Raw genomic sequence first — 72,089 nt, 5'->3', positions numbered from 1 at the left:
AGTGAAAAGAAGCCATTGAAGGATTCGCATATGCATCCTTGCGAGTGGTATAGCCAGGATTGCTGCTGCCGTCAAACCCAGTACTTTCAATACCTCCGCTGCTGTAGCTTTGTTCTTTGACACCAGTGAACTGACGTTTTGGAGAAGAAGGAAGACTCTTTCGATAGGGAGACATAGAGTGGTGGTTGAGGTATCTGCTCCTATAAAAACGGTATGCTGAGATGGTGATAAGGCAGACTTTTCGAAGTTGATCATAATGCCTAATTGATGGCAGAGTGTCAGAGTGTATTGTGTTGCCCGAGTCAATTAATGCCTGGTGGTAGCGGTGAGGAGCCAATCGTCTAAGTATGGAAACACCTGGAATCCTAGACGCCTCAGGTGAGCTGTGACCACTGCCATGCATTTGGTGAACACTCTGGGGGCTAAAGTGAGACCAAAGGGCAGGGCTCGAAACTGGTAATGATAGGCTCCCAGCCGGAAGCGCAGATAATCTCTGGAGCGTCTGTCCATCTTTGTGTGATAGTACACGGCCTTGAGATCTATGGAGCACATCCAATTGCCTTTCCCTAAAAAGGGAAGAATGGACTGAAGCGTGACCATTCGGAACTTCTCTTTCTTTGCAAACTTGTTGAGTCTGTTGAGGTCCAAGATAGGTCTCCAGTCCCCTGTTTTCTTTGGTACCAAAAAGTATCTTGAGTAAGTTCCAAATCTGACTTGGTCTGCTGGGACTGGTTGGATGACTCTCTTTTCTAGCAATCTGTGGACCTCTACGATTGCTTGTTCCCTGAGATTGGGTGGAACATCTGGGATTTTTTTGATAGGAATGGGAGGGGTAAAGAATGGTATGAAATATCCTCTGGAAATGATGCTTTGTTCCCAAGTATCCAATGTTATCTTTATCCATGCTTTTGGGTACAAAGACAAGCGACCCCCGACTACCTCCAGAGCCAAACAGTCGGGCCCCCTTTCAGGAGCACTGGTAGGACTGACCGGAGAACTGACTCCTGTCACCCTGTTGCTGTGGACCCCCTCTGCCACGGGGGTGGCATCTTCCATTATAACCCCCTCCTCTGCCTCTAGAGGGGGTTTCACCACATGTGTTATGAAAGGCTGCTTGAGTTTTTCAGAACCACATCTTTCCCCCCTAGGGCCCTTGGGGTAGGGCCGAGTAGGAGTAGAAAAGCGGACCCCAACGGCAGATAAAGTCTTGCCTTCCTGTTCACACCTGGTTAAAGTTCCCTTTACTTTGGGCCCAAACAGTGATGAGCCATCAAATAGGGTATTAATAAAAGAAGACTTGAAGGGTTCCGCAAAGGAGCAGAGACGCATCCAGACTTGTCTGCGAAGAGCAATGCCCGAATTAGCGGCTGTACTTGAACCATCAGCTGCATAGGATATGAGACGCATGGACGAGTTCACTACTGAGTTAAGGGTAGCGAGCTGGGCTTTGACTTTGTCGGCCACTCCTGCAGCTACTGTACTCTGGAGAGCATCTCCTAGCTCTTTCAGGAGATCTCTCTGTAGTCTTGTAAAATGGGTCAAGTAGTTCAGTGATCGCAGAGAAATAGTCACTGAACTAAACATGCGCTTCCCATATCTATCCATAACCCTAGAATCTCTGTTAGGGGGATGGATAGAAGAGGATGTCTCAGATACTTCCTTTTTGGTGGCTGCAGCCACCACCATGGCATCCACAGGCACTCCTTTTTCTAAAAAAGGTTTATCGACTGGGGCAGATATGAATTTATTGGGTCTGCGAGGGACAGGTTCCATGGCCTCCGGTGACTCCCACGCCTTACGAGAGATCAGATCCATAAGCTCGTTGTAAGGCGGAGACACCCAAGAAGTGGAAGGTTGAGACCCAAAAGCCTTCAAGAGCACAGACTCATCCTCAGTAGGGGTCTTGGACTGCCAGTCGCCCCTCTGACTAAGGATTTCTAGTATCTCTGCAAAAGAGATATCCTCAGAGAGGGACCGAGGGGACCCTTCTGACTCATCTAAGTCCGTGTCAGATGTCAAAGACTCCTGTGAGGAGTCTAAGTGCCTCCTCTTGCACAGTCTCTTTCTGGGCACCTCCTCAGTGGGGGGATCTGGGGAGGTCTCAGAAGAGCAGGGGACACCCTGTGGGGGTACTTGAGGCTCAGGGTCTCTACGCTTAGACGGGTCGGTAGATGCAGAAGTAGACACAGGAGCTTGAGGGGAGAGGGAAAGCTGAACCAATGCTGATGTTGTCTTTGGAGACAAAACTCTCCTCATACCATCGAAGGAACCATGGCTCCGACAAGGAGGCGTGGAAGGACCCGAGAGTACCGTCCGATCCTCCCGCACCGAATCCCTGGGCTCCAAGCCTGAGGTAGGAGCCGAGCTCATCCGATCCAAAGCCCTGAGAGGGAGAGTTGGCACCGACAAGTCGGTGCGACTATCCTCCCCGGACCCGACTGGAGAATGTCGGCTCCTAGAGCCCTCGGTAGGCACCGAGGACATCCGAGTAGTTGGAGCTGATAACCCCGGAGCGGATATCGGCTCCAAGGGTCCGACCACCATTGGTTTGACTTCCCTCAGCTCCAAGAGTCCAGTACGGCCCAGAGGAGAAGTATACAAGTTCGGTTCCATGGTCTTCGGCACCGACAAGCTGGTCGGGGCCGACAACAGTTTGGCATGTCCTGGTGCCTGTAAAAGCTTCTGCACTAGCTGATCCATGTCCAAATCCAAAAGGCTGACTGAAGACTTAGCTGAATGCACCAAAGGTGCTGACTGAAGCAGAGGTGAAGAAGGAACTTTGGAGACCGGCTCCAATACTGAGAGCTGGCTCCGAATCAAAGGTAGACTCTGCTCCGTTGACTGTGGAACCGATGACCCTCCTTCTGAAATTTTAGCCTTTCTGTATACCTTATCTGAAGACTTGGATTTTGAAGATTTGAAAGACGTACTAGCACCTTCATGGCTATTCAAAACCTCTGAAAAAGATTGCTGTAGCAATCCTCTGTCTATAAGTTTCCTCCTTCTCTCCAAGAGTACTCTTGAGGAGAAGGAGTGACAAATGCTACAGGTGTCTTGGCGGTGCTTGGCCCCCAAGCAGTAGACACATTGAATATGTCTGTCAGTGATGGACATTTTCTGCCCACAATCTGGGCATTTTTTAAAACCCAATTTGGGATGGGATTTCTCCCTATCCTCTGACATACTGAGAGAAAAACAGTAAATAGATTCACCAACAACTAAGCCCAACCTGGGCACTATTCTACAACAGTAAAATATATATAAATAAAAATATAATACAAATATGGGAATAAGAGACCCACAGAAAAAAAACTAACCACTAAAGGGATTAATAGTAGGAAGAGGGGCTAAAGGCCCACACAAACTAAAAAGCCAACAAGTCCATAATTTAAAACAATTTAAACTATCTAAACTGTCTAAACTATCTAAAAATAATGGAACTAACACACACTACATAAATATATGAAAAAGGAAAACTTTTTAAAAACTTGCTGTTAATTCTGTTTCTAAAATGGTCCGAGCTATCTGGATCACCGAGATCTCTCTTGCTGCGGCAAAGTAGATCTGAGGTAATTTTAGCAGTGCATGGTGGGATAAGGGGCTGGTCTTGAGCTACTGGCAAACCTTGAGCTTGCTATCGGCCGTGACGGAGCCGAGGATCGGCTCCAACCCATCAGTGAGAATAATCGGCAAGATTAACAACTTCGCATCTGATGTTAGGTAGTCCAATCTCACCTTCATTTTTACATATGGGTTTGGAGCCGATACTCGGCTCTGACTCGGCCGATTTTCAAGCTCAAAGACCTTTGGTTGGCTCGTGGCTAAGTAGGTATCCCATGGTGCACCAGTGCAATCCCCAGATCTCATTTGCCATGTCGACAAGTTCGGATGTGCTTTTCTTGGCTCTGGCTAAGTCTTTTGCAGTTTTTTCATTCATAAGTGTTTTTTTGCATATTTACTGTTATTTAGTGGTAATATATATATAGGTCTTTACCTTAATTGTCCTGTGGTCTTGTTTCACCTTAGTAGTAGTATCCTGTGTACCAGTAGTTAGGCGCAGTTGCGCTTTTTTTGCCTAGATTGTTAGTTTTGGCGGTTTTGCCATTCTTAATCAACAGGGGCTCCTGTTGATTATTTACTGTTAACTGTTTGATTGTTAACATGTGGTCTTTGGCAAGGATCCGCTAAAGTCTTATTTAGGATTGCGGTTGCAAGTTTTTCCTGTTTTATTGAACGTGTGTGTGTGTGTGTGTGTGTGTGTGTGTGTGTGTGGTGTTGTATACTTGGTCTGTTTGAGTTAAAAGACCCAGTTCTTTTACACACGGCTAGGCCTGTTTAACCTAGAGGACCTAGCCCTCCTGTAACCCTATTATTTGTAATTTTCATTGAAAATTTTCCTGTGTGACTGAATCTATGTTTCTGTTAAAAAAAAAACTTGGTCTGTTTTTAGTTGAAAGACCTAGTTTTCTCTTTCACCGGGCTAGGCCCGTTTAACTTAGACGATCTAGTCGTTGTGCAATTCTTCTGTAGGGCTAGGCCTGTTTTAGTTAGAGGACCTAGTCCATTATTCTCTATTTCTCCTCTGGTTTTGCTTGTGTATCTGCAGTGTCTAAGGATAGCAAGGAGCATAAACCCTCTGGGTTCAAAAAATGCATGAAATGCTCCCAGAAAATGTCATTAATGGATGACCACAGTAGCTGTGTCTACTGCTTGGGAGCCATCCATTTGCAGGAATCATGTTTGTTCTGTCATGCTTTCTCTTCTAGAGTGCTGCAGGAGAGAAAGAATAAGCTGATACTCAGGGGTCTTCTGAAGCCAACCTTCGAAAGAAGCTTTATCTGGTTCGTTGGCTTCTTCTTCTAAGTCTTCAAAATCCAGATCTGACTCCAAATCAAAAGCTTCAAAAATGCCTTCTCCGGCACGGGCTGGTGTCTCAAAGCCACCTTCCAAATTAATAAAATCTGTCTCCTCGACTCCACAGTCTTCGGAGCCGAAGGAGAGCACCATGGTTTCAGAGTCGGTCACAGGTGCTTTGGTGCCGACTGTGGAACCTTTGGAAATAGTTGACTCTACTGCTCGGAGCCGGTCTGTAGAATCCCTACTGGTCTCTTTGCTGATCAGATCTTCAGTGCCTGCTAGATCGAGATCCCCAACTTTATCTTCCAGATCCCTTTCGGAAGAAGATGAGAAGGGGTAGTACTGAGACTCCTGAAGTCGTCTGCTCTAAATTTTGTTGGCTCTGAACCAGTCGGCTCTGGAGCCACTCGAACCAGTTTTGCCCTCATCTGTGATTCCTCCTCGGAGCCATGTTGGCTTTTCGGAGCCAGAGTGCTTGTTACCAATGGAGGAGCCCTCGGTTCCAGCTCCCCTTACTGCTGCATTGGAGCTGAGTTTGGTTCCGACATGCTCGGCTCTGTCCGTTGTGTCTAGGGACCGAAGCTCTTCTGTCTGCGCCATTGGAGAGGGTTTGTATCTATCTTCAGTTCTGAGTTTTCCTCTCTGTGCTTCCACCAGGGTGAGCTCGGACCTTGCATCTATCTCGGAGCCGATGGCTCGCGCTCCGGCGCCATCCTTTGTCTCTTCAGAGTGGGGATGGTCTTCGAACCCAGAGAGGTCAGCTTTTGAGGTGATGAGGAGTGGTGTGCTGTCTCAATCTACAACCCTTGCCAGTGGTACAAGCACTCTTCCCCCCATGGCTCCCACTTCGGTGTCAGTACCTCCTCTCTCCAGAGACAGCAGAGACCCGCAACCTCAGGAGCCACTGGCTGGTGGCCCCCACTCTTCCGAGGCCTCTCCAGAAGGTCCCTTCGAGGAGCCTCCTCAGAAGAGGGTATGCAAGGGGAAGCATATTAACTCCCAGGATGAGTCTCTGACTTCGGACACTGACCTTGAGGAGTCAGAGGGGTCCCCCAAGTCGTCCTCTGATGATGTCTCCTTTATGGACATCCTGGAGATCCTTAAACAGAGGTGCGACTGGCCCACTGTCAACCCTTCTGATGAGGAGTTGGTGTACCTGAAGGCTTTTGGGTCTCAACCTTCTGCCTCTTGGATGCCTCCACCTTTAGACGAACTAATGGATCTGGTTAGTCGGAAGGTGTGGGATACTCCCGATGCCATGGACCCAATTACCAGAAGACCAAATAAGTTCCTGTCTGCCCCTCCTGGAAAAGAATTCTTGTCTAAGGGCGTTCCCGTAGATGCCATGGTGGTGGCGGCGGCCACGAAGGAGGAATTGGCGGAGACTTCTTCCTTTCTTCATCCTCCAAACAAGGAGTCTCGACAGATGGACAGATTTGGGAAGTGTGTATTTAGTTCAGTGGCATTTACACTTCGATCTCTGAACTATCTTACCCACTTCACGAGATTGCAGAGGGAACTCCACAAGGAGTTAGGAGATTCCATACAGGGTGCTTGTCCTGAGGGAGTCCCTGATAGCATCTCTGCTCAGTTGTCCACCCTAAATTCAGTAGTTAACTCCTCCATGCGGCTTATCTCCCATGCGGCTGATGGAGCGAGTAGAACAGCGGGTTCAGGAGTTGCCCTTAGGCACCACTCCTGGATGCGCTTGTGTAATTTTGCGGAGCCTTTTAAGTCCACCTTCACCAATGCCTCATTTAATGGTTCCTCCTTGCTTGGTCCCAAGGTGAAAGAAACACTCACTCGGTGTGAGCAGGAAGGAAAGACTCTGCCATGGGAGTCCGTTTAACCGTTCCCTCTTGACCATACCCCGAAGGTCAAAGGGGAGGTAAAATGTGGTTCAAAAAGTCCCAGAGGGTATTTCCAGATACAAATCCTCCTTCAGAGGCAGAGGAGGAGGAAATGGTAGATGTCGCCCTAGAGGCAGGGGCGGTCCGCAATACCAGCAAGGCCGTGATTCCTTTCGAGGGCGGCCTTATCAGTGCTCCTGATGTGGGGCCTGACTGCGTTTCTCTGGGGCCAGTCGGGGGTTGTATCTCTTTGTATTCAGAAGCCTGGCTAAATATAACCCAAGACAAGTGGGTAGAAAGAGTTGTTACCAGAGGCTATATCATACCCTTTTCCCTTCCACCATTTGTTCACAAAAAGATCCCAGATGTTCACAGGGATCAGGCAACTGTGGAGATCAACAAGTTGCTCTCAAAAAGAGTCATCCAACCCATCCCAGCAGACCAGACAGGATTTGGAACTTACTCCAGGTTCTTTTTAGTCCCAAAATGAACTGGAGACTGGAGGCCAATTTTGGACCTCAGCTGATTAAAAGAATCAGTGAAGAAGGGCAAGTTTCAGATGGTCACACTGAAGTCGATACTCCTGTTGTTAGGGAAAGACTATTGGATATGCTGTCTGGATCTCCAAGATGCCTTCTACCATATAAAAATGGACAAGGCGTCAAGGAGATATCTGCACTTCTGGCTGGGAGCCAGCCATTATCAGTTTCGTGCTCTGCCCTTTGGTCTCAACACAGCCTCCAGGGTGTTCACCAAATGCATGGCAGTAGTGACAGCTCAACTGAGACATCAGGGATTCCAGGTGTTTCCGTATTTGTACGACTGGCTCCTGACCACCCCCAACAGGCATCTACCCATTCAAAACAGGGATGCCACCATTCAGCTTTGTGCTCAACTAGAGATCTCCATAAACTGGGAAAAATCTGCATTACTGCCCTCGCAATCTGTGATTTTTATAGGCGCAGAGGTAGACACAGTGGATATGACCGTTCGTCTCCCCGCCGAAAGAGCACAAAACCTCATCTCACAAGTTCAGCGTCTTCTTCCACTTCTGAAGGTCAAAGCAAAATGTATTCTTCAACTTCTTGGAACAGTGGCCTCAACCATTCTGTTAATTCCTTTAGCCAGGTTGCACATGAGAATCCTTCAATGGCTCCTGTTCTCCCCGTGGTCATTCCAATATCTACTACTGAGTCACCCTATCCTGCTGATGGAATCATGCAAAAAGGACCTTCATTGGTGGATAGCCCCCAACAACTTGCTCACGGGCGCTCCCTTTGTGCCTGCCCAACTCATTGCCACTGTGACCACGGATGCCTCCCAGGTTGGGGGGGGGGGCATTATCTTGGCAGGACTGTCCACAGCACATGGCAAGAACACGAGGCTCATCTTCATATCAACATTCTGGAGATGTGGGCAGTGCTTCTGGCGTTGCAAGCACTTAAGGACCTTCTTCCTCCAGGTACGATTGCGATACAGTCGGACATCATGTCGGTTGTGAGGTATATCAACAAACAGGGCAGTACCAGATCTTACCCACTTTGTCGAGAGGCCATGCGAGTTTGGGAATGGGTGATTTCTTCCCAGAGCTTTCTGGTGGCAATGCACATTCCGGGGACAACCAACGTGATAGCCGGCAAGCTAAGCAGGGCAATCTTACTGCCTCTCGAGTGGTCTCTGAAACGGGAAATAGTGGAACAGATCTTCCGAAAATGGTGACAACCTTGCTGCGACCTTTTTGCCAGCCCTGTCAATGCCAAGTGCAACAGTTATTTTTCCCTAATTCCCTGTCTGGGGGAAACACCCAGAGACGCTCTGATCCATGGGACTTCTATATGCCTTTCCTCCTTTTCATCTTATCCCCAAAGTAATTCAGAAAGCCAATCGGCTGGGAAGCAAGTTGATCCTCATTGCTCCTTACTGGCCTCGTTAGGTCTGGTTCCCCTTCCTCGAGGCTCTTCTCCTGGACGATCCTTGGATTCTGGACCCAGTTCCAGATCTATTGACCCACCACTCTCTCCACACCCTCAAATTGACAGCTTGGCTGCTCCAGTTCCATCTCTAGTCAGGCTTCATGATGTTTCTTCATCAGTGTCCCATATTCTCTTATCCTCGTATAAACCCTCAACCAGAAGGCTGTATGACAGCAAATGGAAAAGGTTTTCTGTTTGGGCAATGAAAATGAAAGTGGATCCTTACACCACTACCATTCCTGTGATTCTGGAATTCTTTTCGGAGCTTTCTCAGCAGGGATCTGCCGCGGTCACCATCAAAGTACAATTGGCGGCAATCTCTCATTTTTATTTAGGGTCTCCAAATGTCAACCTTATGTCTCATAAGCTATGCAAGACTTTCTTGAGAGGAGCCGCTGAGACCACCATTACAAGAACCTGTGGCTTCTTGGGACTTAAATTTTGTGTTGTCCAAATTGACATCCCCTCCCTTTGAACCGTATCATTCATCTTCTTTAAAATATTTGTCTTGAAAGACTGTTTTTAGTAGCTATTACATCAGCCAGACGTGTATCTGAGCTACAAGCCCTGTCTATTAAGCCACCTTATTTAGTCTTTCATAAAGACAGGGTTTGTTTATATACCAGTCCTTCATTTGTTCCCAAAGTTTGTTCTACTGCCACATTAAATCAGTCCATTGAGCTTCCAGTTTTCTTTCCCAATCATTGTAATGCAGCTGAATATTGTTTCCACCAGCTGGATGTTCATAGACAGCTATGTTTTTATTTGCAACGGACCAAAGAATTTCAGAAGTCAGACCAGTTATTCATTTATTTTTCCGACTCCAGATTGGGCTTACTAATTTCTAAGGTGACATTGTCTTAACTGGATTTCTAGTTGCATAGCCTTCATCTACAGTTCATTGGGCAGACTTTTACCCCACAGGATCAAGGCTCCTTCTACCAGGTCTCTGTCTATCTCTGCAGCCTTTCAAGCCAGGGTACCACTTGATCATATCTGTGCAGCAGCTACATGGGCTACCCCTCACACCTTTATTACTCATTATAAGCTGGATTTGGCTTCTAGGGGTAGAGCATCCTTTGGCTCCACCGTGCTCAGGAGTATTTTCCAATGAGTCACCTAAGAACCTAAGAATAAGGCGCTAGGGACGCTGTCCCATATGTAAAAATGAAGGTGAGATTGGACTACCTAACATAAAGAAGTTATGTACTCACCGTAACGTTCCATGTTGGCAGTCCATCTCACCCTTCATTTTTACCAACCTGCCCTCATCCTGGAAGATCTGGAGGTGATACTTTAAATTTCTTGGTTGGTGGCCCTTTAGTATTGGTAGTTGGTTAGGTTTTTTTCTGTTTCTAGCAAGCAACAAACAAGATCTGGGGATTGCACTGGTGCACCATGGGATACCTGCTTAGCCACGAGCCAACCAGAAGTCTTTGAGCTTGAAAATCGGCCGAGTCGGAGCTGAGGATCAGCTCTAAACCCATATGTAAAAATGAAGGGTGAGATAGACTACCAACATGGAACGTTATGGTGAGTGCATAACTTTTTTTTTATGCAACTATTACATAAAATATAGAAAATAATTTAGTCCTAAAATCTCAGGACATTTGCTATGTTTTCAATTTTTTTGCAGGACACAACTGCCCGAAGAGGGACTGTCCCTCGCAAAGTGGGACTGGTGGTAACCCTGTCCTGTACACAGAGGGACAGGTGGTAAGCCTATCCTGCACACAGAGGGACAGGTGGTAAGCCTATCCTGCACACAGAGGGACAGAGGTGGTAAGCCTATCCTGCACACAGAGGGACAGGTGGTAAGCCTATTTGCGTGGGACAGTGCAGCAGTACAAGGAAAATCAAGTACATTTATAATTCTGTAGTTTTCAGAATGTACGTGATTTTTCTCATATTTTGCTGTCTCTCTCTCAGCTTATGCCAGTCTAGCCACTCTTTCAGTGACCGGACTTTTTTCTATTGGTATATGCTCAATTTAGAAAGGATACATTGGTTGGGTTGTCCAATCAAAACAGAGCACTTGTTCTTGAGCAGTAATAGCAGTCATTGTATAACAAAGCAATAATCCATGACTGTGTGTGGGTATATCAGGATTTGCTCACTGTTTATGTGGTTTGATCACAAGGGTGAAGCCTGGGTGATTAAAAAAAACAACCTTGGGTAAATCCTGATATATCATAAACAGGGGTGGGAGTATAGCTTTTATACAATAACATTACTTAAGAAAGAACTTACTTTTCTTAAATAATGCAGTTGCTTTTCTGCCTTGTCTTTGCTGCTCTGATGTATTGCACATTTGTATGGGACTTAGGTTCCCATGCTTGCACAGTACATCAGTGCAGGGGAAGCAACAAAGAAAACAGAATTTCCATTGCTGTTTATTTATTTTTGTTAACAATTAAAAAAAAGACTTTTACAGGGACAGGGCAAAAATATGAGGGGAAAATCAGATATGTTTATGTTTTAGTTTTGCAGAATGTACCTGATTTTTCTCATTTTGGTGTTTTTTCCAGTATGTTAATAGAAAAGTTTAGCTACTAATGGTATTTTATTAGCTGCACTTTTTTTCTATTGGTATATGCTTGCTTTACAACAGGGCATGCTGGTTAGGCTGTCCATTCAGAGTGCTAGTTTTTGCTTAGTAATGAGTCATTATTGTACAATATTGGGTTGGCAATAAACATTGTCCTGTAAAGTGTGGTTGTCACAGCACATTGGTGTACTGAGTGGCATCTAATACTATCATTGTTAATGAAAAACATTATGAAAACTCTCAGTTTTGTTTGTAGATTGAGGAAGCACAAGGTAAGCTCTATGGTGTAACACAAAAGTAAAACAATTTCACAGATTGCTGTTTCACTGATATGCACATTATCTTTAAGCAGCCATAGTCTCAAGTTTGGCTGTTTAAATGACAACCACTACTGCACTTGCGCCCAGCTGCCCAACAAAAATGATTACAGCACTGAGCATGCAGGACATAATCACCAGCTCATATTTGGTGTCGATCATACACAGACACACGCACACATCCAAGAGCTTGCACCTTCTGCATTTGCCCCTTTTTAAATCCGTAATACTCATCTGTAATGCTTATTAAAGAGGTTTCTTTGTTATGATTCTGAGAGGTGTGCAGTACATCTGCATAGTGCTAAAATTGAGGGTGCTCACTTCCCCCAGTAGTTATAAGCTAACTGTGACAGCACACTGAACATAAAGTAGTTTAACAAAGTAGACAGTCAGCAATATCAAGTATTGCAGCATTGGGGCAGGATGTTGGAGTGGATGAGCCCTAATGCTTATATGATAAGAAAGCCATCACTATGTAACTAAGGCAGTACGCAGAGTTTTTTTTGCAATGCTGCAGCCATCAGCAACAAAGTACAGCACACATCTACAGGTTGGGCAATGTAGCACAGCACAAGGTAGGAACAGCAGCTTGTGTGTACATGTCAAAGTGGCCAACCTGTTTGTTATGTTAATGGGGATAAAATAAGATAAATGGGAAGGTATGAAAATGGAGTATGAAAAAGGAGTACAACAGGTAGATGGAAAGCACAAAACTGAGCAATAAGGAACAGATGGTGGGAAATTATTTTTGGAGAAGAAATATATTCTGATTTTATTGTTAAAGGAAAAGAATAGAAGGGAAATGTAATCGGAGATAATTTAGTTTTAATAGAGAGAAAAAAGTGGTTAGTAGTGCAGACAGACGGAGTTGATTATGTACAAAGTTTGGGGTGCAATGGATGGACACATACAGATAGCAGGTTGACAAGTGGTGATACAGGGGGGCTGGACAACAAATGAGGTATGGGCAGTGACACTGAAGGAAAGGTATTACAGAATATCTGACAGTTCAGGAGGTTGTAACCCTTCCTATTTGTTTATCTCTGCCCCTCTGCACTGTGTGGAGTCTTAATAGCAACAGGGGTATAACCTGTGTAGCACCTAGGGACTTGGGAGCAAACAATCCTATTGAGCACTTGCATGGTGTTGAGTCTTTCCTCTGATGTTCTTGTCTCCTCCACATGTTTTAATAAAATGTTGAAGAACTGTTTTTTAAGCATTTTATGAGGCAGAGGCTTGCAGTATGCCTTACATGCCCCTTGCAGATCACTTGAAGCTCCCTGTGGCTAGGATAGTCAAAGCTACATGTACCTTTATGTCCACAGGAATGGTGCTTACTCTGTATTGCATTCATAGGTGACACTGTCCTACTATCATTGCTGACTGTGAAGGGGTTATCTGTTGCTCTGTTAAGTGACGATGTACAAGTCACTGCCTGTAACCACTCTGTTGGTGCTGGCAGCTATGAGACGCAGCATTTCCAGCAGTGGCTCCAATGGTGACATCCAGCACATGCTGTTAAGCTATTATTGCAGTTATGAGAAGTATGTCTCCTGTCCTGTACTTCAGTTACAGCAGTCAGACCCAATGCAAGCTTAAAGTTTTACATGTCTGTGAATTGCTTCACCATTTTGGTCTCCTGTGTTTGCATGTTCTGTCATGCTCATTTACATGTTGTTATGCAGATATTTCCATGTGCCACATACTGGGGTTTTTCTTTTACATGTCATGTATACAGTCGTTTCCATGTGCTGTACATTAATCATTTTCAAGTATTGTGCTTTCATGCAAACAAATTCTTTAAATCACCCACACCCTGCACATGGCTGCTATAGCATCATTTTGCATTGCACTTTGCAGTGTTTGTGAATCCATGCCCTTTCATCATATGCAATGAAAGGAGTCGCTAGTTCTTTTTTAATTTGGAGACTGTAATGTATTGAGATATTTTTCATTTTGTTTGGAACCTATCTTTGTGGTTTTGCTGTTCATTGGTGATTTATTTTCAGTGCAATTTAAATGCATCTCTATTTAATTATAACCTGTAATTTTTCCCTCTTGGTGTCCTCTGAAATTTGAATATTTGGAATTTTATTTTCAATAAATAAACAAGTAATGTTCCTATTTACATGATAAACAGTAATAACAATTACTTTTAAGTTGTTATGCCTGCCTTCACATTAGTGTTCATGAGTGAGAAATGCAGAATAGCCAGGACAGAATCCCTGTAAAATACTGTATTTTGTAATGGTACGTGTGATGCAGCGGGAGAGAAACTGATATAAAATGGGATGCCTGTACTCTCTTTCCTTTATTAGGTCAGCTTGTTATTTGGTAGCCATGTTTCAGATATATGAATCATACAGCAAGAAACTGTGCTGAAGAACTACATTTATAAGATAAATTACTTTGTAGAGACCAGGCTCCAGTTTCCAATAACCAGTTTAATGTAGTCAGACTAACAAGCACTTTCACATTTAGCTTCCTCAGGTGAATAATCTACAATAAAATAAAACACCTGTTGTATACCATTTGAATGTACCACATGACCTGTGCTATACCATTTAAAGAAACATGAACAATTCACCAATAAATGTCATTTATAAAATACATTTGCAATAAGTATATATATATATATATATATATATATATATAAATATTTTCATAAATTCATATAAATACTTAAAAATACACTCAAAATATGTATTTAAAACATAAAAAATATGAAAAAATAAAGTCTTTAAAACTCATCTGCGTAGGGTTCGAGTCTTTAGGATGGGTCTCAATGGAATATGATCATTTAGGCCATGTCTAGTGTCTGCCCTAAGCCTTATGATCCTTTCTGCTTCGTGTTTCAGTCCTTGTTCTGAAATCACCTCCCCTTCTGTTTTCAAAACATCTGCCTACTATCATAAACTTAAAAGTATAGTGTATATTGGTATCCTTAACATGTTGCGCTAAAGCATTATGCACATTTTGTTTCTTAATGTGGTATAAATGTTCCCTAATTCTGAGTTTAAATTGTCTGTTTTCCCCGCATAATATTTTCAGCAAATTTGACAGCTAAATAAACAACATGGGGGGTGTCACATGTAGCATGGATCCTAAATTTAAACCTTTCACCTGTATCAGGATGCACAAAGTCTGTCTCTTCTGAAATATATTTGCAGTATTGGCAATTCCTGCATGATTTTGCATCCCCTGTACTCTGTAGTCGAATATCATCTCTAGTGGTGCATAATCTTCTCTTTAAAGATTTCCTATTTTTAAAAGTAAACTGTGGTCTTATATCCAGGTGTCTACTTACTTGTTCATCAGTCATTAAGATGTTCCAATATTTTTTGAATATATTAGTATATGACCTGATGTTCCTGGAATAACTAAAACACATCCTTAATTTATAGGGTGTGTATTTCTTGCTCTCCTTCTGACTCATTATAATGTTTGTCTGTTGCGGAATATATGGTTTAGCTCTATCTTCCCTTAATTTATCTGCATCCATAATATTCCTCCGTACAAAATGTGTCTCATAGCCTCTCTGAATAAATTATTTTTCAGGATCACTTAACTTGCCTTATAAACTCTTCATCTTGTACATTTAAACATGATAATCTAAATGCCTGATTTTCAACTACACTTTTAAATATATAGTCGGGATGCATGCTCTCTCGACTAAGTAAACTATTTACATGACATTCTTTTCTATATAGCTTCATACTCAACTTATGATCATTATCGCTATAAATCAAGATATCTAGGAAATTAACCTCTGTGTATGACCAATTTGTTGTAAACTTAAAATGTAGTATGATTGATAAAATGTTGAAATTCCATTAGTAAGTCAAATGACCCTCTCCAAATAAGAAAGAGGTCATCCACAAATCTGCGAAAAAATACAATATTGTGTAATTATATGGACCATGTACTAAATATTTCAATTCCCTTTCAGACAATACTGCATTAGCATAACTATGGGCGCATGATGTTCCCATTGCTACCCCGTTACGTTGCCAATAGATGTCATTTCTGAATAAAAAGACATTATTTTCTAGTACTATAGTTAGTAGATTCCTAATTAGTTCTGCCTTGGTTTCATCATAATTCAGGTCATCTACTAACTGCCTGGTGATGCTGTCTTTGCCGGCTTCATTTGGTATCACTGTAAAAAGTGATACCAGATCGAGGGTAACTAGCATATATTCACTAGAAATTTGCCCTTCATTAGTCTCTACATATAAATCTCTCACGAACTGTTCTGTCTTTTAAAATGTATTCAGATTTGTCTATAAGACAACGTAAACTTTTTTCCAAAAATATAGAAATGGACTCTGTGCACCAATTTCTACTTGCCACTATTGGTCTCATTGGTGGCTTCACCATACTTTTATGAAGTTTGGGTAGTCCTTGAATAATTGGTATAGCAAGAGTCAGCATACTGAAATATTTATATAATTCATCACCTATTGAGCCCATCCTTTTTAGCTCATGAAGTTCCTCCCCTACTTTCTTTATCATTTTAAAAACATCAGAAAAAGAAATAATACTACAGAAACTGCTATCATTTAACATGTTAACCATCATGTTGTCATAAGCAATCCTGTCCATGACAACAGTCTGTCCTTCTTTGTCAGCTGGTCTTATCATAATATCAGGCTTAGTCTGTAAATTACACAAAGCTTGATATTCACTCTTAGTTAAATTATATTTCTTGTTAAATCGCTTATTACCCTTCTGTGAATAGTATACCTTATAAGCTTCATCAATGCACATTCTTTCAAATGCATGTACTAAAGAGTTTAACTTAGGAATATATAAACTCGGTTTTGTAAAAGTGTTAACATTGTTGGAAGCATTCACATCATTGTCAAATGTAACTTTTAACATTAAATTACGTGTAAATTGTTTAATATAAATAACAGTTTCTGTAATATCCGAGTCTGCAGTTGGAATAAAAGAAAGTTCCTTATTTAAAACATTAGATTCATCTTCAGTTAACATATACGAGGATAGGTTAACTACTAATTCTTTGTGTTCATAATGCCTTCTTTATAGTGTAAGGACACCGCACCTGCTTTGTGCTTCATTTTCCCTCCCTCTCTTAGTACTCCTTCCTCTCTACAGACCTTTGTGCTGTATGCCCCCACCTCGGCTCGTGGATCTCTACCTGGTGGGTAACTGAAAAGTCAGGCTGGGAGGTTCGGAGACCAGAGAAAAAGGTGAAACCTCGACGGAGATTTAATTTGTATGAGGACTGGAAGTTGTTACATCCCCATTCTCTGTTCTGTATACCTCTGCGGTGGTAGTAAATGTCTTCTGTCTAGCTCCTGCATGTGCGGTAATTTCTGCCGTCATCTCCGCTGTTACATTAGTATAGACCCACCCATTGTCCCTTATTTGATGTAGATGTTCATCATGTTACACTGCTGCAGTCATCACACTTGGGTTATCCTGCCGTCAGGCGGTTCCGCAGTCGGTCAGAGTTCCAAAGTCTTGGTCCGGCGTCAGTTGCTGTCGCTTCTTCCCTGACGTCAGTGCGCCAGGGGTATATAAGATGCATCCGACACCATTTTCTTCAGTCTTTCTTGCCGCACGGTGCCCGAAGCAGAAGCAGTTCGCAAGTGCCGGTCGGCCGACTCCTGAGATTTTCAAAGTCGAATTTCAGATCCGAAGTCTTCAATAAAGCTAAGTACCCCGTTGGGGAAACTTTTTTCTTGTCTCAGACCAATGTCAGAAAAAGTTAATAATTGTATTTCTTGTGGGAAGCAAATTACTTCATAAGGACTTCCACTCTTACTGTATTCCATGCCTAGGCCCTGATCACGACGCCACTAGTTGTCGATTTTGTGCTAGATTTAACAAACGCACTATAAAAAGAGGTTTTGATTTTGCTTTGCACTACTTTGGCCAAAGGTTCAATTATACCATGCCGTCGGATCAACCGACGACCTCAATACCGAAAAAAAACGCAAAGACAAGGATAAAGACAGGCATCCGAGGTCCAAAACCGACGGCGAAACCTCTTCTAGGCCAGTCGCTGGTTCGCCAGTTCTCAGTGAGGTGCTTTCGCAGCCCCTGACACCCGCTACCTCAGAGCCAGAGGCCGCTTCCGACTCCCACGTGGAGACAACTAGGTTTCTGGAAACTCAAGGTATTGGGCCTATGGAAACTAATCCCGCAGATGGGTCCGGAGCCGCTGATCAGGCATCGGCTTCTGAGGGTGTTTTCAGACCTTCACAACTTACCATTAAAACAACAGCCAAGACAAAGGTACCATTAAAGACAAAGAAACAAGTACAGCATTCTCCTGGACAGTCCTCCATGCCTAAGAAACAGATGCTTAAAATGGCCGAAGACCTCATTACTCTAATCAAGGGTTCCCATCCCCCTCCTGAGAAAAGGCCTAGGCAGGATATAGACTATGTTTCCTCTGATCAGGTTTCCATTTCCTCTGATTCCTATTCAGACCAGGGATACTGTCTAGACTCCTATGAGGACTCTGATGCTGAAGAATCTATCCGTTCAGCCTCTCCTCCTGAGGATTATTCTTTTAGGGAAACTTTACATACCATAAGGGAGCATTTCCATTGGGAAAGTCAGGATTACTCAGAATCCAAGTAAAGGCGCAGGGATTTCCTTTTATTGCCTCAGCACAGGCCGCTGGCTTTTCTACCTGTGCTAGACATTGTGGATGATGTGTTCTCTGAATCCAGCTTATCTCCTGATTCTTTGCCCCCTGCTCCAGCCAAGCCAAACAGGTACTATAAAGTCCCTGACTCTCACAAGTTTCTTTACGAAAACCCTTCTGCTGATCCAGAAACTATTTCCAAGGGTCCAAAAGGGGTTAAGGCTTCCATTGCAAAAAATCCAGTACCCTCTGACAGAGATTTCAGAGCTTTGGATAGATGGGGGAAGAAAGTATACACTTCTGCAACTTTAGCAGTAAGAGCTTTAAATTGCCAGTTTCACATACTTAAGTACCAACAATATTTAATGGCTCAGTTAAAACAGAAAATGCTTGCAAGCTCACAAGCTCCTGATTGTAAAGAAATGCAGGATTTATTGCATGCAGTTGAACAGGTGGGAAAACATACTCTGCAATGTGGTTTTGATTCTTTAGAGGCCTCTTGTAGAGCCGCTGTTACAGGTTCTGTGATTCGAAGACATGCTTGGTTAAAAGAACAGAGTTTACCTGATCATATTAAGGCAAAATTATTGGATGCTTCTTTACAGCATGATACCTTGTTTGGTGTTAAGGCAGAAGAGATGTTAAAGAAAATGGAGGATAAAGCTAAATCTATGCAAACAGTCAAGGATTTCTTACAGGTACAACCACCTCGGTTTAGCAGAAATTGGCCAACAAAGAATTGGTCCTTTCCAGTGTCAGACAGGTCACAGAGAGGCAGATACAGATGCCCAAGAGGCAGATCTCAACCCCAAGGCTCAAACAGACAATGACAGTGGGGGGCACCTCAACCCCAAAAGGAGGTGAGGACAAGTCTCAACCTTACAGGAAACAGTCACAATGACTTTCCCCTTCGTACGCCAAGCACGTCCCTTTTGGAAGCCCCCTTAGGGGGGAAACTAGCACTTTTTTTCTCAAAACTGGCAAACAATCACCCAAGACAAATGGGTTCTGAATATTGTGTCTCAAAGTTACAGGTTCCACTTTCATACTTTACCAAGGCTAAAAAGAATGCCAGACCTGCCACAAAATCAATGGGTAGAGGCACAAAAACAAATTTCACCCCTCATGGACATGAGAGCTATTCAAAAAGTACCACAACAGGAACAAGGACAAGGATTTTACTCAAGACTCTTCCTGGTCCCCAGAAAGGACAAGGCCTGGAGGCCCATACTAGACATTTCAATTCTGAATACTTACTTGGATATTCCAAAATTCAAAATGTTGACATTACAGCAGCTTCTACCCATGCTGGGCAAGAAGGCTTGACTTGTTACTCTGGACCTCAAAGAGGCATTACCTGCATGTCCCTATCAGACAAAATTGCAGAAGATACCTCAGATTCAAAGCTGGTACAATGCACTACCAATTCTCTGCACTGCCCTTTGGCTTATCTACTGTGCCCAGGGTCTTCACAAAGTGCCAGGCACCAGTAACTGCATTTTGCAGACAAAAAGGAATTCAAATATATACATACCTGGACGACTACCTCCTTCAAGCAGAGACAAAGGACATTCTTCTACAGCATCTGGCGTTTGTAAAAAGGTTGCTAATTTCTCTAGGGTACACAGTAAACGAAAAGAAGTCAAAACTAGTGCCCTCGCAACAGTTTATATTCCTGGGTGCCAGCTTAAATACAACGGCCCAGATGGTTTACCTCACGCCAGACAAACAAGTTCAACTAACTCAATATTTTCAATTACTCACAAAAAAGTCCCATCTCCCTGCAAGAAAAATTCTGCAGGCCCTGGGATTCATGGCATCCTGCATTCTACTAATACCATATGCCAGACCTGCATATGAGGAAATTACAATGGTACCTAAAAAGTGTTTGGACTCAACACACTCACAGTTTAGAAGCAGTAATACCAATGATACCCTGCCTACATCAGGAGTTTCGATGGTGGGCAAGGGCATGTCACCTAAACAAGGGTCAGCCTTTTACCCAACCCACAGCCAGGGAAACTCTAACAACAGATGCTTCAGATTACGCCTGGGGAGCACACATGGCAGGAAAATGCATTCAGGGCCAGTATACCACAGACCAGATGCATCTTCACATCAATCAAAAAGAGATGTTTGCTGTTCAAAATGCCCTAACAGCTTTCAAGGACCTTCTGCATCCAGGACAATTATTACTAAAGACAGGCAATACCACAGTAATGTGGTACATAAACAAGCAAGGGGGCACTCATTCTTATCCCCTATGCAGGCAAGCCATGACCTTGTGGAACACAGCTCTAACGTATCAAGTTCACCTGCAATCACAATTCCTGCCAGGAAAGAAAAATACTCTGGCAGACGATCTAAGCAGAAATATCATGGACCTTCACAAATGGAAATTGAATCCACAAATCTTCAGCATGGTAACGCAAAAATGGGGATGCCCAGACATAGATCTTTTTGCCTCCCCACTGAATTGCCAACTACAAAAATTCTGGACAAGGACTTATCACAAACAAGCATGGAAAGTGGACGCTCTCTTGTTCAGCTGGAAAAACCTAAAAGTTTATGCCTTCCCGCCACTGCCTCTCCTTTCAAAGGTACTCCTAAAAGTCGGACAAGAAAAACCACAGATGACCCTGATTGCTCCAGACTGGCCACGCCAGCACTGGTACCCTATCTTAAGGAACTTGGCTCAAGGACCATCATGGATTTTGCCTCAAATTCCACACCTTCTGACTCAACAAAACAATCAGATCCTGCACGGTCAGCTGGAAACCCTAAACCTAGCTGCATGGCAGATACATTAGCCAAACAGGCAACACCTCTCTCTAAAGCTGTTATGGATGTCATTTTGGAGGCCATGAGGCCTAGCACCAGGAAAGCTTACTCAGAAAAATGGAAGAGATTCTGCGCCTTGACCCTCTTGTTTCAAACATTCCTCAGATTTTACAGTACTTAACTGAGATGCTGGACAGAGGCTTATCCTTCTCATCAATTAAGATCCACGCCTCTGCCATTTCAGCACATTACAACACAGATCCTCTTTTATTCTCTCATCCCTCGCTAAAGCAGTACCTCAGAGGGGCTAAAAACATAAGACCGACCCGGAGAGCACCAACACTGACTTGGGACCTCAATTTCGTTTTGGAAAAACTGGCCCTACCACCTTTTGAGCCAGCCAATACAGCCGATTTAAAATTTTTATCATGGAAAACAGCTCTGCTCCTGGCAGTAACTTCAGCAAGAAGAGTCTCAGAGCTACAGGCATTAATGGCAGTGGTACCTTTTATAGTTTTTCATCAGGACAGGGTTTCTTTAAGGACAAACCCTACCTTTATGCCAAAGGTGATATCTAGTGTGGCTCTTAACCAAGCCATCCATTTGCCAACTTTTTATCCAAACCCCCAGAATAAAGGGGAGAAACTTCTGCATTCTTTGGACATACACAGGCAGCTACGCTTCTACTTGGACAAAACAAAAGCTTTCAGGAAAACTGAGCAACTGTTTGTAGCATATGCTGCAGAATCACAGGGTAAGGCTATCTCAGAGCAGACTATATCCAAATGGATAGGACACTGTATTCGTTACTGCTACACACAGCATGGAAAATCAGTTCCAAATACCATTAAGCCACATTCCACCAGGGCAACAGCCACTTCAGCAGCCTTTCTCAGAGGAGTACCTTCCAAGGAAATTTTGGAGGCTGCAACTTGGAGTTCAGTGCACACCTTTACCAAACATTACCACCTGCCTCTTTACTGTAAATCCAGAGCAGGATTTGCCACTGCAGTTCTGCAGGGCCTCATAGCCAATCCTAACTCTTTATAGACCAGCCACCCAACCTTAGCTTTGGGATTCTACCCAAGTGTAATGACTGCAGCAGTGTAACACGATGAACATAGTACAGTTTTGTACCTACCATAAATGTAGATGTTCGAGTGTTCACACTGCTGCAGTCCAGGTTACCCTCCCTCCATCCCCTCTGAACTAACTGGACTTATCTATACCTTTCTTTCCTATACAACCTTTGTGGTGTATTTGCTTGTAACTGAAGGTATTGTTTTTATTTTATATGTATATTTTTTATTAGCAATAGGTATTGCCTACCTATTGGGGGCACCAGACATCTGGGGCAAGAAAAACTGAAGAAAATGGCGTCGGATGCATCTTATATACCCCTGGCGCACTGACGTCAGGGAAGAAGTGACAACAACCGACGCCAGACCAAGACTTTGGAACTCTGGCCAACTGCGGGACCACCTGATGGCAGGATAACCCAAGTGTAATGACTGCAGCAGTGTGAACACTCAAACATCTACATTTATAGTAGGTACAAAACTGTACTATTCATCTCCTGGTTAGATGATCCTTTGGCATTCGCCTCATCATTGGTTGCTTCGCCCTTTCCTGTATATCTGTAGGACCTAAGTTGTTCGTAAACTGAGATGTACCACATGGCCAAGTGAATACATTACCACTCAGAAAGTCATTATGGTCTCTCTGAAGTTTTTTTAATTTAATTTGAATTAACTTCCTGGCATACGCTGAAGCATTTTCAATAATGTCATTCAAATGCTTCGACATCAGATCTGTCCCATACTTCTCGTGTAATTTATTATACTTATTCTTAATAGTTGCAGTCAGTGTATCAGTCTCCCTTGCTGCCGATGCTATTAACAGCTGCAAATAACCTGCACTGGTAGTTAAATTCAATTTCTGCCACTCAGTAAACATTGCCGCATCACAGTTGATTTGGGCAGGCATTTTTAAGATTCTTAAACCTCGGGGAATAATGTTCTCCCGAACGCATAACCCGAGGTGACATTTTTCATACTGTGATCTTTTTAACTTAAACCGATCTTTCTCTAATAATAACATATTAGTCTTAAAAACTAAAAAATCCACGTTTGGTAAATCTACCCTTTCCTCTTCCAGGACACTGTTCAGTAAAGGATTAACACTCTCACATACCCTGGAGATGAAGTGATCCACTGTCAAATCTGTACAAACATGCTTAACAGCGGGATTATATTCCAATTCTATGTCTTCAGCACAGGTAGCCATAATCCTGGTTTCATTGGCAAAAAAAGAAAATGCTATAACAAAAACAACCAAAACCAGCAGAAACCAGGTGCCTGTACAGTAATAATAAGTAAATCCAAGCAGTCCAATAAAACAAATGACTCTGCAGAGTCAAATTGTTTATGTTTTGAATACATATTTTGAATATGATATTTTTAAGTGATATATGAATTTATGAAAATATTTATATATATGCTTATTGCAAATGTATTTTATAAATGACATTCATTGATGAATTGTTCATGTTTCTTTAAAAAAGTATAGCATAGGTCATGTGGTACGTTCAAATGGTATAAAACAGGTGTTTTATTTTATTGTAGATTATTCACCTGAGGAAGCTAAATGTGAAAGCGCTTATGTTAGTCTGACTACATTAAACTGGTTGTTGGAAACTGGAGCCTGGTCTCTACAGAGTCATTTGTTTTATTGGACTGCTTGGATTTACTTATTATTACTGTAGAGACGCCTGGTTTTCGCTGGTTTTGGTTGTTTTTGTTGTTACATTTATAAGATAATCTTTACGGTGGCAGAAGAATTGTATATGTTCATTAGTGTAATGTAGAAAAATATGTATGAAACCTGTAATTTTATTCTATTAGGAAAATGCAGTAATTATGCATGGAAAATAAAGTTTCTCACTCAGCAAAGGATTGTTTGCCTGTAGTTGCAGGAAGGCTGTAGAAGGGACAGTTGGGAAACTGTGTGAAAGGCAGGTACAAGCAGTTCATGGTAAGATGTAAAATCTTGTTTAATTCTAACTGATCTTTGCGCCAACTTTCTCTGTATATGAGAAAAACTGAGATAATTACCTGTGGGGGAAAAGAGTAAGCTAAAAGGTTTCTATGCTGAAGCAAGTTTAGTAAGTCATTTCTGTTCTAGAACCTGCTTTATGAACATCTGTGGGAATTCTCTGTTCTGTATTCTGCCAGTAAAGTCTTCTAGTAACTTAAAATAATAAACTTGTAACCACAAACTGGAACAACTGCAGTAGTAGAATCCATTTATTCACAATACAAATGGATACAAATGAGAATAAAAACTTCAAAATGTTAAGCACTTTTTTCCCATAAAATATGGGACTTCATCAGAACAAACTGAACTAACATACCCAGCCAAATATATACATCTTAACCCCACCCATAATTACCTTCCATTGTCCATTAATTAACTATTTAAAGTGATAGAACCAACTCCCATATTGGCTTCCTAAGCAAATTGCAAGAACCCAAATATTAGTTGGAGCAACAATGAATAAAATGAATTTAACATAAAACTGCAGTTACCATTTATTTTCAAACATTCATTGAATATTAATATTATATTATAGATCTTACCCCATAATATTTCTTATTTTTAACAGACTAGAAATGCTTATATTTTCATTGATGCCTGGATAATGTGTAGCATCCAACTGCAACTGCCATCTTAACTCACATAAATCCAGGAAAATGTCCAGCATTTTCCCCTTGTGTATCTTTTATTAATTGTAAGACAAAAAACTTAAAATTATGACTAGGGAATTCCTTCAGGTGTCTACTAAGTGCATTAGTCATTTTATATTTTTTCATATCCGTGAGATGCTCATACATCCTATCCCTTAAGTGTCTACTGCTTTTCCCTATATAAAATGTAGTGCATCCCTGACACTTGGCCATGTAGACCACATTAGTACTCTTACAATTATGATGTCCCTTAAAGTGTATTCTTTTTCCATTTATAAAATGAAACACTTCTCCTGTCTCCAAAATATAGGGACAATATGGGCACATACCACATTTACAGTTTCCTAACTTCCTAGTTACATATCCACTGTTATGGGAGCCTTCCAATATATATATTTTTTTAGGGAGCTATCCTTCCTAAACACTACTCTAGGTTCTTTGATTAACTGGTGGCAAACTGCAAAATTTCCCAGTTGTTTCTTATAATCTCAACCATATAGTGTGAATCCAAATTATAAGTTGTGATGAAACTTACTCCTTCTCTCCTCCTACCTTCTCTTTTCCACATTACTAAACATCCATTTCTTTTCCCACTAATGTTTGTGTCTTTCGGCTTTTCCCGGTTAGGGGTCGCCACAGTGGTACTCCGGTCCGCTAAGGATTGGCAGTAGATTTTTACGTACTGAGTTGCCATCTGTGATGCACAACCTTCAACGTAGGTATACCCATTCACGCATGTCTCTACACAAGACGCTCTAGCTGAGAATCGAACCGAACAGCGTCTTACCGTGAAGCGACAATGCTACCACAGCACCACCACCGCTGGTTGATATACACCCTCCTGTCGTTTTTTTGCAATCTCATCTTTAATTTTGATTAAAAGTGTCTCTGGATACCCTCTCTTAACAAACATTCCCATAATATATTCTATTTCCATCATAAAATCACTGTCTCTGGTGACCATCCTGGCTGCCCCTACCATCTGTCCCTTAACAATGAACTTTTTCTGATGGTACAGGTGCCAGCTTCCAAATTCTAAGTAGGAGTTTGAAAACGTTGTTTTCCTATAAATCATAGAATACAGACTTGTTCCATCACTGATTCTCAGCTCCACATCAAAATATGAAATACTAATTTTACTATATGTATGTGTGAACTTCAGGAAATCCAATGTCAAATTTATATATTCTAGAAAACTTCTCAGTTGGGCTTCTGTCCCTTTCCACAGTTAAAAGACATTTCCAAAAACCTAGTATAGTACTCTATAAATTGCCAGTACTCACTTACCACCACAATTTCTTGCTCCCAGTATGACATGACATAATTTGCAAAAATGGGGGCACATGTGGCCCCCATTTCCACACCTGTGACCTGTCTGTAGTATTGACCCTCAAAGTACACAGTTTTTTTTTTAAAGCTGCTTCCATTAAGATTCCAGTTTTAAATAATTGAACCTCTAACCAGTTGAGACCTTGCTCATTGGGTATCACAGAGAAACAGGTTACATACATCAATTGTGACTAATATCACTTCTTCCCCTATTTGGATTTTGTTTAGGTTTTCTAAAAATTGCCATGAATCCTTGCATATGTAAGAAAATACTTTCAACCCTTTTTGCATCTGAACATCCAAATGCTTAATGATGAAACATGTTTTTGATCTCTTTCCATCTACTGTGGGCCTACATTTCACATCTCTCAACCCCTTGTGTATCTTAGGTATTCCAAAAATATTGTATACCATTGGGTAGTCATTCTTCATGTGTTCATATTCCTTCTCATCTATTTTCCCCTGATACAACATGTCTTCAAGCAATAAATCCACTTTTTTATTAGTAATATGTATTTATTAATTGAACTTTCTACATATGACCCGTCCATTAGCAATATGTTAATTCCATTAGAATAATCCCCCCTGTCCATAATTACTATACCATTCCCTTTGTCGGGCTTCATTATGCGTATGACCCTGTCATTTATTAAATCATTCAACACAGTTTGCTCATCTTGACTCATATTCATATTAATAAGTCAGGGTCCTCTTCTAAATGCCTTTCTAGTGTCCCTCTCACATTTTTTTTCCTCATACATTCCTATCACATTATTAATGGGTCGGTTGAAAGTGCTTGGCTTTTTTAACTTAAAAAGATTATTAAAATTAAGCTCCTCAATTTTTATCATTAAACAAAACCTGCAGGTTTAATTTATGGGTAAGCATTTTTAAATCAATTATTGCATTAGCTACATTACCCCTCTTACCTGGAACAAATGTAAGCCCTTTAGCCAACAAATTTGCATGCTTACATTCGATACTTTTACTAGAATAGTTATATACTTTGAAATCTACTGCTGAATTTGTAATTATATATGGTTCATCAGACCTTGTTGTCCCTCTATCTGTTTCACCCAATAAAGTGTCAAAACTTTTTAGTCGATCTAACAAAATACTTATTTCATCATTCCCAACATTAAGTACATCACTATTCAAGTATAAACTCACATCATGCAGATTTTCACTGTTGTCATAACCATCTTCTATTTCAGTGGTAATTGCTTCATTTGAAACAGTGTTTTGCATAATAGCCACATTTGAGATATATTGACTATTTGTTCCCTCTATATCAGTTATTTCATCAACATTTCTGTCAAAACTGTTATTCATTACCCTGGAAAAATCTCCATTTAAAAGTTCCATCTGTATTTGCAATATTACACCATCCGCACTAATATGTTGTGCTTCCCCACTAACCCTTTTAAACATTTCACACTTTAATTCATCATTAGAACATTCAACAAGACTACTTTGTTCACTACTAACAACTATAAAGTCCATTGCAAAGTCTGCTCACTTTCGCTTTGATGCTTGTGATGAATCAAATCCTTCACAAAGTTCTTGCACTCCCCCACCCTCTAATTCAAAAATATCACAAGAATCTTTACTTTCAATGCATTTCCCCTGACTTAATTGTTGGCACAAGTCATTTACGAAGTCCATTATGTCCTCCGCCGTTGATTGCGGTAATTGCCGTTTTTTGTTCTTGCCCCCTTCACCATATAGTCTCTTTGATTGTTCCCTTCTTGTTGAATCTGCTGCTCCTTCCCCCGTTGTCTTTCTGACCGTTGTACACCATTTTCCAAAGGGTATTCATGCACGTAACCACGCTGGCCCTGAAATAACATCTGATTTGGCATCACTTCCGCTCCTTCCACTGGTTCCACGTCACTTCTGTTGTCATGGTTACCTTGGTTACCCGGGGACAGTGGGTACACTTTGTTTTTAGAATACTCATTAACATATCTCTTTATTTTATTTATTTTCCTAAGAAAGAAAGATGTTATTACGTATATTATCAACAGTTTTGAAGATATTATCATAATTGGTATGATAATTCTCGAACAACAAGTCACTTTTAATGAAATTATTTTTCTTATCAAGTTCCTTCATAAACACTTCCATTGCCAATCTGTTGTGTTTGACCATTATTTTCATAAGCTCTACCCCCATTTGGTCAAATAAAACATGTAAATCTTTTTACCAGTTCACTGTTGTTTTCAGCACCATTAGGATACTTCCATATCCATAGACCACGGGCCACTTGCTTTAATTCAATGTTTCTTTCCAAATAGGAATTTTCCAACTGCAGATTTTTGAAGGCTAAAAGATCTTTTTCAAATACTTTGTCTATCAGTTAAAGACTGAGACTGTTGCATACCTTGTGTATTTATAACCTTGTCCCCACAAAAGTCAGAATTGTTGTTTTTCCAAGCTTTCAACCCTTCACCACCACTGCGGTTCATCTCTTGTGGTCTGCACTGGTTGACCATTGGATATGCCTCTTCATCACCTGGGGCCGACTGCCCCACTGAAGTTCCTTCTAGAGGCTGCGTTGGCTGGGTAAGAGGGTAGCCTAAGCTGCCAAAAATGTTGTTGGTACCTTGCTGTCTGTCCATAATCGACTTCATCTGTGTAGTATGTTCAGCTAGCTGCTGATTAATCCGTTCCAATAAACTTATTTCATTGTTGGAGCTGAAAACTGGATTCTCCATCCTGTTGTGCCCAGATGAACACCAAGCAAAAATCCCAAAAAGTCCAAACTTGTAAGCACAAACTGGGACAACTGCAGTAGTAGAATCCGTTTATTCACAATACAAATAGATACTAATGAGAATAAAAACGTTGCCAATAAAAACTTTAAAATATTAAGCTCTTTCTTCCCATAAAATATGGGACTTCATCAGAACAAACTGAACTAACATACCAAGCCACATATATACATCTTAACCCCACCCATAATTACATTCCATTGTCCATTAATTAACTATTTAAAGTGATAGAACCAACTCCCATATTGGCTTCTAAGAAAATTCCAAGAACCCAAATATTAGTTGCAACAACAATGAATAAATTGAATTTAACATAAAATTGCAGTTGCCATTTATTTCCAAACATTCATTGACTATTAATATTATATTATAAGTCTTACTCCATAATATTTCTTATTTTTAACACACTAGAAATGCTTACATTGTCATTGATACCTGGATAATGTGTATCATCCAACTGCAACTGCCATCTTATAGGTTCATAGGTTAGTACTAAGCTAACTGCCCTTGTGAGCCATTTTAAGCCTCACCAATTATCCCTTGTAAGCCTCAAACCCTGCACCTTGTGGTTGTAAGGCAAACACCTTCACCATTAGGCCAAAGGCCCAACCCCCCAGGAAAATGTCCAGCATTATCCCTTGTACATCTGTTATTAATTGTAAGACAAAAAATTAAAAATTATGACTAGGGAATTCCTTCTGGTGTCTGCTAAGTGCATTAGTCATTTTACATTTTTTCGTATCCGTGAGATGCTCATACATCCTATCCCTTAAGCGTCTACTAGTTTTAAAATGTAGTGCATCCCTGACACTTGCCATGTAGACCACATTACTACCATTACAATTATAATGTCCCTTAAAGTGTATTCTTTTTCCGTTTATAAAATGAAACACTTCTCCTGTCTCCAAACTATAGGGACAGTATGGCCACATACCACATTTACAGTTTACTAATTTCCTATTTACATATCCACTCTTAACGGAGCCTTCCAATATATTTTTTAGAGAGCTATGTCAATCTTATGGCCCACCAGTTGATCAAACTGTAAAATTTCCCAGTTGTTTCTTATAATCTCAACCATATACTGTGAATCCAAATTATAAGTTGTGATGAAACTTACTCTTTCTCTCCTCCTACCACATTACTAAACATCCGTTTTCTTTTCCCCATAATAATGGTTGATATACACCCTCCTGTCTTTTTTTTTTTTTTACAATCTCATCTTTAATTTTGCATAAAATGTAGCAATTGCCACTGAAAAAGAAGATGGTTATGACAACAGTGAAAATCTGCATGATGTGAGTTTGTACTTGAATAGTGATGTATTTGATGTTGGGAATGATGAAATAGTATTTTGGTGGATCAACTAAAAAGTTTTGACACTATATTGGGTGAAACAGGTACAGGGACAACAACTAAAACGTCTGATGAACCGTATGGGGATCCAGTGATTGTCAGCCTGGGATGACATGTTTGACAAGGCGCTTTGGTTCACAAGAGACGGCTTGCACCTGTCACCCCTAGGCTTTCGAATACTGGCCAAGGCTCTTGCTGCCCCCATAATGCCTTTTTTAGGCAAGGCTCAAAAGTCAAACCACCTCCATTAACAGCACAATTAACAAAAAACTGAGGGTTATGCTACTCAACGCCAGGAGTTTAAATCTCAAAATGCACTCGCTCGAAGCACTCCTCATTATGGAGAAAGTCGACATCTGTGCAGTAACTGAAACCTGATTCAAGGCTCCAGAGATCACCCTAGCACTACCGGGCTACATCTCATACCACACGTTTCGGCCACAGAGCACGGACCAAAACAAAAAAGGAGAGTGTGTATCCATATTCATCAAGGATACCTACACCTCCAGGTTAGTGGCGCAGCACGATACCTCTGAGATCATCCATGTGCAACTAACATCGGGCAAGTCTGCAATGCAAATTGTGGCCTGCTACAGATCACCCTCCATGACCCAGGACCACCACTCCACCTTTCTGGAGACACTGGAAAACATGAATGTCCTACCAAACACCCTGATATTGGGCGATTTCAATTACCCTACCACTGACTGGGAAAACTACTCAAGTACAAATTCCCAGGCCCAGCGCTTCCTGGAATTCATCAGCTCAAATGCCCTGGATCAGCTGGTAAACTCCCCTACCAGAGGGGAAAACCTATTGGACCTGGTCATCACCAACATGGGCGACAGGAGTTCCACACCAAAGGTGAACCCGTCACTGGTTAGATCAAACCATAAACTAATCACTCTGGATGTCCACACCCCGTCACCACCCCCAACTAAGGAAACCACAGTAAAAAAACTTTTCCAAAGCAAACTTCACCTTACTTAAGGCAGAGGTGGTAAGTTTCACAGCCCCCATGCTAAAGGATAACGCTGCCCAAGATTCAGAAACCTTTACAAATGCACTCTGAGCACCTGCAAGGATGCATGGATCGTGCCATCCCTAGCAAAACCAAGACTCACTCCTCTAAGAGAAGGAAACCAGTTTGGTGGACCCCTGCAATAAACAGGCTGTACAATAGAAGGAGGAAACTAGTTCAGAAAAAAAGCAAATCCCAAGAAGGAAAGACATCCCTGGTCAGTATCAGTAAGAAACTGAGGTTCCTCCTGAAATAATCCAAGGCTTACTTAGAAAGAAAAATAGCCAAGGATTCAAAAGATAACCACAATGCCTTCTTTAGCTATGTTAAGAATCTAAGTGGCAACTCACAGATATGCACTGAACTAGTGCAAAATAGCACAAAATATACTGAACCTACTGATATTGCCAACATCCTGGCCGATAGATTCAGTGCAAACTTCACCCCCCCTCCCCCACCTTCAGAAGGGCCCACAACAATGCCGGAAAAGTGTAGTGTCCCAAAAATCATAGACGCACAGGTGAAAACAGCCCTTTCAAAAGCCAAAAACATAGCATCAATGGGACCAGATGGTGTCGCAGGCTGCGTTTTGCATGAACTACAGAACGAACTAACACCCCACCTAAACACGCTGTTCAACCTCAGCCTCTCTCCACAGGCTACGTGCCCATAGAGTGGAGCACAGCAATGGTTATTCCTCTCCACAAAGGAGGGGCCACAACTGACCCTGGTAACTATTGCCCCATAAGCCTGACTAGCCTGGTATGTAAGGCTATGGAGCGCATCATCATGGAACTCATTAACAAAGACATTGGAAACCTCCAAACACTTGACCCGACCCAGCTCGGCTTTAAGGGCAGATCATGCCTACTAAACCTGGTTGACTTCTTCGAGACAGTCACCAAGGCCATAGAAGAGGGAAAGGTGGTTCAGATAGCCTACCTTGACCTCGCCAAGGCTTTCGACACCATTCCCCATTCGGGTATTACAGAAAAACTCATCAGCCTGAACATAAACTCCTACGTCACGAGATTGGTTGCCAACTGGCTTACAGACAGAACTCACACGGTAAGAATAGCGGGCTAAAGGTCCGACTCTAAACCAGTCACAAGTGGTGTCCCGCAAGGCTCAGTCCTGGGACCCCTACTGTTTGGCATATATTTCTCAGAAGTACAGGCAAACACAGGAGGACTATGGCCAATGACTGCAAACTGGAAGGCATAATTGACTCTCCAGCTGACACGGACATCCTACAAAAGGGCCTTACTGAGACAGACACCTGGTGTCAAAGTCATGGCCTCAAGCTAAAAGCCAAAATGCCAAAAAATGCATAGTCATCCCGTTTGGGAAAAACAAAACACCCACGAATTACCACATAGGTGGCAGCCCCCTTAATACAGAAGAGGCAATAAGAGATCTGGGGACGTAGGTAGATAGTAATCTCTAGACAGTCATATTGCCAAAGTAGTTAGGAAATCCTTCTATGTGGCTCATCTAATTACTAAAGGGTTCGCATCTAGAAATAGAGGTTATAGTACCCCTCTACTCGTCACTCATTAGAACCATCATAGAGTACAATGCCCCATTTGGGATGTACCTCACAAGACACTTCCAACAGCTGGAAAGACCACAAAAGTACCTCACCAAGAGGATTACTGGTCTCAAACATATGTCCTATGCAGCCCAACTGAAAAAACTCTGGCTGTACTCCGTGACATATCGCTTACTCAGAGGTGATCTGTGCCTGACTTACAAAGCCATGTCCAACTCAGAATTGATGGACATGCTCAATCTAAAGAAATCCAAGTCACTGCAAGCCACTCGCTCTAGTGAACTAAACCTTGCCACAACAATAAATAGAACATGCTGGAGGGATAGATTCCTGTCACAGAGACACTCCATGCTTTGGAACAAAATTCCAAATTACATCAGGCAGAGTCCCTCACTAACACTCTTCAAGAGAAACCTTGACGAGTGGATGGGTAACAGAAAATACACCCCTGGGATCACTTCATTGGCTCTGCTTAAAAGAGGATCAGTTAATTAATCAGTGGGGCGGCGAAAGCCGATACACTTTGGCTAGGCTTATAAATGCCCTCGGGCAGATAGCCTAGTACCTACCTATGAATCTATATAATTACAAATTCAGCAGCAAATTTCAAAGTATATAACTATTCTAGTAAAAGTATAGAATGTTGTTGTTGTTATTGTGTCTTTCGACTTTTCCCGGTTAGGGGTCGCCACAGCGGAACTCCGGTCCGCTAATGATTGGTAGTTGTTTTTTCGTGCCGAGTTACCAGCCCTGATGCACAACTGTCAACGAAGGTATGCCCATTCACACATGTCTCCATGCAGAAGACGCTCTAGCTGAGAATCGAACCAGACAGCGTCTTACTGTGAGGCGACAACGTAAAAGTATAGAATGTAAGCATGCAAATTTGCTGGCCAAAGGGCTTGCGTTTTTTCCAGGTAGGAGGGATAATGTAGCTAATGCAATAATTGATTTAAAAATGTTTACTCACAAATTGAACCTGCAGGTTTTGTTTAATGATAAAAATGGGGAGCTTAATTTTAATTATAATCTTTTTAAGTTAAAAAAAGCCACCACTTTCAACCGACCCATTAATAATGGGATAGGAATGTATGAGAAAAATGTGAGAGGGACATTAGAAAGGCATTTAGAAGAGGACCCTATTTATTAATATGAATATGAGTCAAGATGAGCAAACTGTATTGAATGATTTAATAAATGACAGGGGCATACGCATAATGAAGCCCGACAAAGGGAATGGTATATTAATTATGGACAGGAGGGATTATTCCAATGGAATTACTATATTGCTAATGGACGGATCATATATAGAAAGTTCAATTAATGAAATGCATATTACTAATAAAAAAGTGGATTTATTGCTTGAAGACATGTTGTATCAGGGGCAAATAGATGAGAAGGAATATGAATGCATGAAGAATGACTACCAGATAGTAGCCATTATTTTTGGAATACCTAAGATTCACAAGGGGTTGAGAGATGTGAAATATAGGCCCATAGTAGATGGAAAGAGATCAAAAACATGTTTCATCATTAAGCATTTGGATGTTCAGATGCAAAAAGGGTTGAAAGTAGTTTCTTACATATGCAAGGATTCATGGCAGTTTTTAGAAAACCTAAACAAAATCCAAATAGGGGAAGAAGTGATATTAGTCACAATTGATGTATGTAACGTGTTCTCTGTGATACCCCATGAGCAAGGTCTCAACTGGTTAGAAGTTCAATTATTTAAAACTGGAATTTATGATCATGATCAAATTAATAAATATATCACCTTAATGGAAGTAGTTTTAAAGAACAACTTTGTGTACTTTGAGGGCCAATACTACAGGCAGGTAATGGGTTTGGCAATGGGGGCCGCATGTGCCCCCATTTTTGCAAATTATGTCATGTCATACTGGGAGCAAGAAATTGTGATTGTAGGTGAGTACTGGCAATTTATAGAGTACTATACTAGGTTTTTGGATGCTGTCTTTTAACTGTGGAAAGGGACAGAAACCCAACTGAGAAGTTTTCTAGAATATATACATTTGACAGGTGATTTCCTGAAGTTCACACATACATATAGTAAAATTAGTATTTCATATTTGGATGTGGACTTGAGAATCAGTGATGGAACAAGTTTGTATTCTATAATTTATAGGAAAACAACGTTTTCAAACTCCTACTTAGAATTTGGAAGCTGGCACCCGTACCATCAGAAAAATTCCATTCTTAAGGGACAGATGGTAGGGGCAGCCAGGATGGTTACCAGGGATAATGATTTTATGTTGGAAATGGAATATATTATGGGAATGTTTAAGAGGAGGGTATCCAGAGACACTTTTAATCAAAATTTAAGATGAGATTGTAAAAAACGACAGGAGGGTGTATGTCAACCATTATTAGGGAGAAAAGAAATGGATGTTTAGTAATGTGGAAAAGAGAAGGTAGGAGGAGAGAAGGAGTAAGTTTCATCACAACTTATAATTTGGAGTCACACTGTATGGTTGAGATTATAAGAAACCACTGGGAAATTTTACAGTTTGATCAACTGGTGGGCCAAAAGGTTGGCAAATAACCTATTGTAGTGTATTGGAAGGATAGCTCCCTGAAAATATATATATTGGAAGGCTCCCATAACAGTGGATATGTAAACAGGAAGTTAGTAAACTGTAAATGTAGTATGTGGCCATATTGTCCCTATGTTTTGGAGACAGAAGTGTTTCATTTTATAAGTGGAAAAAGAATACACTTTAAGGGACATTATAATTGTAATAGTACTAATGTGGTCGACATGGCCATGTGTCAGGGATGTATGAGCATCTCAGGAATATGAAAAAATGTAAAATGACTAATGCACTTAGTAGACACCAGAAGGAATTCCCTAGTCATAATTTAAATTTTTTTGTCTTACAAAAATTAATAAAAAAAAATGCTGGACATTTTCCTGGATTTATGTGAGTTAAGATTGCAGTTGGATGCTACATATTATCCAGGTATCAATGAAAATGTAAGCATCTCTAGTATGTTAAAAATATGAAATATTGTGCGGTAAGATAATATTAATATTCAATGAACGTTTGGAAATAAATGGTAACTGCAATTTTATGTTAAATTCATTTTATTCATTGTTGTTGCAACTAATATTTGGGTTCTTGGAATTTGCTTAGGAAGCCAATATGGGAGTTGGTTCTATCACTTTAAATAGTTAATTAATGGGCAATGGAATGTAATTATGGGTGGGGTTAAGATGTATATATGTGGCTGGGTATGTTAGTTCAGTTTGTTCTGATGAAGTCCCATATTTTATGGGAAGAAAGCACTTAACATTTTGAAGTTTTTATAGGCAACATTTTTATTCTCATTTGTATCCATTTGTATTGTGAATAAACGGATTCTACTACTGCAGTTGTTCCAGCTTCTAGTAACTTACCTCAGTTAAGGTTCAGTATTCTTTGAACTAGATTGCCAAATTATTTATCTAGCATTAAAGTTTTATAGTGTTCTTCTATGCTCCTGTATATACCTATGTATATATTTAACTTATTTATTGGCTAAATTATTGTTATTTATTAACTTTGAAAATGTTGTTGCTGGTGGCCTTTTATGTATTTTCTGATTGATTTAAAGGTATTTACTTGCAACTAGTCACACGTTGCTAGTATCCAACTTTACCTGATCAGATTGCTCTGCACATTACCATCTGTTTATTATTATTGTTTAGGCGATGATCAGGAGTGGTATGGTCACTTGTGGGTTCCTAGTCCAATAATGCTTTGGGAACTGGAGAATCATACCAGCTTCCATATGATTTGTATATGCGTGTGTGTCCTAATTTGTTTGATAGGCAGTTTACTGTGGGGAATGGGAACAGGAAAGCACTGAAGATGACAAGGATATCGGTGAGAAAGGAGTCTAGGGATAGCATGTGAAACACTCATTTCAGTAGGTGGTCTGTGTGGAGTCCTAGGTCAACAATGCATATTTCCTGTATGATCTTGAGGCCAGACAGCATTTGTTGACTTGGTTAATGAATGATATTTGAGTGAATCTTTTCTAGTCTTTTTAGGTACCTATGATACAATTCTGGCTGGAGAATATGCAAGAACCCTAGCTGCTGTATTTCATACGTGTGTGCCCACTGGTTCGATTATTGAACCCCCTCCATACACACGGACATTGATATTACAGTACCAATTTCTTACAAAATAATTTCTTTCTCACTGTGTTGTTTTTGCAATGTTATCCATTTCTTTGAACAATCGGGTTAGAATCCTTGTAAACATACTTTTGTAATGCTGCCATTACTGTTTTAACGTTTTCCGTTAAGAATGTGCCACCACCAATTTGTGCATATGTCCCAAATACCAAATAACAGTGTATTTGAAAGGGATGTCTGAAAGTTTAAGAATATTCCCTGATGACAGGTTTTGTGGGAGGGAATTTTAACTACGCATTCCTTCTGTGTAAGGCTGTTGCAAGCAGCAGCAATGTTGCAGATACTTCATGCACACATTTTTTTGGGTTGCCTTGTTTACTGCATTGAAGCTGTGTTTTTTTACTTTATAATGGAGCAAAGCATACTCTTGTCATATCTAGAGTTTCTCTCATGCTGAACATACGAATAGATGGCAAGCCATCACATGGAATATAACATACCTATCCATTTACACCTTTAAGCAGACACACTTAATGCCTCCCTTTTCATTTACTTAATACTGCTTACCTCCCAAATTGAAAAGGGCTGTACATGGCAATCCTGGTGTAAGTTGATGTCACCCCATTCAGTCATTAAGACTAGCCTTAAAGGTAGTCAGAGATCAGCTTGGTCTTACTATGCATTCCATATGCAGGAAAAGACAAATGGTTTCTTAACCTACGTAACCATTGCTGTAGAGATTATTATATGTGCTGTGTTTTGCTACCTGTCCTGCAGTTAATGTGACCAAACTGTTTCATTCATCCAGCTGTTGGAGATTCGACAGTTCATCTTCATGATGTACATGTATTTGGTGAATAAAAACATATTGTTGTTTCAGAGTTTATTAGAATAGCAAAACCTAGAAAAGCAACATTTCCTGAGAAGGTTGTAATTGGGTTAATTGTACCAGGCATGGTCTACATTAGAATATAATTTTCAGAAGACTAACTCCCAGTTGAAATTATTTTATATAGGATAAGGTAAGATTGTAAATTAATATTTAGAAAGGCAAAACATGGTAAAAGATTGCAAATTATTATACAGAAAATAACCAGCCAATAAGGTGGAAAAGAACTGAGTGAACAAACAAGCAACCAATAATCCACACAAAACACCCAGTCTGGCACAATGGTCCAAATAAGGATTATTCCATTGAACCTGCCCTTAAGAGAAGAGCTTTAAAGTAATGCCTTGAAATAATGGATTGGATGTAGTCCTACTTTTGTATTATTTATTATTTTTATATTCTGTTTTAACGTTTTATAAGTTTGGAGTGTAATGAAAATTTTATTTAGTACTTTTCATTACATTAATGGATGTTTCTTAGGGAAGGAATTATTAATTGAATAATATTTAGCAAGGAACTAATAGATTTTTTAGATTTTATACTTAGTTAATTGATGGTACTATTTAAATGGTTTGTTACTTTTGGTTAAGCATTCTGATGAAGTTTCCTGTGTGGAATGAAAGTGTTTAATAAAGTGTGTTTTTGTTGTATATATTAAACTTTTATCTCTTCTGGTACTGTTGGTCAGACATCCTTCCCTTTATTGGGACCAGTGTGCTGGATTGGGTGTTTTGTGTGGATTGTTATATAGAAAAAATATATTTTCTGCTGTCAGCACTAAAATGTATGCATAATGAATTTCAAAAGTTTTATCATCATGCCAGTCTCGAAGGATCCTACACTGCCCAAAGAACAATTATTATGGTACATTTACAGAACAGGCTTAGCATATCCCTTTTTTAATTTCCCCAAATATTTTGGGTTTCTAATACCATGATGGGAATGGATGCCATTCCTAAGTCAAAGTACAATTAAAGTTCATGAAATTAGTATTGTTTCACTCTTTGATGTCAGCCAAAAGTGCTCTTCGCAGCACACGCAATGTGCCCAGTAATGAGACCTGTTGCTCCTACTACTATTGGAACTATTTGGGTATCTTTCTTCCACATTGCTCTCGTTTCTGCTTGCAGATCCTGATATTTTATAGCTTTATGTCTCTCTCTGCACAGGACACTGTAGTCACTGGGTGTGGAGATTTCAGTGATCAATGGTACTTTTGTCTTCTTTTCCTGGACCACTATATCCAGTTGTCTAGCATCTATCTTTTGAATTGTTGGTAATGGATGATCCCATGTGATGTAGACTTCATAATTTTCTATGATCCTTTGTGGCTCATGTTTCCAGTGCTTTTTAGCCACTTCAAATCCATAATGTTTGCACAATCCCCATTGCAACAATCTCGCCACATTATTGTGCCTTTCAATATACAGTCCTTCTGCCATTAGTATGTCACAACCAGCAACGAGGTGTGCAACTGTTTCCAGTTCGGTTTTACAAAACCTACATTTGCTTGTTTCTCCCACGTGTTCAATGGACTTTGTAAACCAGCATGTACGTAGCCCACTATCTTGAATCACCAATATTAACGTTTCATCTCTTGGTTTGAATTCTCCTCTCCTTAAACATTCCTGCATTCGTTCCTGATCAACATGAGGTTCTTCCAGAAGTTTTCTATACTTGCAACTATATATTTATGCATTTCCCACATTTCTTACCTTTTCATCTGATCTTTCACCTTATATACTTTCTTTTGTTTTTTGGCACTTTTAGTTGCTGCCTGATTTTTATCTACTTTTGGTTTGATTTCCATTCCTGCTTGACGCCGATATGCTTCTGCTAGATTAATCAAGGAAGTCATCTTAGATTTATTCTCCTCATGTTTCAAAACTTTCACTATGTTTAGGTCTTGTGAGGTCAGCAGATATATGTGGAGTCCCACAACTCCAGATCTGTACATGTAATCATTTTCAGGGAGGCCCATCCCTCCTTCGGAACGGGGAATATATAATCTTGGTTATGCACTGATTTTTATAGATCATTTGGTGAGCAAGAAGCATCCTTTTTGTTTTAATATCTAATCTGTCCAACATGTTTTGGGGCCATTCAATCACTCCAAAACTGTAAGTTAGGACAAGAAGTGCAAATTGGTTTATAGCTTAGATTTTGTTCCTAGATGTCAGTGCTGTTTTCAGGATTAATTTAAGTCTTCTAAAATATTCCTTATTAAGTTTTACTTGCATTTGTTCGTGTTTTATTGCTGATCCTTCATCAATTCCCAAGTATTTATACACTCCCTGTTGCTCAAGTTTTGTATCACATTCTTGTCCCAAACTGATGTTTTCCTGGTGCTGCAATTTTCTGCTTTAAAGGTTGCTTTTGCACATTTATCAAGGCCAAATGACATTCTAATATCTGAAGAAGTTTTGACAACCTGCAGCTCTGCTTTCAGTTCCTCATCTGATGAGATATACAGTTTTAAACCATCGACAAATAGAAGATGAGAAGTCTTTAGTCTTTTGTTGTTTTCTAGGAGCCAAGTTGTAGCCATGGCCTAAGCTGTTAAGTAGACAGCTTAATGGGCTAAGGGCATAATAATTTGTTATTTGTCATTGTTTAATTGCAAAGTGGTCTGCCATTGTTTCATGTTCACTGTAACAAAGTTGATCAGTGTAGGATGTATCTTATAAATTTAAAGCACTCTTTTATCCATGAATGTGGGATACTATCAAATGCTTTTTTGTAGTCAAGCCATGCCATACTTAGATTCTTCCTCTTTTTACAGTTCTCCACTATGACTTTATTAACAACAAGTGATCCTTTGTTCCATATGACTTTCTTTTATTGCCCTTTTGTTCTACTGCCATAACTGAGTTTTCTTCTAAATGACTGTCAACTCTGTCAGCATCAATTCCTGTGTATAGTTTATACGTCGTTGGAAGGCAAGTTATTGGTCTGTAATTTTTTGGGGTAGCTTGCAGGTTCATTCTTAAGTAAGAGCATTGTTTTACCTGTTGTTAACCAGATTGGTGTCTGTTCGGGGTGTGTATATAAATAGTTCTTCCTCATGGCTAGGTCTTCATGCAAATATGTTAATACTTTTAACCAAAATTTAGGCACTGCATCTGGGCCTGGGGTTTTCCAGTTAGAGGCTTTTCTTAACTTTGTTTCAATCTCTCTGGCTGTTACTTCATCCCATTTCATATCCTGTACCTTTAGACTTCTTATTCTTTCTTTTACTTCTTTAATCCATTTAGCATCTTTGTTGTGTTCCACAGGATCTTCATATATACTTCTCCAAAATGCATCTGTTTCTTCTTTTTTTTTGGCGGTCTTTCAATTCCTTTTACCTTGATGTTCTTCGTGTTTCACTGTTGCAGTCATTACATTTGGGTAATCTGCTGGCAGGTTGCCCTCAGTCGGCCTGATTAACAAAGTCTTGGGTCCTGCGTCGGTTGCTGTCCCTTCTTCCATGATGTCAGGGGTATAAAACATGCAGCCGACGCCATTACATCAGTCTTTCTTGCTGCGCGGTGCCCGAAGCAGAAGCAGTTTGCAAGTGCCGGTCAGCCGACTCCTGAAATTTTCATTTTCGAGTTTCAGAACCGAAGTCTTCAACTAAAAGCTAGGTACCCCATTGGGGAAGCTTTTTCTTGCTCCTTACCGATGTCAGTAAAAGTTAATAATTGCATTACTTCTATGAAGCAAATACCTCATAAGGATTTTCATTTGTACTATATTCCTTGCCTAGGCCCCACCACAGCGTGCCTTGCTGTCAGTTTTGTGCTAAATTTAATCAACGCACGATTAAATGTCGGTATATTTTTGCTTCTAAATATTTTGGCTCCAGATTTAACTATCCAGAAATGTCATCGGTTAACAATCCGACTACTGGAATATCTAAAAAACGCAAAGAAAAAGACAGAGACAGACCGTGGAGGTCCAAAACCAACGACGATGCTTCTCCTAAGCCAGTCGCCAGTTTGCCGGTACTCAGTGAGGCACTTTCGCAGCCCCTGATTCCAGTTACTTTTGATTCACAGGCCTCTACTGAGACCCATTTTGAGTCCGGTATGCCACGAGTTGCTTTAAGTATTGAACCCGCGGATGTCTCTACTTTAGATGGGTTTGGAGCCGCTGAACAGGCACCGGCTTCTGAGGGTGTTTTCAGGCCTAAAGATTTGTATATTAAGCCAACATCATCTTCAAAACTAAGGCCAAAATCTACTTCTGCGTCTAAAAAACCGACACTTGGGCCACGTGTACAGGCCCCAATGCCTAAAAACAAATGATCAAAATGGCTGAAGATTTAATTACCTTGATCAGGGGTACCCATCCCCCTCCTTCTAAGAGGCCTAGGCAAGGCACTGACTATGAATCTTCAGATTAGGTTTCTATTTCTTCTGATTCTTCTTCTGAACATGATTTATCTATGCCTACTTATGAGAACTCTGATGCAGAAGATTCCATCCCTTCTGCTTCTCCCCCTGGGGATTTCTCTTTTGGAGAAACATTACATACCTTAAGGGAACACTTCCACTGGGAAAGTCAGGATTTCTCTGAATCTAAAAGGAGACTTGGGGATTTTCTTCTTCTTCCTCAGCATAGGCCTTTGGCTATACCTCCTGTTCTAGACATTGTTGATGATGTTTTCTCCGAATCCAGTATGACTCCTGATTCCCTGCCTCCAGCTCCTAGTAAGCCAGACAGATACTACAGGGTTCCTGACTTCCACAAATTCCTTTTCAAAAACCCTTCTGCTGACCCTAAAACCATGCTAAAAATCTTACCCCTTCTGCCAGAGATTCCAGGGCGCTGGATAGTTGGGGTAAGAAGGTTTACACGTCTGCAACCTTGGCAATCAGGGCTTTAAACTGTCAATTTCATATGCTTAAATATCAACAGCATGTCATGGGTTTACTTAAACAGAAAATTATGTTGATCTCTGACTGTGTGGAAAATAGAGTTGCATGATTTATTACGTTCAGCTGAACAAGTTGGAAAACATACCTTGCAATGTGGTTTTGATTCCTTGGAGGCCTCTTGCAGGGCTGCTGTAACTGGATCTGTGATAAGAAGGCATGCTTGGCTCAAGGAGCATAATCTGCCTGACCATGTTAAAGCAAAATTGTTGGATGCTCCTTTACAACAGGACAGTCTTTTTGGTACTAAAGCTGAAGAAGTTTTGAAAAAGATGGAAGATAAAGCTAAATCTTTGCAAACTGTGAAAGATTTCTTACAAGTGCAGCCACCCAGATTTAGTACGCACTGGCTTACTAAGAACTGGTCCTTTCCAGTTCCCATGAGAGCCACTCAAGTCAAATCCAGACATTCAGTCACAAGGAACTTTTAGAACAAAACAATGGGGTGCCTCCAACTCCAAACCTGGAAGCAACAAGGCACTTCCCTATGGTAAACAGCCTCAATGACTTTCCACTGCAATCACCAAGCACTTACCTTTTGGCCGCCCCTTTGGGGGGAAAACTGACACTTCATGCACGAAACTGGCAACTGATTACCCAGGACAAATGGGTTTTAAATGTAGTATCCCAGGGATACAGATTTCATTTCCACACGTTGCCAATCCCAAACGGATGGCCAGATCTGCCTCCAAATCAGTGGACAGTGGCCCAGAAACAAGTTCTGTCCCTCATGAATATGGGGGCTATTCAGCCAGTACCAGAAGAGGAAAAGGGACAAGGTTTCTATTCAAGACTACTTTTCCTGGTACCCAGAAAAGACAAATCATGGAGTCCAATTCTGGACTTATCCATTCTAAATTCATTTCTGGACATCCCAAAATTCAAGATGCTGACTCTTCAACAGTTACTACCTATGCTAGGCAAAGATGCCTGGTTGGTAACTCTAGACTTAAAAGGCTTACCTGCATATCCCAATCAGGGAATCTTGCAGAAGATACCTCCGCTTAAAAGCAGGCTACTTGCATTATCAGTTCTCTGCACTGCCCTTTGGCTTATCTACTGTGCCCAGGGTCTTCACAGAGTGCCTGGCACCAGTAATTTCATTTTGCAGGCAAAGAAATATTCAAATTTATCCATACCTGGACGATTGTCTAATTCAGGCAGAAAACAAGGACACTCTTCTAAAGCATCTGGCGTTTGTAAAAAGTGTTCTAACTTGTCTAGGGTACACCATAAAAGAAAAGAAATCACAACTGGTACCCTCTCAAAAAATTACATTCCTGGGTACAAGCTTGAATACAACTGCCCAGATGACTTACCTTATGCCAGAAAAGCAAATTCAACTGATGACTTACTTCAAACAGGTGGCCACAAAAACCCAGCTATCTGCAATACAAATTCTGCAGGCCTTGGGGTTTATGGCCTCCTGTATTCTTCTAATTCCATATGCAAGACTGCATATGAGGAAACTTCAATGGTACCTAAAAAGTTTATGGAGTCAACATTGTCACAGCCTGGAAACGATGATTCCTATCATACCTTGCCTGCAACTAGAGTTCCTATGGTGGGCAGAGGCATTCCACCAAAGCAAGGGACTGCCATTCACTCCACCACCTGCCACCCAAACGTTAACTACAGACGCATCAGACTATGCTTGGGGGGCGCATCTGGCAGGGAAATGCATTCAGGGCAAATGGAGCCCAATTCAAATGCACCTACATATCAATCAGAAAGAGATGCTAGCTGTACAGAATGCTCTGACAGCCTTCAAGGACTACCTTCAGCCAGGACAACTACTGATAAAGACAGACAACACCACAGTCATGTGGTACATAAGTAGGGGGGTACACATTCCTACCCCCTTTGCAGACTAACCATGCCATTGTGGAACACGGCCTTGACTTATCAAATACACCTGCAAGCTCAATTCCTGCCAGGAAAGCTAAATACTCTGGCAGATGAACTAAGCAGAAGTCTTATGGACCCACATGAATGGAAACTGGAACCACAAGTTTTCAGCATGTTGACACACAAATGGGGGAGCCCAGACATAGATCTTTTTGCCTCACCCCAGAACTATCAGTTGGACAAATTCTGCACACGAATTCATCACAAAAAAGCTTGGAAAGTGGATGCTCTATCATTCAGCTGGAAAAACCTATCAGTCTATGCTTTTCCCCCTCTGCCTCTAAAAGATTAAAAGTCAGACAGGACAACCAAAATGATTCTGATTGCTCCAGACTCGCCTCGCCAACACTGGTACACGCTCCTGCACAATGTGCCACACCTTCCTCCGTGGCACCTGCCTCAGACACCTTACCTACTGTCTCAGCAGAACTACCAAATTCTGCACACTCCGCTCCAAACTCTGAATCTTGCAGCATGGCTAATCAACTGATTTCACCCTTGGCATCTCTCAGCAAACCTGTGATGGATGTCATTTTGGAGGCTAGAAGGCCTAGTACTAGAAAATCTTATGCTGACAAATGGAAAAGATTCTGTGCCTGGAATCAAGCACAAGGAATAAGCACAGCTGTCTTTTGGCTTATCCCGGTTAGGGGTTGCCACAGCGGAACTCCGGTCCGCTAATGTTAGGTAGTGGATTTTTACATGCCGAGTTACCAGCCCTGACGCATAACCTTCAACGAAGGCACGCCCATTCACGCATGCCTGCACACAGAAGACGCTCTGGTTGAGAATCGAACGGGACAACGTCTTGCTGTGAAGCGACAATGCTACCGCAGCACCACTTCCGTGGATATTCTTCAGATTCTGCAATATTTAACTGAGATGCTTCACAAGGGCCTATCTTTTTCTTCCATAAAAATCCATGCATCTGCCATTTCAGCTCATTGCAACACAGAACCTCCCCTCTTCTCTCATCCTCTGCTAAATCAGTATCTCAGAGGGGCCAGAATTTTAAGACCTCCCAGGAGAGCACCAACTCCTGCATGGGACCTCAATTTTGTTTTGGAAAAACTCACTCTACCTCCTTTTGAGCCAGCTGCTACTGCAGACCTAAAATTTCTCTCTTGGAAAACAGTTTTTCTTTTAGCAGTCACTTCAGCTAGAAGGATTTCAGAATTACAGAATCTTATGGCAGTGGAACCTTTCATTATTTTTTTATCCGGACAGGGTGGCTCGCAGGACCAATCCATCCTTTATGCCTAAGGTGGTATCCAGTGTTGCTCTTCATCAGACCATTCATCTGCCAACTTTCTTTCCCAATCCACAGAACAAGGGTGAGTGGATTCTGCATTCATTGGATGTACACAGACAACTAAGATTCTACTTAAACAGGAGAAAATCTCTAAGAAAATCTGAGCAACTATTGGTGGCATTTGCTGCAGGGGCAGAGGGAAAGGCTATTTCAAAGCAGACTATTTCCAAGTGGATAAGCCATTGTATTTGTTTCTGCTATATGCACCATAGGTTCATAGGTTGGTACTAGGCTATTGGTACTAGGCTATCAGCCCTAGGGCCTATACAAGCCTAGCCATAACAATTCCCTGGCTATTTCTTCCCACACTATTTACTTTCCTGGACCTCTGTCTAGCTGGGCGACTGACATGATCCCCAGGGTGAATTTCCTTTCTCTCATCCAATTGTCAAAATTCTTTTTGAAGAGGGCCAAAGAGGCACTCTGCTTGACATGTATGGGCAATCTATTCCAGAGTCTGGGGAGTCTCTGGGTCAGGAACCTATCCCTCTAACATGTTTTGTTTATTGTGATGACAAGGTTTAGATCCCTGGAGCATGTGGCTCTGAGGGATTGGGATTTCTTTAAGTGTAGCATGTCCAACACCTCTGGGTTTGACATGGCCTTGTATGTTAAGCAGAGATCGCCTCTGAGCAGACGATGTGCGACAGAGTATAGCTGGAGTTTTTTAAGGTGGTCAGCGTAGGGCATCTGCTTTAAGCCTGTGATTCCTTTAGTGAGGTATTTCTGCAACCTTTCCAGTTGTTGCAGATGTCTTGAGAGGTACATACCAAATGGGACGTTATATTCTATAATGAGTCTAATGAGGGATGAGTACAGTGGGACAATGACCTCCTTTTTTCTGGATGAAAAGCCCTTAGTGATAAGGTGTGCCACATAGAAGGATTTCCTGACTGTTGTGGCGATGTGGTTATCGAAGGTGAGACCACTGTCCACCTGTGTCCCTAAGTCTCTTATCACACTTTCGGTGTTTAGTGTACTGCCACCTATATGGTAATTCATGGATACATGTTTTTTCCCAAACGTGATAACTATACATTTCTTGGCATTGAGCTTGAGGCCATGGCTCTGGCACCAAGCATCTGTTTCTGTAAGGCCCTTTTGTAGAGTATCCACATCATCTGGGGATTCAGTAATGGCTTCTATGGTAAACCTGTCCCCAAGGGGATCAAATCTCATTCCACCAGGGCTGCATCTACTTCCGCGGCCTTTCTCAGAGGGGTTCCTACCAGAGACATTCTAGAAGCTGCTACCTGGAGCTCAGTTCATACGTTCACCAAACATTACCATTTACCTCCCTTCTCTAAATCCAGAGCTGGCGTTGCCACTGCTGTCCTGCAGGGCCTTATAGCTGCTCCGAATGCTGTATAAATCCATCCTCCCAACCATAGCTTTGGGATTCTACCCAAATTTAATGACTGCATCAGTGAAACATGAAGAACATAGTACAGTTGTGTACACTTACCATAAATGCAGATGTTCGAGTGTATTCACTGTTGCAGTCCTGGTTACCCTCCCTCCAGCCCCCTGTTTTTCTCTAACTATACATTTCCTTTCTTTTACTATGATTAAAAGCCTTTTTGGTGTATTTGCTTTTGTTTGGAGGTATATGTTTTTTGTTTTAAATGTTATTTATATATATATATATATATATATATATACACACACACACACACACACACACACACACACACACACACACACATATATATATATGTATATATAGCTCCCCATTTGGGGGGCACCTGATATCTGGGGCAAGAAAAACTGATGTAATGGCGTCGGCTGCATGTTTTATACCCCTGACGACCTGACGTCATGGAAGAAGGGACAGCAACTGATGCAGGACTCAAGACTTTGTTAATCGGGCCAACTGAGGGCAACCTGCCAGAAGATTACCCATATGTAATGACTGCAACAGTGCATAAACTTGAACATCTACATTTATGGTAAGTGTACACAACTGTACTTTTCCCAATTCTCTATAGAACTTTTTTGGGTCATCACTAAATTGCCTATTTTGAACTTTTCCTTTATATTTATCTGTGTATCTTCTAAGTTTTTCTGCCTGTGCTGAAATTTTTAATTTATTATTTATGATAGTGCATGATAGATCCTGGTCTGTTCTAGTACCGCGCACTGCTTTTGTCACATCTATCTTTCTTAGTATTTTTGTTGATCTATTCCCTCTTCTATAGTCTTCTAACAGTGACGCTTCTTGTCTTAATTGCTCTATATTTTTCTCTATTCGGTACTTCCATGATGGCATTTGATTTTTCTCCTTCCTTTGCCTCACTACCCTGTGCTCTTCTGTTAGAACTTTATTAATTTAGCTGCACAGTAAAATATCCTGTTTACTTCTGTTGTATCGCATGGATCTCTGTGGACAGTCCTAATTACTGTGTTCAACAGACTTCTGACTTTTGGGGTTTTATTCGCCTCCTGCAGTCTACTTCTTTCATTGATTTTAATATATCTATCTATGTCCATTAAATTAAGCAACTCTTCCCTTAGTTCATTTTCTTCCAGACTGAGGGTGCATCCTTTGTTTTCCACTTCCTGCAATCATTCTATCGAGAGTTCTATAGCGTCTTCCTGTGGCACTTTATCTTCACTTTCATCCTGTGCCATCCGTTGCTTTGTCATATGGGAACTCACTGGCCTATCACTCCTCCACATTCACTGCATCAGAGTTTCTCCAGTCTCCTGTTCTTTCCCTTGCTGTCTAGCTTAAAGTGAATGTTTATACTGGTTTCCTGTAGAAGGCTCCAACATATCTTGATATGGCACCTGACTAATTGCTTCCTGTTCCACTGGTTCAACCCTTAATTTGGATATCCATTGCTCTATCCTATTGTGGTGCTTTCTGCATTAGATTTTCTACACTGAATCCTTCACTTTGCAGGTGGTTCATAACCTTAATTTCTATTTCTTTAACTTCTCCATTAGTGATGTCCTTTTCTACTTTTCCTCTTTGTCTTATTTTTTGTATTGTAAAGTTTTCCATATCTGGATTCCTTTGCCTGTATTTCTCTTCAAATATTTTTGGTGTTGCTCATTTTGTATTGATTAGTTTTGCTTCCTCCTTGGCATAAATATTACACCATATTAAATGTTTTTCTTTCCCGTGTCCATATTTCTTCTTCAGTTGTCTCTTGATCTTCCTGCTTCTCCTTACTTTGGGGACTCACTCCATCATGCTGTGATGTAGTCTGTGTTAGACTTTCTTCATTAAATCCTTCACTCTGCAAACGCTCCATAACTTCAACTTCTATTTCTGTAACTTCTGCTTTGCTAATTTTGTGATACTAATTTTTTATTGTGAAATTTTCCATATCTGGATGCCTTTGCCTGTATTTCTCTTCAAATATCTTTGTGACTGCTTTCTATATATTAATTAATTTGGCTTTCTCCTTTGCATAAATATTTCATCATATGTCCATATTTCTTTTTTTATACTTTTCAGAATTGTCTAGGTTTTGTTGTTTACATTTTGGACTTCCTCAGATGCTTCTTTTTCCAAACAGAACAAAGTTTCTTGATCTGTATACTGTTTTTCAAAAAATCTGTTGTATTAATGAACGCACATTTTTATTTGAAGCTTCTGACAGTTTTTTCCTGTGAAAGTATTTTTCTTTCCTCTAATTTATCTCTTAATCTCTTTGTATATCCTCTGTCTGGTAATTCTGGGCTTTTTGCATAATAGTAACAATACATAATTTCTTTCTTATCCTCAGTAGTCCACTCTATCGTCTTTATGGCTCTTCTTTGGCCTATCAGTTTTTGTGATCTGCTACCTCTTTATACAACGGGGGGCCATCCTCCCCTTGGGCCTGCCCTGGTCTCATTGTAGGAATATTTCCGGATTTTGAGGATTCTGCACTGTCATTTTTTTTCCAGTCCTGGCACCAGTGTGCCTACCAGGATTGGGCACTTTTTTATTTTATTCTGGGACGTGTACACCCAGCTATCTTTTTTTGTTTTTGACTTACATCTGTCCATAATATATGCTCTATAAATACAGTCTATATGTTAGTGTTGCCTTGGTGAGATTTTGGGAAAAATAGGGTCCACCATCATGAAGGTACTCACCAAGACTTTTGGATGAATTCAACTTCAGCACTACTACTGTCCTCTGCTTGCTGACTTTTCATTCCCGTTTTCATATCCCCAGTGGAGACTGGTGTTTTAGTAGAGTCCTTTATTTGATCATTTGCTTTTTTATGTTATAATCAGCTTGTTGTTGTGGTCCAAGGAATATATGGAAATGACCCCTTAAGGACATAGTGTTTCAACTGCAATGCAATGCTTCTGATTGCCCATAACTTTTTACTTTTTAAGCATTTATGAGTACATTCAGGCCAGTAAAGCCAAACCCCACTAGCTGCAGATATGCATGGTTTGGCCTTTGTAGTGACCAGCATAAGTGCATTGTCTGGCTATATTACTTTAGATAGTGATGTCCATAAACATTAAGGTGCCAGCAAAAAAAAAAAAGAAAAAAGTGTGTATATACATATATACATACATACACATATATGTATGTATGTGTGTGTGTGTGTGTGTGTGTGTACACACACACACATATATATATATATATATATATATATATATATATATATATATATATATATATATACACACACACACACACACACACACACACTAATACAATGCATTATTATTACAGAGTGGCTTCAAAAATACGAGAACAGGTGTTGTTACTGGATATGTGTAGGGAAATTAGGCCATTTCAGCCATTCTTGCTATGTAATGTGCTTTTAATGTATATTTTAGATGTTTGCTTCTCTGTGAAGTATTTATTAACAAGGTTGTGTCTCCATTCTTTAAGTGCTTGTGATGTTTTGGCATGATTCCTGAGGCATAAATTGATTAGTTAGTCTTTTAAGTCTGGCTGGAATGAACAGTAAGAGCTTCAGTAATGAGAAGTATAGTTGATACTGACATGCTGGCAGACTAGCTTCCTTGGGGACTGGAGCGTTGTCTGGATAGTTCTGCCATTGCCAACAGGAGGAATGGCCTGAGAAATGTGTGGTCATTTATCAAAAGAAATGGTCTGTCTCTAAGGGGATATAATTCAGGTCAGCTTCTCTAGTATGTGTGTTAGTGTATTTTAAGAAATAATGAACAGGTATGTATTTCCGTAATTATTTATTGCTTCTAGATTCTCCTGTACTTACTGTGACACTGCAGAAAAAAATGCATGTTAGAAGTAAAGATTAGTAATGCAGAATATGCATTTTTAGAAAACAATTTACATTAGAGGTCTATATTTTTATTTTTGTACTGGATTTCAACTAGACATATCAGATACATTGTCAGGATTACTCACTATTAACCACAGAGCTGCAGGATTTTTTCCCCTTTTGTATGTAAATGTTGCACAAAAGTTTCTTTGACTGTAACTGAATCTTGTGTAATATTTCCAAATGATAACTTTTCAAGCATTCATTGGCTTTTTGCCTTAACTGTATGCTTTTGTAATGCAGTCAAGATTTGACTATATAGACCAAGGCTAGGTGACCCCTTACACCATTGCCTAGGACGCATTTTGCTTCGCACATCACCAAGGGTCAGTAGGGGAAGTATTTGGGTTAGTGGCATATCCTTAACATCTTCACTTTTTTGGAAGGATTACATGCAAAGTTGAATAGATATATTTGCTGTAATTAATGAAAAATTGTCAATTTATATGAAGTCTGTATGCAAGTCCATAAATCATAAGTATCTAAACACCATGCAGTTGAAGATCTTGCAAGAGCAAATGCCATGATTTCTGGTAGCCTTGTAAAAGGTTGCCATCTTATTATGTAGGCATTTGCTGCAACGTCTGTTCTGTGTCTGCCAGTTATGCTTGCCTACTTGGTGTCCTTAGCTGACAGCTGTGATGCTGGCAAGAAGAGAAGTATAACAAGATATAAGAATGGAAGTTACAAAACTAATTAAACGGAAAATGAAACTTTTTAATATAAGGGGATAATATACAGTTTGAAGATACTATATAGTTAAGCCTTGAAGTTGTTGCCAAGCAACCTGTTCTTCTGTCATGTTGGGTTACTTTTCAACATGGTGAAGTATTAACTGTACAAATTAACACTATTGATGTGCATAGTATGTGAGTGTAATGAGCTGTTCTATAGGGCTCGATAACATACCAGGCCGCTTAATGCCCCCCCCCACACACACACACACACACACAGAGGCTGTTCACAGTCAGCTTCCAAATAGGCTTTATGCCAGATTAATTCAGGACAGCAACATTTAATCCCCTAGCACAATGGTAGGGTGTCAGTGGACCCACAGGCCCATAAGTCTGACAAGCCTCATCTGTACAGCTATGGAAAAGATCCATTATAGAGTTAGTAAGTAATGGTAATGGAAAAATAAGGTAACATACAAATTCTCGACCCAAAATAATTCCGATTTTTAAGGGAGATCCTGACCACTTAACCTGAATGACTTAGAAGAGGTCACTGAAACAATAGATAAGGGCAAATTAGTAAACAGTGCATATCTTTATCTCCTTCCGAAGACCTGTCACTAGCAATGTATCCAGCAGTTCATTCCTTGGGTACTCCTTTTTGGCATTTAAATCAAATCTACTGTTAAGGGATTATGGTTGATCGAGTTTACAGATGACTGTTAACTTGGTGTCATCATAAACCCCCAAGAGAACTCCAAGAGGACCATTCTCAAGCCAATAGCCAGTGTCAAGACAGTGGACTAAAATGGAATGGCAAGAAATGTATAACAGTATCAATTTGCAAGCAAAAAGTCCCTTAAGACTGTCCCATTGACAACACACCCTTGAAAATTGATCCAGTAAGTTAGGGACCTGTGAACCCATGTAGGCAATGAACTGTCTTTCGATCACCACATATTGTTCAAAAAAAAAAAAAAAAAAAAGCTTTTCTATTGCACAGGTTGTTACTAAGGTCACACAGGCTACTGAGGAGTAGTTATCTCTGCTTCAAGAACAGAGCCTCAACAGACCCTATCTTTTCAGACCTACTGCACATTTGCAAGTCCAATGGAGGGCATAAACACCTACTCAAGCGATCTTATCTCTTTTTTGCAGCATATATAGAACATGTTGGAGGGATATAGATGTATATCACGGGGGATACCACTTTTTTGGAATCTTCTTCCCTTCCACAGAAAACAAAGTATTTCATTTACACTATTGTATGTAATCTGGACAAATGGATGGGGAACTGCAAGTTCACTACTGGTTCAGCATCCTTGTCATTCTGTCATGGATAGGGCAACATGTAAAACTCTTTTGTATTTAAAATATAAGGGTGACAATTTCATGGGAATGAATGGTTAGACTTTGAAAGATCCTCATGGGTTAATAGCCTAATAAGTACCTATGAGCCTTTTGAACAAGGGGAGCAGTGAAAAAATAAGTAGCATCTTAATTAATACATTTGTTCATATTCAGAATTTAAATTTTACTCCTCATGTTTGTAATTGAAGTCTAAAGTTTATTATCTATGACTGATCTGCAGGAAGACTTTTAGTCAGTACCTAAGTTTAAATGTTTATTATTGACTCTAGAGTTATAATCAGTGACTTGCCTGAGTGTGTCATCTCAGACTTGTAGAAAACTGATGTAGCTACCCCAGCTTCTGCCTGCATGATATCAGCAATGATGTCACAGGTAACAAGAAAGAAGTAATGCAGGATTTTACAGAAAGGCACACATGTACAGGTGCATCTTCAGGCAGGAGGCAGTCAGAGGGTTAGTTAAATTTTGTTTTTGTGTTGCTCTCTTTGAATTGGATTAAAGGAAGGAAAATTATGGCTGTGGACAGCTGCCTGTTGGGTGCCAGGATCTGCCACATAATGCATGCACACAAGTCACTCCGCAACAAGTACAAATATGACTGTCATTGTCCATATTGGAGTGAATGACTTGAGACGTACCTCCCTGGACTGCATGAAAAGAGACATGGAAGAGCTCTTGGATCATGTGGCCCAGGCAGGTATGACCCTAGCCCTAAGTAGCATCCTGCCTTTGCCCAGAATTATACCACAATATAAGGACAAAGTGATTGACTTCAACAGTTGGCAAAGCTTCTGGTGCCATTCAAAGGGGATCCAGTATCTGTCTGCCTGGGTCAGCATGATTGACAGACCACGATGCTTTGCCAGAGATGGTCTGCACCTGTCGCCCCCGGGATTCAGGTTACTGGCTAAGGCTCTTGCCACCCCTGTAGTGCCTTTTTTAGGCAAAGTTCAAAGGACAAAACCACCACCATAACAGGTACAAGCATGCAAATTCTGAAGGTAATGCTACTCAATGCTAGAAGTCTAAACCTCAAAATGCACTCTCTCCAGGCACTCCTAAAAATGGAGAACATCGATATCTGTGCAGTAACTGAGACCTGGTTCGAGGCTCCAAAGAGCACCCCTGCAATACCAGGCTACAACTCTTACTACACTTTTTGGCCACCAAACTAGGACCGAAACACTAAAGGTGGAGGAGTGTCTATATTCACCAAGGATATTCACTCCACCAGGATAGTTGCCCAACACAATGCATCTGAAATTCTCCAGGTGCAACTAACACTAGGTAAGACTGCAGTCCAAATTGTAGCTTGCTACAGATTCCCCACCATGCCTCAAGATTCTCACTACACCTTTCTAAACATACTGGAAAATATTAAGATACAACCAAACACCCTAATACTGAGTGATTTCAACTACCCGGCCATTAACTGGGAAAACTGCTCGTGTAGCAACATCTTTGCCCAATGGTTCTTGGAATTCATAAATTCCAATGCCCTGGATCAACTAATCCATAGTCCCACCAGGGGCTCCAATATCCTAGACCAGGTCATTACCAACATGGGAAATTGATGCTCCACACCTATGGTCACCCCCTCGTTGGTCAGGTCTGACCATAAGCTAATCACCCTTAATATCCACATCCCACCCCCACCCCCCAGTAAGGAAACCTTCATAAAAAAACTTCTCCAAAGCCAACTTCGTGCTACTCAAGTCAGAAGTGACAATCTTCATGGCACTTATGCAGACGGGAACTGAAAGTTTGACTTCTGAATCCTACACTAAGGCACTGTACGAGCACATCCACTCATGCATGAATCGTGCCATCCCAAATAGAACCAAGATGCTCTCCTCCAAAAAAAGGAAGCCAATCTGGTGGTCCCCTGCCATAAACAAACTTTACAACAAAAGGAAGAAACTGTTGCAGAAAAGAGGAAAATCCCAGGAAGCAAAAAAACTCCCTTACTAGCCTCAGTAAGAAGCTGAGATCCCTCATAAAATCCTCCAAAGCTAGTTATGAAATTAAAATTGCCAAAGATTCCAAAGTCAACCACAAGGCATTCTATAACTATGTGAAGAATCTAAATGGCAATGCTCAGATCTACTCTGAGCTACAACAGAATGGCATTAAATATACTGATCCCAAGGATATTACCAGTATCCTGGCAGATCATTGCAGTGCCAACTTCAACCCCCTCTCACCCCCTAAATGGCCCATCTCAATACCGGACGATTGCCAAATTCTGGTAATAATGGCCACACAGGTAAAAAACACACTCTCCAAAGCTAAGAATACAGCATCCATGTGTCCAGATGACATCCCGGGCTGTGTATTACAAGAACTGCAAAATGAACTGGCACCTCACCTAAGTGTCATGTTTAATCATAGCCTCACCTCAGGATTCATGCCCACTGAATGATCCACCTTGGATCCCGGGAACTACCACCCCATCAGTCTGACGAGCCTGATCTGCAAGGCCATGGAACATATTATCATGGAACTTATAAATAAAGACATTGGCAACCTTCAAACACTGGACCCCACCCAGTTTGGGTTCATGAAGGGCTGATCTTGTCTCCTGAACCTGATTGACTTCTTCGAATCAGTCTCCAGAGCCATGGACGAGGGTAAGGTGGTCCACACAACCTATCTGGACCTCGCCAAGGTCTTTGACACTATCCCCCACTCTGGAATCATAGATAAACTTACTAAGCTGGGCATTAATCCCTACATCACTCGATGGGTTGCGAACTGGCTTACTGACGGAACCCACATTGTAAAAGTAGCTGACTCCAAATCCAGCTCCAGACAAGTGGAGTACCTCAGGGTTCAGTCCTGGGACCGCTCTTGTTTGGCTTCTTTTTCTCTGAAGTACAGGCCGACACTAAGGGACTCTGGCTAACATAGATGACTGCAAACTGGGAGCCATTATTGAATCCCCAAATGATGTGGATACTCAACAAAAGGGCCTTACAGAAACAGATGCCTGGTGCCAGAGCCATGGGCTCAAGCTCAATACCAAGAAATGTATAGTTATCCCCTTTGGGAAAAAACATGTATCCATGAATTACCATATAGGTGGCAGTACACTAAACACCGAAAGTGTGATAAGAGACTTAGGGACACAGGTGCACAGTGGTCTCACATTCGATAACCACATCGCCACAACAGTCAGGAAATCCTTCTATGTGGCACACCTCATCACTAAGGGCTTTTCATCCGAAAAAAGGAGGTCATTGTCCCACAGTACTCATCCATCATTAGACCCATTATAGAATACAATGCCCCGTTTGGTATGTACCTCTCAAGACATCTGCAACAACTGGAAAGGCCGCAGAAATACCTCACTAAAAGAATCACAGGCTTAAAACAGATGCCCTACACTGACTGCCTTAAAAAACTCCAGCTATACTCTGTCGCATATCGTCTACTCGGTGGCGATCTCTGCTTAACATACAAGGCCATGTCAAACCCAGAGCTGTTGGACATGCTGCACTTAAAGAAATCCCAATCCCTCAGAGCCACATGCTCCAGGGATCTAAACCTTGTCATCTCAATAAACAAAACATGCTGGAGGGTAGGTTCCTGACCCAGAGACTCCCCAGACTCTGAAATAGACTGCCTATACATGTCAAGCAGAGCATCTCTTTGGCCCTCTTCAAAAGGAACATTGATGATTGGATGGGAGAAAGTAAATTCACTCTGGGAATCACATCAGTAACCCTGCTAGACAGGGGTCCAAGGAAGTTAAAGAGTGTGGGAAGAAATAGCCAGGGAATTGTTATGGCTAGGCTTGTGTAGGCCCTAGGGCTGATAGCTTAGTACCAACCTATGAAAGGGTGGAGTTGTCCTAAGTTTAACTTCTCTCTACACATCTTCTGTGGTGGTTTAACAGTGGTAGACTGCAGCAGCATTTATCTCCTACATAGTGATTCCAGGTATTTGACCCCAGTGTATAGACTTCAATGCTTCCTAGCTCGTCATTTTGTGGCAAAGTATACCCATGCATGAGCTGTGTACTAAGTTTGACACCCCCCAAAAATAAACATCATTGGTTCACCAGGTTTAATCAAGCTTCTTGCTATTTAAACAATTTGATGGTAAAAGTAGTGCAGAAGCAAATCAAGCTGCTCATTCCATCTGGCGGAGAGTTCATCTACTGTATGTATTCACCGAAGTATGCTTTCATTCTGAGAACCTTGCACATGTGTCATGTCTTGTAGAAACTGCAAATTGTGTGCAACTGAGTAAACATCGGGTACTGCTGTTATGCTGCCTGCTTAGAAATTGATTACTTATCTGAAAATAACCTTTTCATGTTTACCCTTTGGCAGTAGGTGAACTGTGTAAGGCGTATTATTTTCTCAGAATGCTCCTTACTTTCTATATGGATTACATACAGGTCTAATCCAGTTTCGTATATAGCTCAAGCCCGGACATAATATAATCTTGCAGAGATGCCCCCAGCTAACCCGAACCAAAAGCCTTTTCAGTATCCAGTCTTGTGACTAATGTCCCTATGCTTCTTGTTGCTGCATTGTAATCTATAAACAGCTATGTTTGTAATTAAGTTATCAAACGTTGTGCAACAAGGTAAAAAATGTGTTTGGTTTAGGTTTATCAACCACTATCATTGTAGCTAATATTGTAGTAAATGTCTTGCATTCATAGTTTAAAATTGAGATAGGTCCATAAAATCACAACAGGATAGTGTTTTTACCAAATTGGTTATAACTGAAATAACTCTGTTTTCTAATTTGAGTGTTTCCAGTAGTTAATGTATGATTCACTTGTTTCTTGAAATTTTGGACAGTTTTAAACATTGAATGGATTTCTGTAGCTAGTCTATCCATTGGAGGTGTCTTCAACTTGCTTCGTTCCTTAAGTGTTTCTGTAGCGTCTTTCTCCATGATTGCTCTAACTAATAATGGCTTCTTGCTTCTCGGTAAGCTTTGTCAAGTCTAAACCATTTAAAAATGCCTCCCAATTGTCTAAATGGTCATCACCTTTTTCCTCAGTGATATATATCTTCCTATAGTAATTAGTGAAAGTATCTCTTTGGGATGTTAACTGTTTTGTTTGTTTCAGTATAACTAACTTTAAAAAACTCACATTCTACTGTTCGTTGTCAAAGCCTTACAGCTGTTTTTGATTCAGGGGTGATCTACAAAGTGTTGAATTTTGGGTGTTCCCTAAGCTTAATCTATTTGAAGTTTGTTCCTTAGTGTGCTTTGTTCTTGTTTTGTAAACCTATCCTGTAGCTTTAGTAATCTTTCTGTAAATCCTATAATATCTCTCCCCTTTCCCTAGTCCTGTTCTTAACATGTTGAAACTCCGAATCCATCAGCCACTATTTAAACTGATTTGACAGCTCATACTTAGGGCATTAAGGCCTCAACCACTTTTTTAAATACATCAATTCTGTTTCAGAGCTATCCCATTCACAATAATATAGTGTCCGGGTAGTTGGTCTGCCAAATCTTGTAAGGCCAGTAACAATTCTGTTGTAGTTCTCAATACCAGTACCTTGTCTGTCAAGAGAAAGATTGGTAACTGAATGAGCAATGCGTACAACTGCTAATGGAGATCCCTTTTTCTTATACACATCTGGCATTACCATTGTTCCCATGTAGTTATTAAAAAAATCTGATTAGTGCTGGAATTTAATGACACTGCAGTAGTGGTGCTGCGGTAGCGTTGTCGCCTCACAGTAAGACGTTGTCCTATTCGATTCTCAGCTAAAGCGTCTTCTGTGCGGAGACCTGCGTAAATGGGTGTACCTTCGTTGAAGGTTGTGCGTCAGGGCTGGCAACTCGGTACGTAAAAATCTACTGCCAATCATTAGCGGAACGGAGTTCCGCTGTGGCGACCCGTTACCGGGAAAAGCCAAAAGATACAACAGTGCTGGAATTTAGTGGCTGCTGGGTCCCCTCTGAACATGTTGCCTAGTGAAAAGTGTTCCAATCCCCCATCTCTGAGAACTAAACGGAATGCAGTAATTTCCCTAAACTTCATCCGTGTTTTCCCTAAACACATATATATATATATGTGTGTATATATATATATATATATATATATATATATTGGGTCCACTATGTAATTTTGAAATACTGAAATCCCGAAATTCAGTATTTCGAAATTACATAGCTGAAAGATCAAAGCTCTGAAACCGGCAGAAGGGCAAAATTCAAAATCCCGAAGCACGGAGATGCTAAATTTCCGCTGGTGGGGTGTGTGGGTGTACTTACTGGATGAGTTTAGGTAAGGTTGTGTGTGTAAATGTGTTGGTTAGGGGCTTTAGTGTGTGTTGTGACTGTGATGTGTGTGTGTGTGAGGGACTGTAAGATGTGTGTGTGGTGTGAGTTCCGGTTGTGTTTCTGTTTGTGCAATTTCGGAGTTAGAATATATAAGTAGGGGGTGTGGGGATGCAGCTATAGTATAGATGCATTTATTTGATTGTGGGGGGGGGAGGTTTGTGTTTGTGTGTACTGTATGTGTAGCGTAGTTTCGGCATTTTGAATTTTGCGGTTGTGTGTTTTCGTAATTGTGAGTTGTGCTTGGGTTTTCGGCTATGTAATTTCGAAATACTGAATTTCAGGATTTCAGTATTTCGAGATTACATAGTGGACCTATATATATATATATATATATATATATATCTGTACATATTTGTATTTGTGTGTATATTATACACACATACATGTATAGATTTATTTTTTTTTTAACTTCAAGCTTACTCTGTTGCACATGACATAGCTTCTCACATTGTCTTCAGTCTGCTGATTCATCACAAATGGCACTTTCCTTCTAAACAAAATTACTGTTCCTCTTCTCCTTCCTCCAGGGTAAGGCAAAAAAAGTGCATACATGAATTTTAATAATTGAAATGTTCTTTCTCTATTGTTAAAATAGGTTTCTTGTAAAAGTAGCATTGACTTTTTAAACTTTCCTGTGCAGGCGAAAAACCTTAACCTGCTTAATTCGGCTTTAGTATGACAATAAGAAATACAAAAACAGTAATACTGTTAACTTTGATGTGCATTTGTTGATGTAACTGCCTTTTGTGGTTTGATTAATTTCTAATAAAACTAGTTTTGGTTTCTGTACTGTGGAAACTGTAGCCTGTAGGTATTTTTTGCTCTGTTAATATAATGCAAGCAATTTTTGTTTCAGTTTCTCTGTGACCACTTAAAATAACAGCTGTACAAATTAATGCTAGTTCTGAATAATGTGGTAATCTCATTTCCCATTGGACCTATTTACAAAGAACAAACAGTACCAAGGACTGTGCATAATTTTGCAACAGTTTTGTTTCCAAGGAGTAGGTTATGTATCTCAGCCAAGATAGAGACAAAAATATATAACAATTATCATGCTTTGGAGAGAGAATAAATCATACTCCCCGTTTCTTAAATCATCCATTCCTTCCACTGTCTCCATCCTACCCTCTTCCATATTTCTTTTCAACTCCTTTTTATTTGGTTCCTCTTTACTTTGATCCACATGTCCCCATAATGTTAGATACCCTGTATGAGTCTGTAAATATAACAAGGGCCTCAGCATCGACCAACTTTTAAATAATGAGTTACCACCGATTTATTGCTTAAGTACTCATTTTTTGTAAGAGCAAAGAATTTTATTTGATTGTTATAAAACTATGTCCTGCAAGTTGCTAGATATAGAGTCAGAGTGATTGCCTAGTATGAAGATCTCATATCCTGTTTTATCCTTATTAATAAAAAGTCATTGCTGTCTGTTTGTTGTAGGGTAATTACGTTATTAAAAGTAGTATGGCACAGATGCAGTTGCTGTCTGTTTTCATTAATTCTATCATTCATTTATTTCTGTACTCAACCTTATAGAGTCCACTGGTGTCTTTGCAGATTCTGTCTAGAGTCTTGGTTTATGCGAGTCCCACTGGTCATAATATCTTCTCATACTTCAGCAAAACCCTCCTCTCATTAAGCCTAACAGTTCAGTTTATGGTATACCCCTTCTGTCTAAAGTCAGTCCAACAGTCAAACAACCGTGGTAAAGTTCTGCCGTATTACATAATACGATGACAGAATAAGCATCTAATTTAGGTTCTTACCAGAAAAACAGTCTCAAAGTAGAAGCTGCTTTTCTGTCTCTGCCTGAGCCTCTGGTGAAATAAAGGGAATGGATCTGGTATTTTTCTGTAGCTGTGGAGGGCCTGCTGTACTTTTCATTCTTCTACTTCCGATGCATTAAATGTCCACTCCTTTTGTAGTATGTCTTTTGAGGTATTAACTGGTTTGGCAGTGAATATAAGACAACTGGAGCACCTACAAACTAACTTTCAGCAGTGTGAGATAACAGCAATTTAAGCCATCATTTATGGTGTAAGCACATCCCAATAATAGCCTTTAAAGCCAATTAATTGTTTTACCCAAATTTCCATGGAATAATCCTGCTGCCCTTTACTTTCACATTCTTTCCTGCCACTCATACTGTAGCTAGGGCTTTTTCCTTCCTTAAGATAGGTCTTAAATCTGACTAATAGTGGCTGTACCATCCACATTCATTGGTGTTGAGGTAAAAACAACCCTTACACCCTCTGTCAGTCCTTCTGTATGCTTCTTGTATTTGTCTATTCTGCTAACTTAACTGTCAATTTAGGCAGCGCAGTCTACACTCTTCCTTCTTTAGCAAGCCGGGTAACTTTAAGTTCATTCTGCCGTTTCTTTCTTCGAAGTGAAGTGCCTGAGCAGATTCAGAAATAGAAGGTAGTATGCAGTCATGCATTGATATTCCTTTGTCAATGTTTTAGGGAGTTGCACTTAGAGACTCGGGCATATATTGGACATGATTGCCTCCCATCACTTAAGGAATTTACGTGCAGCTCAATATTGAAGCTGGTTGGGCTATTGTGTACTTATCAGCACAGATACTTAGGTGGACGGTGAAGGTAGCTTATTTAAAGAAACAGAATAGTAACTTTTAATGCAGAAATTTTGTGATTTTTACTGTTGTAATAACATATCAGTGTAATTATGTTCTGAAAATACATTGTATCCCCCCATATATGTCATATATGCATAAGTGATGTGGTGTACCAGCCTTAAGCATTCCTTTGTATGTAGACAAATTGATGACCCCTACTAATACAGGGCTACAAATCTGAAAGCTTGTGACATTTTCTAGTAACATTTTCTGCATGGCATATGTAGAGATTTAGTTAGAAACTGTATTTAAAGTGTAGTTTAGGTGCAAAGAGGTAAAGAAACAGCTGCACCAATGTCAGGTGTCCAGATATGTCACCTTTAGTGAAAAGTATATAAGAAAACTTGTTTTAGTTTGATGCTACAATGTAGCATATTTTTGATTTCATGTATTCTGCAGCTGGCCTGTGAGGAAATGGAGAGTATACAAATATGTTGAGAAATGAATGTAATGAACATCTCTGCTTCTGAAGGATGAACATGTTCAGTAGGTATCCTGGGAAGTTCTTTAAAATTGCATCTTCATTTTCAGCTCCTTTTATGTACAGATTTATCTCCTCAAATATGTCCCATTTGTGTGGGCACACCTTTGCCTGTAGAGAATTCACATACATTGTCTAAAAATAAAAATGTTGGTTTTGTGTTTTTGTTATAATTTCTGTGTGAAGCCTTTCAGTTTTCCAAAGTAGACCTCTCCAGGAATAAACATTTTCTTACTGTTTTTCTCTTACAATGTGAAAAAAAATTCAGGCCTTCAATCTATTGCAGCTTGTTTTCTTTCTCACTATGTTTTGTCTCACACACATGCACTCTGCCTTTTACAGTCCAGATCCATAATCCCTTAATTGCAATTAAAGCGAGTGTAGTGTTAGCGGATTTCCTACTCAAAAATAAACAAATTACAGCCTAAAGAAGAATTCACTTTGTGATTATTTATCCTTCTAGTATTTAAATGTGATCAGATGAAAGAAATGATGTCTTTACTCTCATCCTATGTCAGTGTGCTATCAGTTTTGTTACAGGTAACTCAGTATAAACTAGAAACTTGTGCTTTGGAGGACTAATTGAGAAGGGGAGGATCACTTACTCACACACACACAGTGCCCTGATTATCCAAATCTACAGTTATTTAACTGCGGTTGTAGTACTAGTGGTCAGTGCCAGCCTAAGGAAACCTCGTTTAAAATGTGGTGCATATTTTCTTTTTCTTCTTTTATTGCAGAATGTTATCGCCTTTGGAAATTATAGCTGAAGATTTTAATCTGCAAAATGTATGTTTCCTGTTCATGTGAATCTATGACATTTTATCTTCTAAATGAAAAGGGTCTTGAAGGGACAAAAAATATATCTGAAATACGAAGTTTGACTTGCTGCAGTCTCACAATGGTTTGGAGATAGGAAAGGCAAGGGTTATAAAATGCATTTACAGTATACTTCAAAGAAGCAGTCATTAACATACAGGTATTTAATTAATAGGTGTATGGAAAACCCTTTTTATCATTTTTTGTTATCTTCTATTTGGAAGAAGAAGCTAGTATAATGTAATGTAAAACTATTTTTGTGGGACAGAATAAATAATATAATCTGATTACTTTGGGTCCTGTAAACAGAAGGAAATGACCAAAGATTTAAATGCATTTGGAACTGTTTGTGTTAGTCTAAGACAGCCTTAGCCTTTGCATGGGACACATCTGTGAAGGTTTGCTTTGAATTCAGTGTTTATTTTGTATGAGATAACTAGATCAGGTTTTTCTACACATTTTCTCTCTTTATGACTGAAATTTTTCTTTCTGTGTGCGCTGTTTTGATCTATGTATATTATACTAATTTCAGATACCTTCTAACCAATCTTATCATGTCTCTTTTTATATCAAGCTTATGTAGAAAATCATAGACTTTCTGCTGAATGTTTACTAACTTTGTCATTAGGTCAAACTTTTTGTGGCGTTTCACTGATATAATGACTCAAATGAATTTGTTTTGTAACAACTTAATTTTGTAATTACTTTTTATTAATGTATTAAAATATTACTTTATTCCTTTAACATTTTATGTAGAGGAGCTTTTCTCCTCAGGCCTCTACTGAAAATGGACATATATCCAGTTAGACTAGCCCTGTCAACCAATGTACAATAAATAAATAAAATAAATAAATACATATTTAATCTGTATTAACACCAATTTGTGTTTGCATTTTTCAGCTCTTGTGGCTGTCTTTGTTATTTGTATTTACACTATTGTTATTTATTATATGAGAAGAGGATGCTTTGAGCTGCAGGCTAACAAGCCGTGGGTTCATTTTTCACTTGGCTAGATTGCTTGAGTGTGAAAGACGTTAAATTTTATAATTTATGTTTAGCTAAATTATGAGTGGTCTGGTAACTGGTGATCTCTGGCCATATTCATTGTGATGACAGTAATACTGTGCCAGGAATGAAGCTGTGGGGAATTGAATTATACCATCTGTCTCTGGGAATTGTGTGTTTGTATGAAAATAATTTGTTTGCAGAGCAGTTATTGTGGGTGTAAGGGGCACTGGAAAGCATTCTGGTTCGTAGAGAAGAGTGGCGAGATAGGGGCCTAGGGGTTAGGCTAGACACTCAGCTCTGTAAGTAGTGTGCAGCCTATGTGGGTCTGGATATTGAAAACCCATAACAAAACAGCAGTGCATATTCCCTTAATGCAGCAAATGTTTGTTCCTGGTGCATCCCATCTTGCCAGCGTAGTTATTGCATATTTTGGTTCAGATTCCCTTAATGCTCTTAGGCCATATTGCATTTAATGAATTGGTTATTGAATTTAGACCTTTGTATAATGTCCTTTACTTTAACCTGTTAGGTACCAGTGGTTTGACTCAGTAGACCATTCTTCTGGGAGCAGTCAGACTTATTTTGGATAGTGTAGTGGATCCAATGATTATGGCCCCTGCTCATGTGCCATCCATACATCACTTTTCAGTGACAGTAACAGGTACTCTGTGACGTTAATTGGTGGCAATTACTGAAGATACTGAAAGTGAACATAATCAACCCAAAGCAGATGTGTTACCTAAGGTATGTGTATACCCTCTCAGCTAGACTTTAAAATAGACAGAGAGTCTATTGTGCACAGTATTTTCTAAGTCAGTTTTACTGTTTATGGAAAAAGGCAGAAACTGTTTTCTACACTTCTGTTTAACTAAAATAATATTTGCTGCATATCTGTTTAAACTGTGCAACTGTTTTTTAGGCTTAGTGAATTCAGTCCTTATCTCTGTTCTAGTCTCCTTTTTGTTTCTCTGTTTGTTCTGTTCACTTTACCTTTTGCTGTACTTGAAAAACACTAGCATAGAGCTGAATATCTATTGCTGTTTGTGATCTTTGGAACTTGTAGTATAATCTTTTGTCTAGCGAGGCCTAATTGTTTCTTCATGGGGCGGGGGTGAGTCTGATCTGATCTGGCGGGCTTGGTGGCTTTTGTCTTGCCTTCCTCTACTATAAATTTGATATTGGACAACTCCCCCAGTCCTATTACAATCAGCTCTTTCTACTGAGTACAGTGAGGTAAGCTGTGAAGGCCCAACCTATATATATATATATATATATATATATATATATATATATAGTGCCTCTTCCTACTTTTTGCTGCTTGTGCTTAGGTGTTCAACTGCTTTTAGTTTGCCGCATTTTTTACTGCTCGTCAGTAGCCTTATTAAATTGGAGACAGTATTCTAATGAATTGGTACTTTATTTCAGCTGTTATTACTGTTGTGATTGTGAGCTAGTTTATTACACTTCCACTGTTTTAAAGCAATTTACTGATTAACTGCATTTCATTACTGTTTAACTGTATTTTTTCATACTTTGAGTTCTGTTTTTGTGTGTAAGTGGTTAATCTGGGCTTTTTGTGAGTTTTACTGTGTTCTTGGCCCTTAAATTGAGTAGCATAATCTGGATGCAGATTTGCATCCAGAGCTGCAGCTGCACTGTTTTTAACCCTTTGTGAGATATTCCAGCTACAAATTTTCCCTTAGTAGCACTTATTTGATCACCTAGTAGTACTACTCTTAGACGTTTCACCCTTCTCTCCCTTAGCTCTCTCTAGCCTCTCTCCCTCAGTTTCTGACTCATATGGATAGACAATTTCCAATATTTTCTCTTGTCAGTCTGGTCAATATGGGCATCCTGAGACATTGTAGCAACTTCCTTATGTACACGGACATCCCTCTAGTAATACCACCTGGGAACACAATTTTACAATATTACATTATGAACCTAGAGTCAATGCTCCCTCCGTCATAAGCCAGTATATCTGGCATTGAGAAGATTGTCAACGCAGACATCACACCTCAAACACCACCTACACAACAGCACACCCTCATATGCTGAGGTCCTCAACAAAAACATACCCAAACAAGAGAGACCTCCAAGGCAAAAACACATGCGAACTCCACTGCCCACTACACCACACATAGTCTACACACCTGTGTCTCACAGCCACTAAAGCCTAAACATAAACCCAACATATTAGTCATAGGAGACTCCATTGTGAGACGCACAGATATGCCCCTCACCAGGCTGGATAAGGAGAAAGTCATGGTTAGTTTTTTGTCAGGTGCCAGAATGCACCACATCACCCATGCACTCAAGTCTCTCCACAACAGGTACTGTTATGATTCTGTCATAGCCCATGTTAGAGTGAATGACTTGAGATGTACCTCCCTGGACTATATGAAGAGAGACATGATCAAGCTCACTGAATGTGTCCCCCAGGTAGGTATGTTCCTAGCCTTAAGCAGCATTCTACTGTCACCCAGAATGATGCCTCACTGCAAACAGAAAATGATTGGCTTTAACAGTTGGCTTAGTTTCTAGTGTCATTCCAAGGGGCTCCAGTACCTTACAGCCTGGGAAGACATGATTGACAAACCATGATGCTTTGCCAGAGATGGCCTGCATTTGCCTCCTCCATAGTGCCTTTTTTAGGTAATGCCAGGAGGTCAAAACTACCAAAATGAAAATTTCATCAAAGCGCAAATTAAAGGTCATGCTGCTAAATGCTAGGAATCTAAACATGAAACTGCACACATTGCAAGTATTCTTAACCCAGGAAGATGCTAACATTTGTGCAGTCGCAGAAACCTGGTTCAAAGCTGCAGAGAACACCCCAGCCATACCAGGTTACTCATCCTGTCATACATTCAGACTCCAAACTGTGGGCAGCAAAGCAAAAGGCGGTGGAGTTGCAATATATAAAAAAGACGTACACACCTCCAGGCTGGTCAGACATTGTGATGCATGGGAGACACTCCAGGTGCAGTTAACCATTAACAAAGACCCCTGTTGAAATCATAAGCTAGCTACGGGCCCCCAACTTTGACTCAATATGCCCACTCCACTTATCTGAACCTCTTCAAATCTATTAAGATTCAACCCTTTACTCTGATCCTTGGTGACTTTAACTATCCAACCATAGATTGGAAGAACTACTCATGCCAAAACACAAATGTCCAGAGATTTCTTGATTTCATCATTGCAGATGCCTTGGATCAGCTCGTCGACACCCCCACAAGAGGTGAAAATGTCTTGGATTTGGTATTAACCAACATGAGTAACCACTGCAGCATCCCTAGAGTGTCACATTCCCTGGTAAGAGCCAACCGCAAAGTGGTCACTTTCAAAGTCACCATCTCCTCTGACCCCCCCCCCCCCCCCCAGTTAGGGTCAAACAAAAAAACTTATCCAAAGCTGATTACAACCTCCTGAGGGAAGGTATAAACAGCTTCACAGACCCTCCCCCCATCATAGGAACTGGCACATATGTCCAAACCTACACTAAAGTACTATACGAGCATTTATATAGCTGCATGGAATCAGGAATACTCAACAGGACAAAACCCTCCTCCTCAAGGAAAAGTAAACCTGTATGGTGGACATCAGCAATAAATAAACTCTGTAATAAAAGGAAAAAAAAATGCTATCCAGGGCCAAGAAGAAGCAGGTGCTTAATTGGAAGCAATCTCTCCATAGCCTGAACAAGCAAGTAAGAGCACTAGTGAAATCCTCCAAAGCAGACTTCTAGTCCAAACTGGCCACATATACCAAAGATCATCATAAGGCCTTCTTCACATATGTCTGCAATCTCAAAGGAAGCAATCAGATCTGCTCAGATTTGGTTGTCAAGGACACCACATAAACAAATGCCATAGATATAGCCAACCTGCTGGCAGACAAGTTCAGTGAAAACTTCACCCCTCTCTACCCCCATCAGTAAATAAGGACAACCCCATCACCTGTCTCCCTCCCCTTATCTCTAGGGAGCCAAGTCATCACTGCCCTCTCAAAGGCAAAAAAATACAGCCTCCGTGGGACCTGATAACATGCCAGGCTGCATCCCATATGAACTCAGGCAGGAACTTGCAGCACCATTTGGCAGCCTATTCAACCAAAGCCTGAGTACAAGCTTCATCCCAGCCGAATGGAGGACAGTCACTGTCATCCCTTTGCACAATGGTAGAGCGTCCACTGATCCAGGAAATTATAGACCCATCAGCTTACCTAGCCTGATCTGCAAGACCATGGAGCGGGTTGTCATGGACCTCATTAACAAGGAAATTGGCAACCTCCAAACACTTGATCCCACACAGTTTGGTTTGGTCAAGGGGAGGTCATGCCTGTTAAATTTGGTCAACTTCTTTGTGAGACAGTCACCAAAGCCATGGATGAGGGGAAAACTTGTGCAATACCACCCTACCTTGACCTGGCCAAAGCCTTTGAGACTATTCCCCACTCGGGTATCATAGATGTGGACATCCTCCAAGAGGGGCTCACCTAAACAAATGACTGGTGCCAGAAACATGACCTCTAACTGAATGCCAAAAAATGCATCATCATCCCCTTTGGGGATCATGATAAAAACTTCACCCCTGTGTACCCCCATCAGTAAATAAGGACAACCCCATCATAGGTTCATAGGTTCATACTAGGCTATCTGCCTGAGGGCATTTACAAGCCTAGCCCATAGTTTTGTGGCTTACGCCACCCCTTTAGTATGGGGAACTATACCCATTATTTTGCTGTGCCTCTGTTGAGCAGTGACACTGAGGTAATCCCTGGGGTATATCTGCGATCTCCCATCCATTGGTCAAGATTTCTCTTGAACAAGGCCAGCGAGGTGCTCTGCCTCACATATACCGGGATTTTATTCCACAGCATAGGGAGTCTTTGGGTGATGAATCTATCCCTCCAGCACGTCCTATTAATAGCCGTGTCGAGGTTTAAGTCTCCCGCCCTTATGGCTCTGACGGATCTAGATTTTTTGAGGTGAAGCATATTCATCAAATCTGGGTTTGACATGGCCTTGTATGTTAGGCAAAGGTCACCTCTGAGCAAGCGGTAAGCGACTGAATAGAGCTGGAGTTCTTTCAGTCGGGCAGCATAGGACAGATGTTTGAGACCCTTTATCCTTTTGGTGAGGAACTTTTGTGGCCTCTCCAGCTGCTGCAAGTGTCGGGTCAGATACATTCCGAATGGGGCATTGTACTCAGTCATTGGTCTGATGAGTGATGAGTATAGGGAGACTATGACCTCCCTTGATCTAGATGAGAATCCCTTCATGATAAGGTGGGCAATGTAGAAGGTCTTCCTAACTACTTTCCTTATCTCTAGGGAGCAAGTCATCACTGCCCTCTCAAAGGCAAAAAAATACAGCCTCCGTGGTACCTGATAACATGCCAGGCTGCATCCCATATGAACTCAGGCAGGAACTTGCATCACTGTTAGGCACCCTATTCAACCAAAGCCCGAGTACGAGCTTCATCCCAGCCGAGTGGAGGACAGCCACCATCATCTCTTTGCACAATGGTGGAGCGTCTACCGATCCAGGAAATTATAGACCCATCAGCTTAACTACCCTGATCTGCAAGGCCATGGAGCGGATTATCATGGACCTCATTAACAAGGACATTGGCAACCTCCAAACCCTTGATCCCACACAGTTTGGTTTGGTTAAGGGGAGCTCATGCCTGTTAAATTCGGTCAACTTCTTTGAGACAGTCACCAAAGCCATGGATGAGGGGAAGACTTGTGCATATCACTTACCTTGACCTGGCCAAAGCCTTTGATACTATTCCCCACTCGGGTATCATAGATGTAGACATCCTCCAAGAGGGGCTCACCTAAACAAATGACTGGTGCCAGAAACATGGCCTGTAACTGAATGCCAAAAAAAGCATCATCATCCCCTCTGGGAATCATGACGACCCCACAAATTATCACATTAATAACAAGGTCCTAAGCACACAATCAGTTGTGAGGGACTTGGACACCCAGGTTGATAGCAAACTGACTTTGACCACCATATTTCCTCCATTGTACGGAAAGCTTTCTACGTGTCCCACCTCATTAGTAAGGGTATCTCATCCATGGACAAGGTGGTCATAACATCCCTGTATTGTTCCCTTATAAGACCCATTATTGAGTACAGTGCCCTTTTTGGCATTTACCTCACAAAGCACATGCACCAGTTGGAGAGACCAGAGGTTCCTCATCAGGCGAATCCAGGGCCTCAAACATCTGCCATACACAGATAGGCTAAAGGCTCTGTCCCTCTACTCAGCCTTCTACAGACTCCTCAGACGTGACCTTTTCTGGCATACAAAGTATTCTCAGACCTCACCTTGATGGGACTGCTGCATATCTGCAAGTCATGCTCCACACAAATAACTGACACGTGCAACCTCAACATGGACTGTGACACCAATAGGACTTGGCGGGACAAGTTTGTGTCCCAGAGACACCCCCGTCTGTGGAATGTACTCCCTAGCCATATCGAGCAGAGTACCTTATTAACCCTTTTTAAGAGCAACTTGGATAACTGGCTGGGGAACAGAAAATACACCCCTTGGGTTCCACCTGTGTCCCTGCTGGACAGGGGCATTGGGTGCTGACTTGTCAGAACATGGGCTAAATTCTTAGCTAGGCTTGTAAGGCCCTCAGGGGCAATAGCCTATAACTTCCTATGATCCTCTAAGAAATTATTTATTGTGATAACTGAGCTAAAATTGTAACCAAGAACACAGCAAAAAGCTTGAAACCAAGACCAAGTAAAAAGTATAATCCAAAGCAGCGAAGAGCAGCAAGAAACAGCGATGAAGCCAAAGGTAATCTCCACAAAAAGTTTATTCAAACACACAACATAAATTTCTCCAAGTCCTTCTCTCAAACACACGACATAAATTTCTCTAAGTCCTTCTCTCAAGCGCTTTCGCTCAGTGCAATACTGAGCTTTATCAAGATAAAAATGCAGGGCAGAACAACCTTATTTGTAAGTCTCTTAATGAGATTGTGTGCTTCGTTAATTAAAACCATTCAAGTTACAATTAAAATTAATTGGTGATCAATTGAAAATTAAACAGCAAGATGTTGTATGCAATACATAAAATCCTAAATAAAATACCTTTTGTTAAATATGGTGTAGTTGAAAAATATGTTATTTAAAAGATATGTCATTTAAAAATCAGAAAGCATTTGTGTATAAATAAATAAATATTGTTATATGTTAATATCCCATAAAACCACATTTGTAGTGATTGATTCTTATAACACTGTTTAGTGTGCAATAAATATTACAATGGGATACCACGAATAAATGATGTGAGTAATAAACAGTAATAGATAAAAATCAAATGTTAAAAATGTTAAAAATACAAGAATTAAAAATAAAAGTAATAATCAAGTATTAAGTGTTCAAACATTGTTAGTTTTAAAACACTACTTAAATTTGTGTTACAGTTTAAGTAATATAAATTTAAGTAGTGTTTTAAAACTAAGAAGAGCTAAGTTATAACATACAACATTTAATAAGAGATTATCAACATTACTTATTTGTATTAAATTATTTGTATTTTGCATTTATTCTGAGTATAGGGAGTATA

This window comes from Protopterus annectens, chromosome 2.part2 (assembly GCF_019279795.1).
Source record: "Protopterus annectens isolate FY-2018-M chromosome 2.part2, PAN1.0, whole genome shotgun sequence".
NCBI lineage: Eukaryota > Metazoa > Chordata > Ceratodontiformes > Protopteridae > Protopterus > Protopterus annectens.
This window is presented reverse-complemented; position numbering follows the sequence as displayed.